This window comes from Rutidosis leptorrhynchoides, chromosome 3, assembly GCF_046630445.1.
Source record: "Rutidosis leptorrhynchoides isolate AG116_Rl617_1_P2 chromosome 3, CSIRO_AGI_Rlap_v1, whole genome shotgun sequence".
NCBI lineage: Eukaryota > Viridiplantae > Streptophyta > Magnoliopsida > Asterales > Asteraceae > Rutidosis > Rutidosis leptorrhynchoides.
The window spans coordinates 543,042,150-543,114,238 of record NC_092335.1 but is presented as its reverse complement, the minus strand read 5'-3'; the positions used below and the strand labels follow the sequence as shown (position 1 = coordinate 543,114,238).

The window sequence follows — 72,089 nt, the reverse complement described above, 5'->3', positions numbered from 1 at the left end:
TTAATATTCGGGAAGAGGGAACCCGGTATAGGGCTGAAAGGATTTGGGTACCAAAATTTGGAGATATGAGAGAAATGGTACTTAGAGAAGCTCATAAAACCAGATACTCAATACATCCTGGAACGAGAAAGATGTACAAGGATCTTAAGAAATATTTTTGGTGGCCAGGTATGAAAGCCGATGTTGCTAAATATTTAGGAGAATGTTTGACGTGTTCTAAGGTTAAAGCTGAGCATCAGAAACCATCAGGTCTACTTCAACAACTCGAAATCCCGGAATGGAAATGGGAAAACATTATCATGGATTTCATCACTAAATTGCCAAGGACTGCAAGTGGTTTTGATACTATTTAGGTAATAGTTGATCGTCTCACCAAATCAGCACACTTCCTGCCAATAAGAAAAGATGACAAGATGGAGAAGTTAGCACGACTGTATTTGAAGGAAGTCGTCTCCAGATATGGAATACCAATCTCTATTATCTCTGATAGGGATGGCAGATTTATTTCAAGATTATTCCAGACATTACAGCTAGCATTAGGAACTCGTCTAGACATGAGTACTGCCTATCATCCATAAACTGATGGGCAGAGTGAAAGGACGATACAAACGCTTGAAGACATGCTACGAGCATGTGTTATTGATTTCGGAAACAGTTGGGATCGACATCTACCATTAGCAGAATTTTCCTACAACAACAGCTACCATTCAAGCATTGAGATGGCGCCGTTTGAAGCACTTTATGGTAGAAAGTGCAGGTCTTCGATTTGTTGGAGTGAAGTGGGGGATAGACAGATTACGGGTCCAGAGATAATACAAGAAACTACCGAGAAGATCATCCAAATTCAACAACGGTTGAAAACCGCCCAAAGTAGACAAAAGAGCTACGCTGACATTAAAAGAAAAGATATAGAATTTGAAATTGGAGAGATGGTCATTCTTAAAGTTGCACCTTGGAAAGGCGTTGTTCGATTTGGTAAATGAGGGAAATTAAACCCAAGATATATTGGACCATTCAAGGTTATTGATCGCGTCGGACCAGTAGCTTACCGACTTGAATTACCACAACAACTCGCGGCTGTACATAACACTTTCCACGTCTCAAATTTGAAGAAATGTTTTTCTAAAGAAGATCTCACTATTCCGTTAGACAAAATCCAAATCAACGAAAAACTTCAATTCGTCGAAGAACCCGTCGAAATAATGGATCGTGAGGTTAAAAGACTTAAGCAAAACAAGATACCAATTGTTAAAGTTTGATGGAATGCTCATAGAGGGCCCGAGTTCACCTGGGAATGAGAAGATCAGATGAAGAAGATGTACCCGCACTTAATTCCAGAAGATATGTCAACACCTCCAACTTCTTAAAATTTCGGGACGAAATTTATTTAACGGGTAGGTACTGTAGTGACCCGAACTTTTCCATGTTTATATATATTAAATGAAATTGTTATTTACATGATTAAGTGTTTCCAACATGTTAAGCAATCAAACTTATTAAGACTTGATTAAGTGAAATAGATTTCATATAGACAATTGACCACCCAAGTTGACCAGTGATTCACGAACGTTAAAACTTGTAAATACTATATGATGTTATATATATATATATATGGATATATATAGTTAACATGGTATTATGATAAGTAAACATATCATTAAGTATATTAACAATGAACTACATATGTAAAAACAAGACTACTAACTTAAGGATTTCGAAACGAGGCATATATGTAACGATTATCGTTGTAATGACATTTAATTGTATATATATCATATTAAGATATATTAGTACATCATAATATCATGATAATGTAATAATTTAACATCTCATTTGATATAATAAACAATGGGTTAACAACACTTAACAGGATCGTTAACTTAAAGGCTTCGAAACAACATTTACATGTAACGACTAACGATGATTTAACGACTCAGTTAAAATGTATATACATGTAGTGTTTTAATATGTATTCATAAAATTTTGAAAGACTTCAATACACTTATCAAAATACTTCTACTTAACCAAAATTCTTACAATTACATCCTCGTTCAGTTTCATCAACAATTCTACTCGTATGCACCCGTATTAGTACTCGTACAATACACAACTTTTAGATGTATGTACTATTGGTATATACACTCCAATGATTAGCTCTTAGCAGCCCATGTGAGTCACCTAACACATGTGGGAACCATCATTTGGCAACTAGCATGAAATATCTCATAAGATTACAAAAATATTAGTAATCATTCATGATTTATTTACATGTAAACAAAATTACACATCCTTTATATCTAATCCATATACCAATGACCAAAAATACCTAAAAACACTTTAATTCTTCAATTTTCTTCATCTAATTGATCTCTCTAAAGTTCTATCTTCAAGTTCTAAGTGTTCTTCATAAATTCTAAAAGTTCTAGTTTCATAAAATCAAGAATACTTCCAAGTTTGCAAGCTTACTTCCAATCTTGTAAAGTGATCATCCAACCTCAAGAAATATTTCTTATTTATAGTAAGATATATTTCTAATACAAGGTAATACTCATATTCAAACTTTGATTTAATTTCTATAACTATAACAATCTTATTTCGAGTGGAAATCTTACTTGAACTTGTTTTCGTGTCATGATTCTGCTTCAAGAACTTTCAAGCCATCCAAGGATCCTTTGAAGCTAGATCTATTTTTCTCATTTCCAATAGGTTTATCCACAAAACCTGAGGTAGTAATGATGTTTATAACATCATTCGATTCATATATATAAAACTACCTTATTCGAAGGTTTAAACTTGAAATCACTAGAACATAATTTAGTTAATTCTAAACTTGTTCGTAAACAAAAGTTAATCCTTCTAACTTGACTTTTAAAATCAACTAAACACATGTTCTATATCTATATGATATTCTAACTTAATGATTTAAAACCGGAAAACACGAAAAACACCGTAAAATCGGATATACACTGTCGAAGTAACACCGCGGGCTGTTTTGGGTTTGATAATTAAAAACTATGATAAACTTTGATTTAAAAGTTGTTCTTCTGGGAAAATGATTTTTCTTATGAACATGAAACTATATCCAAAAATCATGGTTAAACTCAAAGTGGAAGTATGTTTTTCAAAATAGTCATCAAGACGTCGTTCTTTCGACTGAAATGACTACCTATTACAAAAATGACTTGTAACTTATATTTCTGAATATAAACCTATACTTTTTCTGTTTAGATTCATAAAATAGAATTCAATATGAAACCATAGCAATTTGATTCACTCAAAACGGATTTAAAACGAAGAAGTTATGGGTAAAACAAGATTGAATATTTTTTGATTGTTGTAGCTACAGGAAATAATGTAATAAATCTATATTAATCATATCCTAGCTAACTTATATTGTATTATATATGTATTCTAATATATTATGTAATCTTGGGATACCATAGACACGTATGCAAATGTTTTGACATATCATATCGACCCATCTATATATATTATTTGGAACAACCATAGATACTCTATATGCAGTAATGTTGGAGTTAGCTATACAGGGTTGGGGTTGATTCCAAAAATATATATACTTTGAGTTGTGATCTAGCCCGAGACGTATATACACTGGGTCGTGGATTGATTCAAGATAATATATATCAATTTATTTCTGTACATTTAACTATGGACAACTAGTTGTAGATTACTAACGAGGACATCTGACTTAATAAACTTAAAACATTAAAACGTATTAAAAATGTTGTAAATATATTTTAAACATACTTTGATATATATGTACATATTTGTTATAGGTTCGTGAATCGACCAGTGGCCAAATCTTACTTCCCGACGAAGTAAAAATCTGTAAAAGTGAGTTATAGTCCCACTTTTAAAATCTAATATTTTGGGATGATAATACATGCAATTTTATAAATGTTTTACGAAATAGACACAAGTAAATGAAACTACATTATATGGGTGAATGATCGAAGCCGAATATGCCCCTTTTTAGTTTGGTAGCCTAAGAATTTGGGAACAGACCCCCAAATTGACGCGAATCCTAAAGATAGATCTATCGGGCCCAACAAGCCCCATTCTGAAATTTGGAATGCTTTAGTACTTCGATTTTATCATGTCCGATGGGTGTCCCGGAATGATGGGGATATTCTATATGCATCTTGTTAATGTCAGCTACCAGGTGTTCACCATATGAATGATTTTTATCTCTATGTATGGGATGTATATTGAAATATGAAATCTTGTGGTCTATTACTATGATTTGATAATATATAGGTTAAACCTATAATTCACCAACATTTTTGTTGATGTTTTAAGCATGTTTCTTCTCAGGTGATTATTAAGAGCTTCCGCTATTGCATACTAAAATAAGGACAAGATTTGGAGTCCATGCTTGTATGATATTATGTAAAAACTGCATTCAAGAAACTTATTTTTGATGTAATATATTCTTATTGTAAACCATTATGTAATGGTCGTGTGTAAACGGTATATTTTAGATTATCATTATTTGATAATCTACGTAATGCTTTTTAAACCTTTATAGATAAAATAAAGGTTATGGTTGTTTTAAAAATGAATGCAGTCTTTGAAAAACGTCTCATATAGAGGTCAAAACCTCACGACGAAATCAATTAATATGGAACGTTTATAATCAATATGAATGGGACATTTCATACATGTTGGTTGCATGCATGTTAAAACAGGGGTACTTATTATCACGTTAAAGTTTAGTTACCAGGGTGCTCTGTTACGTAGAATCTTTTAATAAACGTTTCTAGATGAAACAACTGAAATCTTGTGATTCACCTTTATATACAGATTATGCGCAACAATAAAACTATGAACTCACCAACCTTTGTGTTGACACTTTAAAGCATGTTTATTCTCAGGTATCTAGAAGTCTTCCGCTGTTTGCTTATATGTGATACAAGCTATGTGCACGGAGTCATACATGCTTTATTTGAGAAAACGTTGCATTCACAAAATCATCACCATGTATCTTATTTCGACTGCATTATCAACGGATGTAGTATTGTAAACTATTAATTACAGAGATTGTCTATATGTGGAAATCATCAAACGTCAAAAACCTTGGAATTTAATATTCAATTATGGTGTGTCTTTTCAAAAGAATGCAATGTTTACAAAACGTATCATATAGAGGTCAAAACCTCACTATGAAATCAATGAATGATGTATTCGTCCAAGTGGTTTTGGATGGGATCATCACATATGGTGTCTCCTGAACTCCACCAAAGTAAATGTTGCACACTTCATGGTATCAAGAATGCAACATGCAGCTCAACATTCCCATATGTCGCTTCCGTATGGTCTCCATCTGACCAAACTATTCGCATATGTTGGAATGACATCTCGTTTCACCATTCCATTTAAGTCTCTTCATATCCAATATGCAAAGCTTCAACCAAGCAGATTCAAGAAGCTCCTCTTGAAAATCCACCCAACTTTTGTTCTCTTTCGACACAGGGATAAAACAGTGTAATTCATGGAAACATTCTAAAGCTTGGTCGAAGATTGTCACGACTTGAGGACAAGGACAAGGGTCACTCCTCTCATCATGATAATTGAATTTTTCTGACTGTTATGAATTATCTATGTTTAGTATGTGACTTGAATAACATGTGTGCTTGTTATGTTCTAATATATGTTTTCTAATGTGCACAATTTAAGGGGGAGCTTTGCTCTAAAGGCGAGCTTAGTTCTAGGAGAGCTAACCTTTTTGCTTCGACAAAAGGGGGAGAAAGATGGATACAAGTGATTGTTAACACTTGCGTATTTATAGCAAAATTTCCCTCATCACTTGTATGTTTGTCAACATCAAAAAGGGGGAGAATGTTGGTTGAATGTTGGTTAATGAACTAAACGACAAACTTAAGTATGATGATTAACTAAAGAATATGTTTTGATGATGACACATACATATGCATAAGTGATGACTGACATCTTAACATAAAACACACAAGGTCATTAATCCATACTTTATCTTGCAAACGACCAAGTCAAACATAGCTTAAAGAATGAAATTAAAAGATCAGCTAAATACACGGTCAAGGTACGGTCGACCGCACAGCCAGCCGCAGAACCCTAAACTAAATTGCAACGCAGTTTTATGAAAACAAGTTGCACGGTCGCCACCACGGTCAACCGCAGTGCGACCGCAGTTTTCTCTATTACAAATTTTGACCAAATAAAGTTTGACTAGTTCCCGACATCTATAATTCATGAAACTTTTCTCAACACGCTTAGAATAGATGCCTTCTCCATACTCAATTGAGTTTTGGTCAGAAAAACACTAATTGTGGTTAATTACACCTAATGACATCTTAATGATAAATTAATCAAGATTAGGCATAACACATAAGTGTTAATCAACAACTTGTGATCTTAATTCTTATCTAGACATCCTTAGTATAATCATCAAGTACCAACACACTTAAGCCAATGTCACTAGAACAATAATTACTATTAAAGATGACTTAGTGATTAATTAAGGGAAAACAAAGAACAATGCTTTCAAGTGTAACTAGTACAGACTTGTAATCCTAAAATACACTTAGATACATTTAGGATGGTCACCAGTCCCAACTAGAGATTGCTCTTCCCTTGTGCATGTGTTGGACATTAATGTGTGCTTACACATTAATCATGCAATATGTTATATTGCAAGTAAGCTTGCTAAAAGCTTAAATTACAAGTTGTGCAAATATCTATATGATTGATCTTATGGTAACTATCCCTTGCTATGTGTGAGTATTACTTGCTACTTGCTAATATGTTTAATACTTATAAATTTATCAACTTGATTAACATGCTTGCTATGTGCTTACTAGTTAGGATTCAAGTAACTAGTCTACTCCAATAAATTAAGTGTAAATTGGTTCACAATGAAATTATGATCAATTGTTTACTTGGTCTTATCTAAGTAACAAATTGTGATTGCTTGTTCAAGTATGACTTAACTTTGATCTCTCTATATACTTAATGATCATCTTAGAAATACATCATTCAATTAATCTACCTAAGCTTTAAACATGACTTGTGATTAATTGAAACTAGGAAGTTAATGACATATTAACTAGTCTTTAGAATTGAACCAAATGCATTAAAGTGGCTAACTAAGTCTTGACCAATATGAGATTTCCCAAAATATCAATTAAGACACTTCTCCAAGAATGTTGGGTTTACCACTAATGGAGTGTTATGTCACTTTCATGCAATAAGACCAAATCTCACACACTTAATGCATATAGTACTTGTATAGTATAATGACCCGTCCTAATCCATCTGGACGAATACATTACATTTGGTTACATCGCGAGGTACTTGACCTCTATATGATACATTTTACAAACATTGCATTCGTTTTTAAAAGACAAACTTTCATTACATCGAAAGTTGACGACATGCATACCATTTCATAATATATCCAACTATAATTGACTTAGTATTAATCTTGATGAACTCGATGACTCGAATGCAACGTCTTTTGAAATATGTCATGAGTGACTCCAAGTAATATCTCTAAAATGAGCAAATGCACAGCGGAAGATTTCTTTCATACCTGAGAATAAACATGCTTTAAAGTGTCAATCAAAAGGTTGGTAAGTTCATTAGTTTATCATAATCAATCATTTTCATCATTTTAATAGACCACAAGATTTTCATTTCCATTTCTCATAAATATACGTCCCATGCATAGAGACAAAAATATCATTCATATGGATTGAACACCTGGTAACCGACATTAACAAGATGCATATAAGAATATCTCCTATCATTCCGGGACATCCATCGGACATGATAAAATAACATCGAAGTACTAAAGCATCTGCTACAACGGATGGGGTTTGTTAGGCCCAATAGATCTATCTTTAGGATTCGCGTCAATTAGTAGATCGATTTACTAATTCTTAGGCTACCAAGCAAAAAGGGGCATATTCGGCTTCGATCATTCAACCATAGAATGTAGTTTCAATTACTTGTGTCTATTTGGTCAAACATTTATAAAAGCGCATGTATTCTCAGTCCTAAAAATATATATTGTAAAAAGCATTTAAAAGGGAAGTAATGAAAATCACAATCCAATATTTTGTAGTAAAAATATTCATACGACGATACTGAACAATGCAGGGTTGACCTTCGGTTCACGAACCTATATCATTTGTATATATATCAACACACGTAGTTGTAATTGAACAAATATATATATATATATATATATATATATATATATATATATATATATATATATATATATATATATATATATACATATATATATATATATATATATTAATAAATTAATAGGTTTCAATATATATATATATATATATATATATATATATATATATATATATTTTCATTTTATATACAAAAATATTAATATAGTTAGGTTATGTGTAGTAAATATATGTTTATATATATATATATATATATATATATATATATATATATATATATATATATATATATATATATATATATATATATATATATAATCTTTATTTTTATGCTTATAACTTTAATAACATCATTAAAACTTTTATTTTTATAATCGTAATTATTTTGATAATAATAATATAGATAATACTGATAACGATAATAATGATAGTTTTTGTAAAAATAATACTTTTAATACTAACGATAATTTTTAGTAGTTTTAAATAGAAATCTTAGTAATTATACAGTATTACTAATATTAATGTTTAACTGATAAGTCTTTTAATAATACTTTGTAATAATAATAATAATAATAATAATAATAATAATAATAATTATAATAATAATAATAATAATAATAATAATAATAATAATAATAATAATAATAATAATAATAATAATGATAATGATAATACTAATAATAATACCTATGTTAATGATAATAATAATACTAATAATCATAAAATGATACAAGTACTAAAATTAATGAAAATAATTTGTATTATTTTTGTAATAACAATATCATTCTTATTCATAGTAATAATAGTAATCCTTATATTAATATTATTAATAATTCTAAAATTTTAACAAAAATACTTTTATTGATTTTAATATAGATAACAATAATAATAATCTTAACGATATTAATGAATATATAGTAATAATAATAATAATATCAATATTATTTTATGATATTACTTAATAATAACTATAATAATAATAATAATAATAATAATAATAATAATAATAATAATAATAATAATAATAATAATAATAATAATAATAATAATAATCATACTATAAATTTTAACATAATACTAACAACAATTAATAATAACAATAATAATAATAATAATAATAATAATAATAATAATAATAATAATAATAATAATAATAATAATAATAATAATAATAATAATAATAATAATAATAATAATAATAATAATAATAATAATAGTAGTAGTAAATGACTACCTTCAAAAATGCCACAAAAAGAATGCCCCAGCCTAGTATCGAACCTGTGACCTCTCGTAAACCCAACACCACACTAGACCATCGATCTGTTTTGTTTTTCCTGAAATAGCTAGGATTTTAATTCTTATTAACTAGTTTTCTGTTTTTCCTCTCCTTCTTCCTAATTCTCTTTATCATGATCTCGTTTAACTTCATCATGATCATGATCTTCATCATTAATCTACCTATTCATCATCATTAGATTTACTGCTATTATCATCACCTTTATCTCCGGTTACACCATAATCGTATAGAAATATGATATCATCGTTGATTCATTCTTCTCGTATCATATTCATTTTAACAGTAATATAAACAACACGTACTGCAGCATCGACCGTAAACAATGAGTTCCTCCATTTTTGCAATCATCATCTTATTATCATCGTTCTCACTGGTTAACAAAGATAAAAACGTAGAACAACCATCGTACTCAATATCTACCTTCCAATGATCCACTTCTTAGCCCAACAATAAACTAAATTTTGGCCCAACACATACAAGCAAGTACGTGGCCCAAATAGAACAAAAGGATCCGGTTCTTGTGGATGCTTATTTTTAATGGAATGGCTTTTGCTTTAAAATATTATATGTATATATGTGGTGAACTGGATACACGAGCTATCTTGGATACCTTTCAATAATTCCAAGTAACTTTATTTTTTCTTAATCAATTACTCGCTTTATTACCACAACAAAAAGTTTGGTTCGTATACGAAGTGTAGTCTTGATATAGCAACAATAGTCGAACAAAACACCAACAGAAGGGATTGTTCATCACAACCTTCATCTTTCATACTCACGAAAACAAAAAAGAATTCAGTGGTTGTCGGTTGTTTATGTGTAGCAGCAGGTGCAGCAATGATGATGGTGGGTGAAAATGGTTGTTTCAAAGTGATTCGATGGGGTGATGGAAAAAAAATAAGAAGACGGTGAAAAAAATAATAATGGTATGGGTGGTGTTTCGGTTAATCGTAGAAACAGGAGAAAACAACATAGTAGCAGCTGTAGTCATTTATATCCAAGATTTAATGAAGACGGTTGAGTGGGTGCTCGAACAAAGATAAAAGAAGAGAAAAAAATAGTTGCAGCAGGTTTGGACGATGGTTCAATGATTGTAGTCGCTTGAAATAGCAATAGCAGGTTATAACAAATTAAAAGGGTGGCAATGGTGATGATTTTGGGTTTAAATTAGAAACAGAAACAAAATAGAAGTGGTAACAGCAGTAGTAGTAATCGAATATCATCACAACAAGTGGTTTTTGGTTTTAAGTCTTGGGTTACAACCGCAAAGGTAACAAAGGGTTGAATGAATTTCTTATCAACACAAGTTTAATCGATTCTATGTATATTTTAGAAGCACTCGACAGGAAATGCTATCCAGGAAGAAGAAAACAAAAGTTGAAAAAGGCAGATAGTGATCGAAAACAGATTTGTACCATATAAGATTTCAAATATCTAACAAATTTGTCGGAAGACAAAATATGTACAGTTTGATGTTGTACAAATCATGAGCAGCAACTAATTTAGATTGATTGTGATAGATAAGTGTTACGTGTTGTATCAATAGCATAAATATATCATAAATATATCTGTATATTTCTTTTTATACCCGTATTTATTTATTTTATTTGTTATATATTTATATCTGTAATTATAAAGTATATAATATAATCAATAATAAAAATAATTATATTATATTATATATATATATATATACAATAATAATAATTCTAATTAATAAAAATTTATATTAATAACACTTATTATTGATTATAGAAATAAAAATAGAAATACTAATAATAATAATAATAGAAATACTTATAATAAAAATAAATATAATAGCTATATAATGTTTATTAATAATAACAATAATGATAATTTCAATAATAATAATATTAATAATACAAATGTCAATATTAATATTAACATTAATAATAATAATGCAAGTAAAAATATTAATATTAATCTAACACTTATATTCAAACTTGTAATTAGATTTAATATATTACAATTTATTAATCATATCATATTTACTATAATATTTCATATTTATAAGTTACAATATATATAATATTACTTATGTTTAAAGTTCATATATATTTACATTTTTATTTGCACACAAATGTTCGTGAATCGTCGGAAATAGTCAAAGGTTAACTGAATCCATATATATACAGTTCAAAATTTTTGAGACTCAACTTTACAGACTTTGCTTATCGTGTCGAAATCATATAAAGATCAAGTTTAGATTTGATCAGAAATTTTCGGGTCGTCACATATAGGATGTTTGGTTTCTTTTGCAGGTGCTAGAAGGAGTAAAGGTGCCAAAATGTGGTGTTCAAATTTGAGTCAAACGGCTATACAACGGATACCAATTTTAGACTGGAGCACACACGGTTGAACCACTATCGACCGTGATGGCAACCGTGTGTCAACGGCCATATTTTGTGTAGTGACCCGAACTTTTCCATGTTTATATATATTAATTGAGATTGATATTTACATGATTAAATGTTTCCAACATGTTAAGCAATCAAACTTGTTAAGACTTGATTAATTGAAATATGTTTCATATAGACAATTGACCACCCAAGTTGACCGGTGATTCACGAACGTTAAAACTTGTAAAAACTATATGATGACATATATATGGATATATATATAGTTAACATGATATTATGATAAGTAAACATATCATTAAGTATATTAACAATGAACTACATATGTAAAAACAAGACTACTAACTTAATGATTTTTAAACGAGACATATATGTAACGATTATCGTTGTAAAGACATTTAATGTATATATATCATATTAAGAGATATTCATACATGATAATATCATGATAATATAATAATTTAAAATCTCATTTGATATTATAAACATTGGGTTAACAACATTTAACAAGATCGTTAACCTAAAGGTTTCAAAACAACACTTACATGTAACGACTAACGATGACTTAACGACTCAGTTAAAATGTATATACATGTAATGTTTTAATATGTATTTATACACTTTTGAAAGACTTAAATACACTTATCAAAATACTTCTACTTAACAAAAATGCTTACAATTACATCCTCGTTCAGTTTCATCAACAATTCTACTCGTATGCACCCGTATTCGTACTCGTACAATACACAGCTTTTAGATGTATGTACTATTGGTATATACACTCCAATGATCATCTCTTAGCAGCCCATGTGAGTCACCTAACACATGTGGGAACCATCATTTGGCAACTAGCATGAAATATCTCATAAAATTACAAAAATATGAGTAATCATTCATGACTTATTTACATGAAAACAAAATTACATATCCTTTATATCTAATCCATACACCAATGACCAAAAACACCTACAAACACTTTCATTCTTCAATTTTCTTCATCTAATTGATCTCTCTCAAGTTCTATCTTCAAGTTCTAAGTGTTCTTCATAAATTCTACAAGTTCTAGTTACATAAAATCAAGAATACTTTCAAGTTTGCTAGCTCACTTCCAATCTTGTAAGGTGATCATCCAACCTCAAGAAATCTTTGTTTCTTACAGTAGGTTATCATTCTAATACAAGGTAATAATCATATTCAAACTTTGGTTCAATTTCTATAACTATAACAATCTTATTTCAAGTGATGATCTTACTTAAACTTGTTTTCGTGTCATGATTCTGCTTCAAGAACTTCGAGCCATCCAAGGATTCGTTGAAGCTAGATCCATTTTTCTCTTTTCCAGTAGGTTTATCCAAGGAACTTAAGGTAGTAATGATGTTCATAACATCATTCAATTCATACATATAAAGCTATCTTATTCGAAGGTTTAAACTTGTAATCATTAGAACATAGTTTAGTTAATTCTAAACTTGTTCGCAAACAAAAGTTAATCCTTCTAACTTGAATTTTAAAATCAACTAAACACATGTTCTATATCTATATGATATGCTAACTTAATGATTTAAAACCTGGAAACACGAAAAACGTAGTAACACCGCGGGCTGTTTTGGGTTAGTTAATTAAAAACTATGATAAACTTTGATTTAAAAGTTGTTCTTCTGAGAAAATGATTTTTCTTATGAACATGAAACTATATCCAAAAATCATGGTTAAACTCAAAGTGTAAGTATGTTTTCTAAAATGGTCATCTAGACGTCGTTCTTTCGACTGAAATGACTACCTTTACAAAAACGACTTGTAACTTATATTTCCGACTATAAACCTATACTTTTTCTGTTTAGATTCATAAAATAGAGTTCAATATGAAACCATAGCAATTTGATTCACTCAAAACGGATTTAAAATGAAGAAGTTATGGGTAAAACAAGATTGGATAATTTTTCTCATTTTAGCTACGTGAAAATTGGTAACAAATCTATTCCAACCATAACTTAATCAACTTGTATTGTATATTATGTAATCTTGAGATACCATAGACACGTATACAATGTTTCGACCTATCATGTCGATACATCTATATATATTTCGGAACAACCATAGACACTCTATATGTGAATGTTGGAGTTAGCTATACAGGGTTGAGGTTGATTCCAAAATATATATAGTTTGAGTTGTGATCAATACTGAGATATGTATACACTGGGTCGTGGATTGATTCAAGATAATATATATCGATTTATTTCTGTACATCTAACTGTGGACAACTAGTTGTAGGTTACTAACGAGGACAGCTGACTTAATAAACTTAAAACATCAAAATGTATTAAAAGTGTTGTAAATATATTTTGAACATACTTTGATATATATGTACATATTTGTTATAGGTTCGTGAATCGACCAGTGGCCAAGTCTTACTTCCTGACGAAGTAAAAATCTGTGAAAGTGAGTTATAGTCCCACTTTTAAAATCTAATATTTTTGGGATGAGAATACATGCAGGTTTTATAAATGATTTACAAAATAGACACAAGTACGTGAAACTACATTCTATGGTTGAATTATTGAAATCGAATATGCCCCTTTTTATTAAGTCTGGTAATCTAAGAATTAGGGAACAGACACCCTAATTGACGCGAATCCTAAAGATAGATCTATTGGGCCTAACAAACCCTATCCAAAGTACCAGATGCTTTAGTACTTCGAAATTTATATCATATCCGAAGGGTGTCCCGGAATGATGGGGATATTCTTATATATGCATCTTGTTAATGTCGATTACCAGGTGTTCACCATATGAATAATTTTTATCTCTATGTATGGGATGTATATTGAAATATGAAATCTTGTGGTCTATTGTTATGATTTGATATATATAGGTTAAACCTATAACTCACCAACATTTTTGTTGACGTTTTAAGCATGTTTATTCTCAGGTGATTATTAAGAGCTTCCACTGTCTCATACTTAAATAAGGACGAGATTTGGAGTCCATGCTTGTATGATATTATGTAAAAACTGCATTCAAGAAACTTATTTTGTTGTAACATATTTGTATTGTAAACCATTATGTAATGGTCGTGTGTAAACAGGATATTTTAGATTATCATTATTTGATAATCTACGTAAAGCTTTTTAAACCTTTATTGATGAAATAAAGGTTATGGTTTGCTTTAAAATGAATGCAGTCTTTGAAAAATGTCTCATATAGAGGTCAAAACCTCGCAACGAAATCAATTAATATGGAACGTTTTTAATCAATAAGAACGGGACATTTCAGTTGGTATCCGAGCGTTGGTCTTAGAGAACCAAAATTTTGCATTAGTGTGTCTTATCGAGTTTGTTAGGATGCATTAGTGAGTCTGGACTTCTACCGTGTTTACTTGAAAAATGATTGCTTAACAAATTTTGTTGGAAACTATATATTTTTAACATGTGAATATTATGTGATATATTAATCTCTTAACGCGTTTGATATTATGTGATAGATGTCTACCTCTAGAACAAGTCCCATTAACTCACCTAATAATAATGAAGAGTCAAATGTAAATTGGAATGATTCATGGACTGATTCACAAGTTCCCGAAGAGGAACCGGAAGAAGAGTCGGAACCGGAAGAAGAATCGGAACCGGAAGAAGAATCGGAACCGGATGAAGAAATAGAACCGGTGGGGGAAATAATAAAACGGTTAAGTAAAAGAAAATCCTCAACCAACCGACCAAGGTTAATTATGGTCAATGGTGTTTCCGCCAAGGAAGCAAAATATTGGGAGGATTACCAATTCTCCGATGAATCGGATTCCGACGAGAATTCCGATGATGTTATAGAAATTACCCCAACTGAATTTAAAAAGGCAAAAGAAAATAATAAGGGAAAGGGCATAAAAATAGAGAAATCTAATTCCAACCCCGATAAACTTTATATGTATCGTCAACCCCCGAAGTCCTTAAGTTGTAACAATGACCCGGGAACCTCTAAACCACCAAGTTTTTCTAAACCAATGTGGAAAACGACGGCTCGTATTAGGGGAACATCATATATCCCTAGAAACTTGGCAAAATGAACCAAAACCGAAGAAGAAGAAACAAGCGAGTCGGAATAAGATAGTTGTATTCGTGTGGTGTAATATATGTAATATAGTGTGCTTATGTTTTATGATATATGTAAAAATTGCTTGTATTAATAAGTATTTTTTTTATGAATCTAACTCTTGTCTATTTTACAGTATAAAAACACAAAATGGATAGACAACCCAATATTTTAAGAGACCTACCCGGAGACATGATTGATGAAATCTTGTCTAGAGTCGGTCATAATTCTTCGGCACAACTATTTAAGGCGAGATCAGTTTGTAAGACATTCGAAGAACGTTCCAAGAATGCCTTGGTTTATAAAAGGCTTTCGTTCGAAAGATGGGGGATATCACATTGGGAAATCCATAAGTTACGATGTGTTTACTTTGACGCATATATTGCGGGGAACCCAAATGCTATTTTACGCAATGGGTTAAGAAATTATTTTGACTCAATATATCCGAATATTGGACTTCGTGATTTAGAAAAAGCGGCTAACATGCAACATAAAGAAGCATGTTATGCGTACGGATTAGTAATGTTCGCTTCTCACCAAAGTGAGAACAAGAACATCGGGCTACAACTATTAAACAAAACATTCCCACAAGTGACGGAGTTGGTATTAATTGAATATTATTATTATTAATATTATTATTATTATTATTATTATTATTATTTCCATTATTATTACTAAATTATTAATTGTACATTATTTACGAAACTATATTGATACAGATATAATTAGATAGAAACAGGGATGTGTTAGCTATCAATATCATCTAATTGTACGAATTTCCTTCAATCACTATCTGTATTTTTTTATCTATTTCTTTATCGGAATAAATCCTCCTGAGTGGATTTCACGTCCTTATTGTCTGATTTCTGTTACCAATCGACCTCAAGTAATCACTTCATGTTTCTACAGCAATTACCTATCACTTTATGTATAAACACACACTGCAAGTCGAATTAAAAAGAAGGAAAAATTTAAAATAACTAAATCGTCCTCTGTTCTTCTATCAACGATCCAAAACCTTTAATTCAAATCCAAATTAAAAATGTAATAATACCATCTTGCTAGGATCCTCTTACTACAACTATCTACAAAATCTCAGTTTCAAATTCATCCTAACGAGATTCAATTTTCGAGTCAAAGTTTTCAAGTCAAAAGTCAACGGTTTTGTTCATGGTAAAATTCGTGTTTGTTCTTATGTTTTATGATTAATTGATGGGTCTTAGAGTTTCTAGGAACTATTTTAAACTTAATTCATGTTATAATTTTTGCTTAAAACAACCTAGAATTCGAAGTGTAATTGTAGTGTTCTTCGTTTTTCTTTTTCTTTTAAAACAACAGATATTGCAAACAAAATTTTTTTAAATTATTCTGTCAAACAACGAATCATGTTAGATTGTTTCTGTATTTTTTTTTTCCTAAAGCTAAATAAATAATTTAACAATAAGTAATAATTGAGTTCTGGTCGACTTGGGTTAATTAAATGAAGAAGAAGGGAAACAGAAACTATTTAAATAAATTTAATTCAGGGATAATTACAGAAATAAAGGGACGGAGGAGTGGTAAATGGGATGTTCGGGTATTCGTGAGGTCTCGGGTTTGATCCCTATTGGTGGCAACTATTTTTTTGGGCCTTTTAAGGTAGTTTTTCAATAAACAAATTTTTTATTATTATCATTATTATTATTATCATTATTATTATTATTATTATTATTATTATTATTATTATTATTATTGTTATTGTTATTGTTAAGTATTATAATTATTACTACTACTAATATCATAATTATATATATAAACATTAGGGATAATATTATCATTATTATTAATAAGTATCGTTATTGTTATTATTATTAATATAGTATTAATATCATTATTAGGGTTATGATTATTATTATTATCATTAATATTTCTATCATTAAAAATTAATACGTGTATCATTTTATGAATGATAGCATTATTGTTAGTATTATTGCTAGTATTATAATTATTATTAGTAATACAATTATCATTATAAGTATCATGATCATTATTATTATTATTATCATTATAAGTTTGATTATTTATATTATAATGAGTGTTATTAATATGTAATCACTAAAATCATTATTATAAGTATCATTAACCGAAAAATTTATATTTTACAATTATTATTATAAATATCATTATTAATATCATTAATATAATTATTAACAAAAATACCTTATTTGGTAATATTAAGTATTATGATCATTTTTATCGTAGTATTACTAAAATTACTATTTTTAACAAACAAATAATATATACATATATAAAAATATATTTAATACATATATCATAACGAAAAATAATATTTTATATAACAAAATAAATATATGAAACATATATATTATTAATATAAAAAGTATATAACTAATAAATTTATATACATTGATCGATTACAACTATGTATATTAATAAATATGCAAATGATATAGGTTCGTGAATTCGATACCAACCCTGCATTGTTCAGTTGTGCAATGTCGTCATATGTATTTTTACTACAAAATACAGTATTGTGAGTTTCATTTGCTCCCTTTTTAAATGCTTTTGCAATGTATATTTTTGGGACTGAGAATACATGCGTTGCTTTTATAAATGTTTTACGAAATAGACACAAGTAATTGAAACTACATTCTATGGTTGGATTATCGAATCGAATATCACCCTTTTAGCTTGGTAGCCTAAGAATTAGGGAACAGACACCCTAATTGACGTGAATCCTAAAGGTAGATTTACGGGCCCTAACTCCCCCATACTGGAAAATGGTATGCTTTAGTACTTCGAGTTATATTATACAGATGGATTTCTGTTTTGGGGATATTCTATATGCATTATGTTAATGTCGGTTACCAGGTGTTCAATCCATATGAATGATTTTTAAACACTTGCGAGTGTATGATTATTGATTAAATAAAATATTGTGGTCTATTAAAATTATGAAAATGATTGATTATGATAAACTAATGAACTCACCAACCTTTTGGTTGACACTTGAAAGCATGTTTATTCTCATGTATTAAAGAAATCTTCCGCTGTGCATTTTCTCATTTTAAAGATATTACTTGGATTCATTCATGACATATTTCAAAAGACGTTGCATTCGAGTCGTCGATTTCATCAAGATTATTATTAAGTCAATTATAGTTGGATATATTATAAAATGGTATGCATGTCGTCAACTTTCGATGTAAGGAAAGTTTGTCTTTTCAAAACGAATGCAATGTTTGTAAAATGTAACATATAGAGGTCAAGTACCTCGCGATGTAACCAAATATAATGTATTCGTCCAGATGGATTAGGACGGGTCATGAAAGGGTCTCGGACTATTTTTCTGAGCTAATAAATCATATATAAGCATGTTAGAACAAGTTACATGTTAATCGGAGGTGCGTAGCATAGTTGGAATTAAATGAAAAAGTGCAAAGTTGATCAGCCCCTGAACAAGGAAAATGTCGCGCCGCGACATATGGTGGCCGCGCCGCGACAATGGGCGTGGTCTGGTGCCTGGTCTGTTTCAAATGTTCAAATCTCGAATCAAACTTCATTCAAACACATTTTATGAACCGAAAACACTTACAACACGTATCTTATATCGTTGGAAAGGTAATTTAATGTGGAATACAACTAAACACCTTTCATAATCCAAAAACATCATTTACAATAATCAAATCCAAGTTGAATGCTCGTTAAAAGTTCATCATTAGAGTTTCAAGTTCGTAAAACGCATTTCATGATTCGGGAACTTACTACACACATATAATATGCTGTTTCGGAGGTAATTGAACATACATTGCAACTAAACACTTAATAACAACATTAACAAGCATTCAATGCATCAAAAGTTCATTTTAAAATCTATCAAACCCTAACCAAGAATCACAAAATCAATAATCATGTTAGTGATGTTTTCCAAATCAACCTATACATCAAATTGAAGCTAATGATGCTAGTAACACATTTAATACATGAACTTTAACATTAAAACAATATTTAATCATCCAAAATTCAAAGATTAAGCACACCCATTTCAAGTGTTCATGCTAGTTACTCAAAACAACAAATCGAGCAAACTAAACACATATTCATGTTAGACTTGAGCCATAGACCCTAATTAACACAATTTCAAGTCAAAAACACTAAGAATATGAAATCTAGAGTTTTAGAAAAGTTACCCAAATGAGATGAAATTGGTATCAAATTGTAGAGGATGAAGAGAGGATCACGAATATGTAATTTGTTTTGTAGCAAGCTTCCTATATTCGAAATGGATGATGAATGAATGATTTGGGTGTTTGAGTTCAAAAATGGAAGTAGAGAAAGAGAGAAAGAGATGAGGAGGTGAAAATTGAATGAGTGGTGGAAAGAGTGGGTTGACTAGTTGACCTAGTCAACTAGTTTGCCCACTTGGCAACTTCGGTCCCTCAAGTTTCAAAGCGGGTGTGTGAATTAACCAAACGAATATTTTAAAAACGCTAGAGTAACCGGGAGATGTTATAACCAAATAACGGAAATATTTAGAACGTTAGTCAACGAAAGGTACGAATTTAGATAACGAAAGATATTATCTAGAAAAAAAAGACGGGCGTTAAAATAATTTAACGGAAAAATGCGAGATGTTACATTACCTACACCTTAAAAGAAATTTCGTCCCGAAATTTAGTTGGAAGTAGTAGTCGTTGTTTCTTCCTCGAGATCTTGCGTTGCCAATTCTACGAATAAGTGAAGGTACTTCCTTGGGCATTTCAACGAACTTTGACAGTCAGGATCTTACGTTGTTTCAGAGTTTGGTTACACGATTCATAGTTTCAACCGGTTCTCCTAGGAAGTGAAGTTTATCATCGATAGTAAGTTCATCGAAGAGGATAACAAGTTCTTGTTTCGCAAGACACGTCTTTAAGTTTGATACACAGAATGTAGGATGAACGGAATTGGTTTGAGTTGGGAATTCGAAACGGTAAGCAACGGGTCCAATACGTCCCAAGATTTCAAAAGGGTTAAAATATCGCGGATTTAGCTTCCTACGTTTCCCGAAACGGATTACACCTCCTCAAGGTGCGACTTTTAACGTTACGCGGTTTCCCACTTGGAATTCGAGAGGTTTACGTCTAACATTTGCATGGCTCTTTTGGCGACTACGGATCGTCTTGGGCCTCTCTTGGATTTGAACGATCTTAACAGTTATTTCATGAATGAGTTCGATTCCGGTGGTTTGATTGTTGCCTACGTTGGCCCAACAAATTGTAGAACGATAATTGCGGTCATATAAAGTTTCGAAAAGGTGCGGCGTTAATACACGAAAGAAAATTTTGTAGTAAGAGAATTTGACTAAAGGCAAGTACTTTTTATCAAGTAAATTTGAAGTCGATAACACGAACTCGTATTTTGGTTTCCAAGGTTTGAATCGTATGTTTGTTTGGTCCTTCGGGATGTGGTTGATGTGTTGTACTCATGTTTAAACGTGGTCCCAAGGCTTTTTGTAAGGCACTCCAAAAATGTAGAAGTGAAACGAGAATCTCGATCCGAGACGAGGTACATTTCTTTAAGATATATTTGAACAAGCTGGTTAGGACTTGAAAACGTTTGTTGGAACAAGTTTCTTATCGGTTTCTGAAAACGTTCGTTAGGACTATTCACCCCCGTGGTGAATACTAGTATAAGGTGAAGAGTCTCTCTCTCCATTAAGAATTTAGATAAAGGTTTTCCTTACACGGAAGTGCGAGTGTAATGAGAGAGAAATTTCCTCCTCGATGTGAGCATAACAAGTATATTGTAGTTCGTTGGTAAAACTGTGCTAAAACAAGATAGTATACACGTGTAACATACGTTTGAAGTTGCAAGAATTTGTCATTCATTCGGAAGCATAAATATGGTTCAAAAATAATCGAAGATGTGTCCCGGGTATGGTTGTTATCAGTATTCTCGGAGTTTTCGGATATTCAAACAAGAAAAATGAAGTCATGTACATGGCACATGGTGGTGATTAGGTTGATCGAGTCCAATCACCATCACGAGTCATTAGAACTTTGGTATGACTTACCGTAATATAACCACGTTGATCGAGTGTCGTTATATTACGCTAACTCATACCTCCATTCCCACATCACTCCATAGATTCAAGTTCGTATAATCATGAAGTTTTAAAATGAACAAAGTGTAACGACGTCTCTAACGTGACTCGTATTGAATCAAAAGAATTAGTGCAACTCCAAAGAAGCATTCCCCGAGGGAAGTGTATAAATGATTGTTCACGTCAATGTGGTTTAAGTCAAACAATAATGTATTCCGGTACGAGAAGTGTAACGAATCATGATAACGAATAGTACGCAACCGTAGTGATAAATAGTGATGACGATACTCACCTAGAGTAGTGATGGTAGTAACAAGAAGTGGTAGATAGTAAGGAACACCGGTGTGACACTAATAGTAAGTTGAAACGGTGGCGAATAACAATCTGGGAGACAGAGTTCCCGAACAAGTATGACTAATGAATTCATCGTCGTCCTTACGCGTATGAATCTTAAGTTTACGTGTGTTGCCCGAAAGTGGTAGATTACAGATTCGTATGATGAAAACTTGGTACCATTAAGAAGTTTACCTAAGAATGATTCAAGTATAATGCACAAGTAGTCAAGTAAGTGCTATCTATAGCAAATGCATGTCAGAATGCAAAGGCTACCTATCCGGTTGTAGTCTAGATACACTAATGCGTCCTAACGACTCTGTCAGACACACTAATGCACATCCTAGATCCCTACAACCAACGCTCTGATACCATCTATAACGACCCGACAAAATCGTCATTGAAGGCGCCGTTAACTTAGGTCCCGTTACGTGGTCATAGTCCCTAAATGAGACGCGTTTGACCAAAATTATGTCGCATTCATTTGAAACGTACAAGATTTACAAAGTTTAGTTTACCACACGATTCGACAACAAGTTTAAGTTTACAAAAGTTATAAAGTATAAATGAAATAACTTGCGACATAATTAGTTTAAAATCACGGTTGCTATAATTAGCGTAAGTATGTAAACATTTGTTTGAATCCAAAGGTGCTATCACTAGCGTATGCATGTATGCTTGACTCCAAGCAAGTAATCAAAGTGTATACATGTATGCTTGACCCCAAGCAAGTATGAGTATACGCGAAAGCATGTGTCAAATAGCCATTCATGAACCTGAGAAACATATAGAAAACTGTCAACGAAAAACGTTGGTGAAATCATAGGTGTATTTGTAAACGTATGTTTTTGAACCACAAGATTTTGTATTTCCATAACGTTGATTATCTGAATCGTTTGCATTCCAAAAGTATGATCGCGAGCACCCAATTATCAAGATTTAACTGTTTTGTACCATGTTACGTAGTGTTAGAACATACACTAAACCCGAAAATATATTTCATCCGCAAACGGTAGCGAACCGTCCGAATGAGGCTCGTCAAGCCCATGTGATCACATAATATAAGTTCTCGCTTACACCCTGCAAGTGTAACTAATGATAATTGAATTGAGGCTTTTTGTTCTAACTCGCTGTGGAATGTTTGTTTTCGTTCTTGTGTTCAAAGTATAAAGTATGTAGTATAAAACTGTATATGTTTCTCATCCCATGATTTAAAAGTATAAAAGTTGTTGAAAGATGGGACTATGATCTCACCTCGAGTGCACGAGTATAAATGTACTTCACAAAGTAAACGTGTGCATGAAAGTTGCTTAGCCTTGACCTAAACAAGTAAGTTGTATCAATTAACCGGTTACGACACAAGGTCGGGCGAAATGTGCTCAATTAGTCCTATGGCTCATTTCGACTTGATTAGTATAGCATGTGAATCACGTTGTCAAGTTTCATGCAAGAATCAAGTATAAAAGCACGTTAGAACGATTGCATAAGTATTTGGTTAAGTTTGTCTAAAAGTCAAACTTTGGTCAAAGTCAACGAAAAAGTCAACACGTTCGGGTCGGATCTCGGACTATTTTTCTGAGCTAATAAATCATATATAAGCATGTTAGAACAAGTTACATGTTAATCGGAGGTGCGTAGCATAGTTGGAATTAAACGAAAAAGTGCAAAGTTGATCAGCCCTTGAACAAGGCAAATGTCGCGTCGCGACATATGGTGGCCGCGCCGCGACAATGGGCGTGGTCTGGTGCCTGGTCTGTTTCAAATGTTCAAGTCTCGAATCAAACTTCATTCAAACACATTTTATGAACCGAAAATACTTACAACACGTATCTTATATCGTTGGAAAGGTAATTTAACGAGGAATACAACTAAACACCTTTCATAATCCAAAAACATCATTTACAATAATCAAATCCAAGTTGAATGCTCGTTAAAAGTTCATCATTAGAGTTTCAAGTTCGTAAAACGCATTTCATGATTCGGGAACTTACTACACACATATAATATGCCGTTTCGGAGGTAATTGAACATACATTGTAACTAAACACTTACTAACAACATTAACAAGCATTCAATGCATCAAAAGTTCATTTTAAAATCTATCAAACCCTAACCAAGAATCACAAAATCAATAATCATGTTAGTGATGTTTTCCAAATCAACCTACACATCAAATTGAAGCTAATGATGCTAGTAACACATTTAATACATGAACTTTAACATTAAAACAACATTTAATCATCCAAAATTCAAAGATTAAGCACACCCATTTCAAGTGTTCATGCTAGTTACTCAAAACAACAAATCGAGCAAACTAAACACATATTCATGTTAGACTTGAGCCATAGACCCTAATTGACACCATTTCAAGTAAAAAACACTAAGAATATGAAATCTAGAGTTTTAGAAAAGTTACCCAAACGAGATGAAATTGGTATCAAATTGTAGAGGATGAAGAGAGGATCACGAATATGTAATTTGTTTTGTAGTAAGCTTCCTATATTCGAAATGGATGATGAATGAATGATTTGGGTGTTTGAGTTCAAAAATGGAAGTAGAGAAAGAGAGAAAGAGATGAGGAGGTGAAAATGGAATGAGTGGTGGAAAGAGTGGGTTGACTAGTTGACCTAGTCAACTAGTTTGCCCACTTGGCAACTTCGGTCCCTCAAGTTTCAAAGCGGGTGCGTGAATTAACCAAACGAATATTTTAAAAACGCTAGAGTAACCGGGAGATGTTATAACCAAATAACGGAAATATTTAGAACGTTAGTCAACGAAAGGTACGAATTTAGATAACGAAAGATATTATCTAGAAAAAAAAGACGGGCGTTAAAATAATTTAACGGAAAAATGCGGGATGTTACAGAGTTGATCTTTCAAAGGGATAGAAAGATTAGGTTTATTGTCTACCAAAGAAGTTGAAGACTTGTAAATCGGATCTCCACCGGGTTTGGAGAAAAGTGCTTAGTGAAGCAACAAATCCCGATTAGTGTAATCGGGGAGTGGATTAAGGTGGATTAGTTAACATCCACCCGAACCACTATAAATCCTTGTGTCTATGTTCTTTACATTACTCCATTTATCATTTTGAACATATACACTACACACATCAAGTTTGAGTTGAATTGGTTGATCAAAGTTAATCAAATTTGGTGATCAATCGAAAAAGTGTTAAAAACGTATCAAGTAACTATTCACCCCCCCTCTAGTTACTTACACATCCTTCATCGTCGCCGGCCAAGCCTTCATTCGAGAAATACGCCGGAAGTTTTCTCTCTCTTGTGTTTTCTCTCTCACACTCTCTCACGAACATTTTTGTGCCTATAAAAATTTATAGATTATAATTATTTGATTTTATAAAAAATTAAAAATATTGAAGAAAGATGTCACTGTTAAAAGTGTTTAAACCTGGGTTTAGTCCTGGAAAGGAATTGCTGATGTGACGCTAATGTGGCAGCTAGTCATGAGAAGGAAGTATATCTTGGTTGGGAGTACTCTAAACATGCTCTGTTTTTTTGGGATCTAATGGGTAGACAGACAATAGACGTTGGTGTAGCAGAGGATAATGACGACTTTTAATGTCGTAATGTTGATTTTGCTGTTGTGTATGTTTCTTTTGGCTCATGATTTTGTTGTATGGATATGGTTAAAGCCTGTAAATCCATTACAATTGTCGTCCTATGTACGGTCAGGTAGTTCACAATATATTGGGTGAATGATGTTTTTTTAATTGAATTCATGTTTTTTTCTAAAAATTAAAGGAAAAAAAATCCTAAGCATTAGCTAGATACAGTACTATAGAAGATAGTATGAATATGAATATAGAAGATAGTATGAATATGAATATGAATATGAATATGAATATCAATATTGTAATTGTAATTAATATTAAAAGTTAAGAGAGAATCAACCGTAAATAATAGTTTCTAAACGACATGAGATTAAGCTTAGTATGACAAAAAATTCCGTGTTTTTTTAGTATATAGTAGACATAGACATAGACATAGAAATAGAAATAGAAGATTAAAGTATTAAACGATAGAAATATTTTACATCCCAAAAATAAAAATAAAAACAGAAGATTATTGGTAAATGTTATACTGAAAAGTTTTGCTGTAAAAATGTTGATTATGCGTTCTACTCATTCCCGTAATATACATATACACAAAAATGAATTTGAAAATCCAAATTGCCCCCAACCTTTTTCTTCTATGTTTACGTCCGAATCACTGGTGATGAATTGCTGCCGCCAAGTGTAAGCCAGCTAACAGACTCGATTAAATTGACATTTCTGCCTTACAGGTTAGGGTTTTTTCAACCTTTTAAATTCTGAGCGAGTTTTCTAGGTTTTCGATTTTGAGTTTTTGTTAAGGATTTCGATTGTAGCCTTGTAGTTGTAGGTAGTCTTACTGTTTTACTTTGTTGTAGATGGCAAAGAGCCTTAACTTTTATAACAACTATTTATGAAATTGAAGCTTGATTTCGATTATTATTATTAGTATTTATGTATGCTCATGATTTGGTAGGATTTACAGGAAACTTAAAACTGCCAGTAGATGTGGATTATCTGTTTGTGCTATTATATTGATAGATTTCAAGCTTGCATTTGATTGATCAATATAATTAATGGTTTTCGTCTTCTCTAGAATTTTGTGGATTTTAAGTACATGCCTCAGTTTATTCCAGATTTTATGTTCCATTTTTATAGGTTGTATGTCAGAATCTACTGTGTTTATTGTTTCCGAGTATCCGACATCGATGCAAAATGCAATGAATTAATTAAATCTATATTTGTTAACCAGCACGCTTGATGTCTCAGCTACTTTTATTGTTATTTATGCTTTTTATTTCACCCTAGTTTATTGATATTTGTCTTGATCTTAATATAATCAGGGTCACTAATATATGAAACCGTATGAAGTTTTTAAGCATGTTCTTATTGTTGTATGCGGTAATACCTGTATGAATCTACATGTGAAGTTTTTAAACATGTACTTGTTGATGTATTATCACATTTCAACTTTAAAGTTCAGAAAAAGAAAACATGATAGTTGATGATTATACTTGTAAACATTTCTTTCAATAGAAACGATGAAAGATACTAATATTCTGTTAGAAGAGACGATATGTAATATATGTATGATCACATGTTTGTATTTAGGTAAATTGGGGGAGGAAATGGACTCTACATGTGAACAAAAGAAAATGAAAGTTGAATATGATAGGCTAAGCAGCTTACCGGAAGGTCTCATTCACAAAATCCTCTCTTTTATTGGCACGAAACTTGTTGTCCAAACAAGTGCATTGTCATCTAGATGGAGATATACCTGGACTTCAGTGCCTTATCTTGATTTTTCAAGTGATGATTTTGCTAACTTGCCCATATTTTCCAAATTTGTTACCCATGTTCTGTCTGGCCGCAATAATGAGGTAGAAGTGTCTTGTCTCAAACTCAGGTTTCGTGGAAAGGTTAGCCAAGTTTTTGTAAAAAGACTTTTGAACTATGCAGTCTCTCACAATGTCCAGCAAATGATTGTTACATGCTTGCTTGATAAAGATATTGATTTTCCTCTTTCAGTATTTAGTTCCCCGTCTGTCAAAAACTTCACTTTGACAACAGAATGTTGTGGGATCCGGAAGAAATATTGTGATTATGTTCACATTAACCCGACATCAACTTGGGAACTCCCAGCTTTAACAACATTATATCTTAGTTATGTCACTTTGTGTGATGACTATACAGAGAAGTGCATTGGTGTTTTTTCCAAATGTGCAAACTTGAGGAATATGACATTAAGTCATTACAAAACAACAAGTCCGGATGGTTTTACCATCAGTCATCCTCAACTATCTAATCTCACACTTGAAAATGGATATCGGGGCGGGAAGGTTGTTAATGTGGTTGCACCTCATCTCGAGAGTTTCACTATAATAAATTACGCACTAGACTGCCAACATCTAGTTTCTGCACCCAATCTTACATCCTTGGTCTGTAAAGGTTATGGTCCTTTGCAGCTTAATACAGATGGTTTTCCTGTGTTGATGAAGGCGGATCTTTATATTTCCAGGGCTCAAAATGCAGAGGCGGCTACTAAAATCGTGTGTCTGCTTGAGCAGCTCCACACTGTCAAATCTCTTACACTTAGCTTGGAAATTATTGAGGTATACTTATGGTTCACCATGACCACCAATGACCTTTCAATCAAGCACCCCCTTATTATAATTCATTAAATTAATAATTAATAATTACATCGATCATATTTACTGTTGTAATCTATGTATGAATTTTTCTGCAGCTTCTTTCTTCATCCATTGAATTATTATCTCGACTACCTTCTCCTTTTTCCAACTTAAAGAGTCTAGCAATTTATCCGATAAATGTTTCTGAGCGGGCCCTTCCAAAGGAGAATGTAACTACGATGTCTATTGAAGTCAAAAGCTATTTGCTTGATAATTCTCCAAGTGCCACCTTCACAATGGTCTTACGTGAGGTATTTCCCAAAGCTTTTATTTGTGATAGATTTAGACTTTTGGTTTGATGCATTTATTTGGAGGAGCCTCTGTACTAAATTTCTGAAACTTGTTGATGATACATGAAGAGTGTTTTGATATATCCTGTAAACCCTATGATGGATGTCATGCAGGAAATTATAGCACCAAAGCGTATGAGCGAATTGCAAATGCTTCTTGAGAAAGAGAAAGCTAGTGTTGAGACCAACCGGGCTCATAAAAAGCGGAAGAAAATGCCGATGAGAAAGAGTTGGGAAAATCTAGGGGTGCAGTTTGAGCGAAAGAAATCAAAAGCGTGTCTCATTATTTCAAGGTTGAAGGGTATCAAAAGATTGCTGACAAGGCTGCCTGCATCTAAGAGAGCTACATTTCAACCATGTTATGCTAATTTATGTGCAGATAGTGATTTTGTCATGAGTAAAATAACGGAGTCTATAAAGAACAAATGCGATGAAAATCAAAACCGTTTAAGTGTCTCCTTTCGTGAACTTGATACAACATTGCAGCTTCCTCGTCAATAAATTGTAAGTCATTGTTATAATCTTGACTCGCTACTAAATTATGACTTTTCAATATGCTAACTGTTGTTATTGTCCCTTTGTTTTGATTCAGGTCTTATTTCCCTAAAGCATTAGTGAACAACCTTACTTGCGCAACTGAAAGGTAGTTTTCCCTTGGCACTTGTGGAATAATATGTTATATGTTTTATTAAATTCGTCATTATGCAGATTTGGGTTGTTAATTCGTACTCTCGTTTAAGTTGAGACAAACTCAGACGTTCTATCGCTAGCCGATTTGCGACGAATTGCTGGTTTATATGAAATTTTGGCACTTGCGGAATCATATGTTTTTCCAGCTGGTTTGTTCAAGAGTCTTTTGGGTTTTATTGCCCGAAGTCCCAACTCACTACTCACTAGTCAACAATTTTTTTAAAATGATGAAGTTAAAATTTTGGTTACTTATGTTAACCAAATCTTGAAAGTGATAAAGTAAGCAAATTTTGACAACTTCAACAATTTGTATTCATTTAATACAATTAAAGTTATCCAAAATGATCTAGTGATAAAGTGTTGTGTAGGTATGACTGTATGAGCACGTTCAAACTTTGATAGACAAGATATTGGGATGCATAAGGAAAAGTACAGTGAAAATATTAGGATGCAAAGGGAAAAGTAAAGAAATAATCACAAAAGTATGATCAACATTCATCAGATAGACTGAAGGGATCCTTTTTAATACAAATATCTTGATAAAAGATGTTAATTGAATACAAGAGCAACTTGATAACATGTAACATAATATTTCAATGTCAAAAACTTTTTAGTAAGTTATATCTTCGTACAAAACTTAAAGAGCCATTTTTCATTGGTTGTATGTTGATATACTTGAAAACATACTACTATATTATCTTAGATTTAGGGGTACTTGGTTGAGAGTATTGAGTGTAGAATGAATGTTTCTATCAACCATTAGTGAGTAATCGCTTATTTCCCATCAAATTGGGGTAATGTGTAACGTCCCCAAAAGTTAATACAGTGGATTAATCGAATATCTTTAACTTTTAATTAAAACCATGGTGAAAGATGTTAGTTAGTCACCTCTTTAAACTTATAAGGGACTCAAACGTTCATTCGCTAGCCGATTTGAGACGAATTGTTACATTACCAGTTGATACTAATCTTTATATATTTATCTCATCTCGTGAACCCACAAACTCACAAACCAGAAACTCACAAGTAACTCATGGATATTTGTTAGAAACTTAATGCGATTGAGACTTGGTTTATCACTTGGATTGGATATGGGTTAGGAGCTATAAAGTGTATACCCATTAAGTGATAAACTTTTCAAACCCAGAAACGGTTTCCAATTGAATTATCTTGATTTAGCCGGCTCAAGTATTTGTGCCGAGACCAAGTATTTTTGTGTTATGTCTTCTTAGTCAGCTCGAGTTTTCAAGCTGAGAGTGTTTCTTGAGTGGGTCTTCAATTTATGCTTAAGTTCTCAAGCTCAGCTTAAGTTTTACTCAACCCGAAAATGAGTAGTCGTCTTCATCCAGAAGCTTAGAACCATTACCCTCGCCACTAGCAGCAACTTTCTCCAATCCTTTGGCTAAACAAATTTCGTGTTTTTGAAAATTTGTCCACATTATAACACAAGTGGACTCGCAATCCTTGCCAATGGCAAACCTCTTTGGTCGAATGACCTTCACAGGGTTTAGAGGTTTCGGAAGTGGCTTCATGAGACCCAAATCAGAAACTTACCGTGTTAAGTTCAGGAGAAGCCACACACTTATCCGAGCCCACAACCTTTACAGACCCAGTAACAAGATCGAGAGTCGAACCTTCCACAACACTGTCACCCAGATCAGAATCAGTCAAAGCAGTCGACTTGGGGTCTTCCACGTGAACATTCGCTTGATCTTCTCGAATGCCCGAAATAGTACCAGAGTCCACACCACAGGCTGTTAACGCAGTTCCCATTGTATCACCTTACTCGTGATGATAATTAATAGCATTAATCAAACAATACATGAAAGATGTATTATCAGGGAATGCATGCACATTTTTAAGTTGTACCAAGACCTTACCCATTTTGACCTGATACCCAAACTGTCACACTTATATATTTCATATTCATTCATATTCATATATTAAATAAAAGGTAGATTTTATTGGTGTTATAGTTCATGTTCTAACTAATCTAACCGCTGTCATGTCCTAGTATGCAATCTGCAGTGAATTTTGCAAGTGGCTTGACTGTTTTGCCCTTCTTATAAACAAACAAATGGATTCTGAAAGTCAGACTTCTTAAGTTTCATATATTTTCACCAAAAAATCTCTAAAACCCCAACAGTTATCACAGCGACATAAAAGACTACTGATTTTACAACTAAGTTTGTAATTTTTTCTTGGGTTAAAGCCAAAAATAGGCTACAAACTTACACAAATGTACCGATGTCGCCCACAAACTCATTTCCGTCCTACTGTCGCCCACAAACTTTCAAAAAATGTGCTGATATCAACATTTTATATTTTTGACCTGTTGAATACTAAATTTGATCTGATAATTTTTTTTTTAAAGAAAAATAATAAAAAAAATAAGATCCAATCCACGAACGACACGTGTTGATTTGATATCATTTTTTACCAGTTTAGCCGGTAGCAAGTAAAGTTTTTGTTTACATTGGTACACTTTTTGAAAGTTTGTAGGCGACATTAGGACGAAAATGAGTTTATGGGCGACATCGGTACATTTGTGTAAGTTTGTAGCCTATTTTTGCTTTAACCCTTTTTTCTTCACCAACAATTAAGTAAGTATATTGAGAAAATCATAAATATGAAATATTGGTTGTACAAAATGGTCTAGTGTTTCTACTACATTACAAATTTAATGCGAGCTGACGTCAACAAGACTATAACCTACAGTCTTCTTTAACCTGACATCATTCACATATTCTCGTAACTGTACCGCCTCGCTCCAGCTTCCAACACCAACATACGTATTTGCTAAACAAACATAATACCCTGCATTTTTGGGTTCCAAACGAAACACCATATCTGCTACTTTCTTCCCCATCTCAACGTCCCCATAATAATTACACGAACTCAACATTGCCCCTAAAACACCATGATCTGGTTTCACTACCACCTTCTTTATAAACTCATACGCCTCGTTTAACCTCCCAGATCGACCCAACATATCCACCACACAAACATGATGCTCGGTTTCAGGCTCAACGCCATATTCATCAAACATACGACCGTACAATCTTAACCCTTCATTGACTAAACCCGAATGAGCACAAGCTGATAACAAGTTTATAAATGTGGTTTTTGTCGGGTCTTCACCAGAGTTTATCATTTCGTTGAATATGTCGATGGCTTTTTGACCTTTACTGTGAAACCCGTATGCAGAAATCATTGAATTCCAACTAGCAACATTCTTTTTAGGTGAAGAATTGAATAATTTGATAGACGTGTCTAATCTTCCACAGTTGCTGTACATGTCGATAAGTGCAGCAACTATGAAACTGTTTTTGTGAAAATTGGATCTTAAAATATGTCCATGAATCTGTTTTCCGCATCTAATCGTTCCAAGTTGAGTACATGTTGACAGAATCGTTGAATTTGTGATCTCATCGGGTTCGAAATCAAGATTTTGAAATAGTTGTAATGCGGTCTTTGGTTTCTTGTTTTGAGTAAGAGCAGAGATGATGCAATTCCATGAACACAGATTGCGGTTTAAACAATGGTCAAACACCAACATTGCAGAGTCAACGTCCCCAAATCTGCCATACATAGTAATTAACGCATTCTTTACACGAATATCTCCATCAACCAAAGTTTTATGAGCAAACCCATGCACTAATTTCCCATAAAACACCGATCCAAGGTTTCCACAAGACGCTATAACGTTTACAATTGTAACAGAATCATGTTTAGCGTGTGATTCTTGTCTCATCGAGTTAAAAGTTTCTTGAGCTTCTGTAAAATACCCGTTTTGTGTGCAGCCTGCAATCATTGCATTCCAACAAGCGGTGTCAGCAACTGCCGAAACACTGCGTAACAATGCAGACGAAGTTTTCAAGTCTCCACAATTGGTGTACATGCAAATTAACGAATTAACCGCAAGAATTTTGTTCGAGAATCCTATTTTCAGTTTCCAACTATGTACTGATTTCCCAAATTTGAGAAATTTAGGTGAATCGCACGAAGAAAGAACAGCTAGGACAGTTGATAAACTGCAAATCAAACTCTGATCCATTAGTTTCTTGAATAGTACTTGAGCACATTCAGATTTCCCATTTTGGGCGTATCCATAGATCATTGTATTCCAAGATACCAAGTCTTTATCTTGAGTAGACTCAAATAAAGTCTCAGCCTTTTCCATTCGGTCGCATTTCGAGTACATGTTCATAAGACTATTATTTGTTACTACGTCTAACCCATGTAATATTTTTATAACAAACCCATGAATAATTCTCCCTTCGGTTAAAAGCATCAAATCTGCACATAATGAGAGAAGAGGAAGTATTGTCACTGTATCGGGTTGAATTGATTCATCAAACTGCATTCGTTTTAAAAGACAAAATGCTTCATAAGTCATTTCATTTGAAGCTAACCCGTTAATCATTGTATTAAAAGAAACCAAATCTTTGGCATAAATTCCTTCAAAAACTGTTTCAGCCGCATCAATATCACCACACTTAGAGTACAGTGAAACAAGAGCGTTTAGTACAGAAACATGATGACTTTCATTGTATCCAAGTTTTATCCCTAATCCATGAACAACTTTCCCAATTATCAGATCATGCAAATAAGTCGACGCTGAAATAGCACACGATAAGCTCACATTGTCAACTTGTGTTCCACAAGAAACCAACTTTTTAAAATACAGTAAAGATTTATCAGGATGCTTGTTGCTTAGACAACCACTGACGATAGAGTTCCATGAAATCCTGTCCTTCACTTCTGTTTCAAGAAACATGTTTTCCGAGCAGCCAATATTACCACATTTGGCATACGCGTTGATAAGAGCATTACATAAATCACAGTCCGAAAGCAAACCATTCTTTACGCCTAAACTATGAACAGCCTGTAAAGATGCCAATCTGTTTGTAACGGTTAACATAGCTAAAATCACAATTACGAGAGTGACAGAATCAAACTTGATTCCTTCACATAACATTTGAACAAAGAAACTAATAGCATTGCGAAACCGACCGTGTTCAATTGTACCCGTCATCATTGCATTCCAAATAATCACATCTTTACTTGAAACCTCACCAAAAACTGCAACAGAAGAAGCATAATCTCCTGCTCGCACATAAGCCATAACGAGGGACGTTGAAGTAGGCAGGTGAGCAAGAACACCAGCCCTATATGCTAAAGCATGAACCTTTACAACATTCTTAACACTGGGTGTCAATTTACAATATTCAACAAGATCAAGAACATCATAAAATCCAACAGTTTTATAATGTTCTGTTCTCTGAGGCATTTCTTCGAACAGTTGGCGGGACTCATGACAATATCTGGGAAAAGTAGGAGAGTTGATGATCAGTAGGTGGCTACCCAGCAGCAAGTGATTGAATGAATAAAGAGTTTTTTTTAAAGTTTTTGTTTTAGCTACCAAACGAATCATGCGTTATTGTTTTAACTGTCACTCCATCGAAAAATCTCCGCGTAAATATCTCTTCCTTGAATCTCCGAGTCTTCCAAGGTGTTTAAGTCAATCAAGCTTCTTCTGTAGTTGACCTATGTTTATTGGTGGAAATGTTTGTTTTGCATTTGTGTCCGCCTTTGGATGTGTTTTGTTTCGAGACGTGTCTGGATTTATTTTTTTTATTTTTTTTTTTTTTTAGAAAGAAAGGAAAGGATATGGAGGGTAAAAGAAAGGAGTGAAAAGGAACGAGTTTAGGAGGATAGTAATGAGCATTTTATATTGATTACAATCCTCCCACTTTTAGGATGATTGAAGTGCAAAACAATACTCAAACATATATATTGGCCATTAAACATGATTCCTTACCCAAATATAGTAACAAAAATTGATTCCGGGTCATCAACCTTTCAAAGGTTGAAACAAACAATGAGGAATGGCAGAGGCGGATTTAGGGGGGATTTCGAAATTTTAGTGTAAAAATTTTGGATTTTTCGACTTTGCCCCCGGTGGATTTTTTTTCCCCCAAAACCTATATATTTTGCCCCAAAACCTTCAAATTTTGTCCAAAATTCTCCAAATTTTGCCCCAAAACCTTCAAATTTTACCCACAAATCTTCAAATTTTGCCTAAAAACTTCAATTTTTTGCCCCAAAACCTCCATATTTTACTCAAAAAAATTGCTATGGTTTTAAAAAAAAATTCTCCACCGGTGAAAAAAAAAATCATGGATCCGCCACTGAAGAATGGGGTTGTTCTTGATACTTGAAAGTGGTTTGAATTCAGAAAGGCATATAGATTGATATTGGAAAGTTATCAAAAGAGAAAACACAATACATTGTGGGTAGCTAAAATCCTCTTTTTCTCTGAACCTCGTTATTCGTGTCTAACGGCACCCAACCGGAAATTTCAAATTTCCTTCTTTCAATTCCGGCATAATCAACTTCCACCTCCGATTATGGCAAGATTCCAGGGCTTTCAACCATCTTTTCCAAATTCCATCCCTATAAACTCCAACTTCCGGCAACAGTGTTTCAAATCCTCTTTTCCTATGAAATCAACAATTTTCATCAGTGGATTGTCAAAATTCTCTCATTCTACTGCTTTCCAAAACGCCTTTAATCCTTTCGGTATTATACAGGGGATAGGGTGGAAACAGGGTCGTAATTTTGCATTTATTAAATTCAACTCAATTGATATGGCTTCCAAAGCTATCTTATGTATGAATGGTAATACTCTGAAAGGCAGAGCTATTTATGTGGGATTTGCAAAATCTGAAATGGTAGTGAAAGAATATCAAAAAGGGCATTCAGTCAAAAGTGACAGAGCCCATAAACCGGAGATAATTTTAACTGTCAATCACGAAGTGCAGAATCGGATGAAACTTTCAGCCTTAATCATTGATAAGGTACCGATCAAACCTATTAAACTGTTTGAATGGTTAAGAAGTAGGAATATTTCTATTGTCTCTGTTTCCACTTGGGGTGTTTTTGGATTTATAGTTGAGTGTAGAGATGCAGAAAGCTTCCACCGAATGATCATGGGCCCAACTTTAAACAAGCTCGAATTCTTGAAAGTCCAGCCCATGGATCAACGATACTTAAAGTTTTCTAGGTTTACTCGTTTGGAATTAAAAGGATGCCCTTTCGATTGTTCATCCATAGATTCTGTGAATTTGGTGGTCGGAACGTTCGGTAACGTTATTTGGGTCGATCCAAGCTCCACAAGTTTAAAACATGCTGAATCTTTATTCGTATTGGCAGGGGTTGAGGACCCAGCTCCTATTCACCAGTATTTGACTGTTCATCTTTCAAACTCAAAGTCGAAACCATACAAAATATGGGTCCAAGAATTTGATGAAAAGGTTGCAATCGAAGCTATAGATGACGAACGTATAGAAGAATATAATTCACTTCTTCAACCCAGTAGATGTCCGATCACTGATTTACCGGAAAATTTCCCAATCGATTATTAGGTTCATGTTTTTAACAGTCCAGCTCCGGTAGTGAGCCCTTCCCCTCCTGTTGGTACTCCATTGGTTGTTTCAATTGCTGACGTGGACCAAGAAGAGGGCTAAAAATCCGTTGGTAAATATTATACTGACAATCTTGGTGGTAGTGATGCTGGGAATTTGGAGACAATACATACTCCTCTATCTTTCCAAAAGGACAAAGGAGCAAAACGTGATTTACACCTTTCACTAGTTAAGGTTCAAAATGCAATGTCTCAACAAAAACTCAAAAGTAGAGGCAAAAGTATTACCACAAGGTCTTTTCCTAATCTTGATAACTTTGGTCCTGTTTCGGATGTTAACCAAATGTTTGACTCTCCATCTCAAAAAGTGAGTTTTGAATTTAGTGAAAAAGAATTCCCTTCACTTTCTCCTAAACACCCCAATCCCAACCAATCCATAAAGGCTTCATCCTCAAAGTCTCCAATCATCTACACTTCAAAAACTATTAGTGCCTTTGCAAATAAAACCAAAAGTCAATGTGATGATAATGGTTGCCGAACCTACTGTGAAGTTATATGAAAGAGAGGCAGCAAAGGTAAGTTGGATCATGTTAATGGCAGTCTTTTCAATTCACTGTCAAAAAAAGGGAATACTTTTTTTTTTTTTTTTTTGGGTAAAGGGATTCACCCGGTAAAATATTATTTATAAAAAATAATAAAAACATACAATTAAGAACAGCAACCGCAAGCGTGTCTAGCGGCCTCACAAACTACCAAAACAAACCAAGCTAGAACCTACACAACAAAAGGACTAGCAAAACCAATAACACATACGACACACTTAGACCATGATCAATAATTCCACCTACAACCACCCCGATTTCATGCCAAACGGGGCTGTTGTCTTGGTATCCTTTTTTCCTGCCATAAATCTTGCCGTTTCATCTTCATCAGATTCTACATCGCTCGGTTCATCAATAAAAATTCCAAACGAATTATTAACCTTTATACCTTTCTCCTTTGTGCTCGTTCCTACATCATCATGATTAGTCACCTTACTCACACTAGGTGCCTTAGGAGCCTTCTTAATAGGACGATATACTACCTTTTGTCTGTTTTTCCCCAGTGCAAAACCATCCTTCTGATTCAGACCATTCACTTTCGCATTATTCTTGTTCACAATAGTAAAACCATCATCATCTACCTTTTTCTTCTCCTCTATGATTGGAACTCTATGGGGGCATTGTAAGTCACAATGTCCGAACACCTTACACTCCGAGCATCTTGGAGGTTTCCATTCATATTCTACCCGAACCGTATCTAACACTTTCTTCTCATTAACCAAATTCGGAGTAGCAACACGAAGAGATTCTTTTAAATCTTTTTCAGCAGAAACCTCTATCATGGCACGCGCATAGTCTGGACGACCCCAAGATTCCAAACACATCATGCTTGTGAGAGAATCCAACATCATCGGACGACCCACTTTCGATGCTATAGCACTCAACCCAACTTCGTTAAATCCCGCAAAAGGAATATGGTGCAACTTAACCCATATTGGCACTTTCGTTACATTCTCTTTAGTAAGAGAAATATTCGGAGACCATTTATTCAAAATAATCGGGATGGTTCTAATCATCCAAGGTCCATTCTCCAAGACTTCTCTCATCCCTTTTTCTGAGTTGAACTTGAAAAAGAAAAACCCCTTTAGCGTTCATCATCACTTTTTCAATACCGAACTTTTTCCACACATTCATCACATAGCTATTAACCACCGGAAAAGCAATCCGCTTACCAAGAAAATACCCATATAAAGTATTACTATATCGGCTTGACGCTTCTTGAACAGACTCTATCGGGATTTCCACGTCAATACCATCGTCCAGAATCTCATTCGATTCATACAAGTAAAACTTTACCTTACGCTTTTCCGATTGCCCACCGATCGCCTTCAGATAGTTTTTAGAGTTTATCTCACCTGTATCATGGATCTCGTTATTCTGTGAACCAAGCTTCTTCCCATCCTCTTCATCCGACGAACTGGTTGTAGCATGAACACTACACTTATCATCTTGATCCATTAGTTTCCCATGCTCGTTCGATGTATTCAGCACATCATCTTCGATATGCGCATGAGTCTTAACCAGATCCTCATCATCTTTACCTGTATTAACAGGTTTATATATAGATTCCACACTAGTCGAATCAGATTTCTCATCAACACCAATCACTCGACTCCGCAACACCTTCGTTTGAGATGGTTGGGGATTCTTCTTATGAGTTCCTCCCGACGATTTACCCATCGTCAAACACCGATCAAAATAGAACAAGAATGAACCAGAAAATAAAATTAATCGTTAAAGAAACTTCAAGCTTTACCTTTTCAGTTTAAGATGAATACAGTTTGGTTCGAGAAGATTCTGAACCTGGTAATCAGTTATGAAGATCGACGAAAGTTCGTTTGATGTTTAGGATCAGAGATCTAGTGTTAATTTTGTTTCACAGATCTTAGAAAATGCAGTAGAAGGTGGCGGCTGTAAGTAAATTAGGTTTGGTGATACTCCCAAACCTAATTGCATGTCCGTTTCGCGTATAGTTAGTCGGCTGTAAGTAAAAAAGGGAATACTTCAACTGTTCAAGAAGAACCTATTATTGCATTGGAAGGTTCTCCTATTTTTGACACTATCAGTGAGATTAAGAATGATGTCATTGAAGAATCGATTTCAGTGGCTCAATCTGAAATCAAAGAACAAGTAGTTGTGGGGTAAAAAAAAATTACCTATAAGGAAGAAATGAGAAACTTTGGTTTATTGATGGAAAAAATGGCGACGGAAGAGTTGCCTAGCAAAGTATCTTTCATTATTTTATTTTGTCTTTGATTACAAAATCGAGTATAATTATTAGGAAGTAGTTCCATTAAAAAAAAAAAGTTCTCTCAACTTAGGGTCTTGTGTGAAACAACCCGTCCTAATCCATCTGGACGAAGTCATCAACATTTGATCCCAGAGCGATGATCGACTCCAAGTAATGTCCTTAAAATGAGCAAATGTACAGCGGAAGATTTCTTTCATACCTGAGAATAAACATGCTTTCAAGTGTCAACCAAAAGGTTGGTGAGTTCATAGGTTTAATTTAAAACAATAAAATTTATCATTTTGATAGACCACAAAATTTAAATCCTGCATGGTACAAATGGGCCCGAATCCTATACCCACCTGTAATGTACATGCTATATCTTTTAAATACAATACATCTTTCTCGTGTACGAAACCATTTTCATAAATCATAGTAATCGTACACATATCTTGTGCACAAAAATAACATACACATAACCTGTGTAAAAAATCATTCTCTCGTTATATAATATTCACATCAACTGGTGGCAATTATCATGTCCACATAATTCAATGGTGGCAATTATCATGTCCACATAATTCAATGGTGGCAATTATCATGTCCACATAATTCAATAATACTCCGCAGAACTTCTGTCTGCATAATAATTCATTCGAGGAATGTTTTGCTTGTGTCTATCTCGTCAAACATTTATAAAAGTATTTCATGTATTCGCAGTTCAAAATATATTTTAAAAGCATTTAATAAAGCAGTTATAAAAATAGCGCATATATTCTCAGTCCCGAAAATGTAAAGAGTAAAAGGGAGCAAATGAACTCACACATATAAATATTGTAAAACAGTTAATAAAGCATTTGCATGTATTCTCAGCCCAAAAATGAAATGAGTAAAAAGGGATTAAATGAACTCACCATACGATATTTTATAGTAAAAATATGCATACGATGATAATGAACAATGTAAGGTTGGCCTCGGATTCACGAACCTATATCAATTATATATATTAACACATTGTAATCGAACAAATTTATATACTATTATTATTAATGATATATTCGTTATTTTAATGAATTATATGTTTCATTAATTAATTAACTATATTTATTTTATACATACTTAATATAAAATATCAATGTAGTTAGGTTATATGTATTAACTATATTTTTATAAAAAATATTATTTCTTTGTTAAAATAATAATTATAGTAATACTACAATAATGATAACACTAATAATATTAAAAATGATAAAAATAATAAATTTAGTAATAATGTCATTAAAAATGATAATTTTTCTAATAATACTAATACTAATGTTTATAATAATCATACTTAATTCATAATTATTTTCACATTTATAATTATAACAATTATAATTTCATTCCTTGTTATTATTAATTAAGCTCCTGATCGAGATCATAATCTTAACCGTATTATCTTTATAAACTTCTTTACGTTCATAAGCATACCTATATACTTATTATTTTCATTCTTTAACTAAAATCATATTTATTAATCTTATAGTGTATACAAGTATACTTAAATGAAAAGCACCATAGGTTTATATTATTTTATTATCATCCTTATGATTTTCATAACAATAATAATATTAATAATAATAAAAATAATGATAAGAATAATAATAATAACAATAATAATAACAATAATAATAATAATAACTACCTTTCAAGAAAAAGTTCCAAAAATAAATGCCTATGCCCAGGCTCGAACCCAAGACCTCTCGCTCATCCAACACACACCTTAACCATCCTTCTGTTTTCATTTTTCTGATTTAAGTTACATACCAAAAGTATTTAACCTCTCGGCCCCAATTAACTAGTTCAATATGCAAGTCATGGCCCAACCGAAAATGCAAGTCACGGCCCAATAGCTTAACAGGTTTATCACTAACCTATTTCGGCCCAATAGTATAACAATCACAGCCCAACAATTTAATCAAATCCACGGCTCAAATAGATATAGTAAACCGGTCCAGTTTGTTTCATTTATTGGCAAAACTTTCGATGTAGGATACCTCAGTGGAAACTCCACGTTACTGTTTAGGTTTAAAAAAAATTAAAATAATAAAAAGCTTCTCCTTTCTTGTGTGGCTACCCAACATCCACAATTTCTCTTTGGATACTTCTTGTTGCTCGACAAAATCAAATGGGTGGGCCGTAGTTGATCAAAGCACGATGTTTTAATATATCACATCTTAAATTTTCGTATCATCATTCAACATCTATAAAACATGGGTTTCTTTTTATTACATAAAATGAAGACTTGCATTTTGTGGTTTTATGATGGGTTGGTTTGAAGGATACAGTGAAAAAAATGAAAGATAAGGAATAGCAAAATTTTGCAGGTAGTATTCGGGAAAAGGGTGGCGAGGAAGAACAAGGCATAAGCAATAGTCCTTTTAATTTTTATGTTTCGACTGAAGACAACAACAACAGTATTTTACGATGAGTGTTTGTTGGTGTATGGTGGTTCCAAATAAGTGGCGGTGATGGTGATTCAAATGGTGACGGGTTGGGATCGAAGGTGGCGATAACCGATTTGAATGATAGAGATAGTAACCACAAATTATCATGCACAAGTGTTTAGTGGATACCTCATCTTGGCCTAGTGGGGTTTACGATGGTTCATGTAAGTGTTCAAACACAACAGTAGCAAGTAGTAGTGAAGAAGGTGATTGCAGGCTTGTATTCAATGGTGGTGTAAAAGATGGTGATGATCACGTTCTCGGTTGCAGCAGCACGTGATAAAGAAAAAAAAAATATAAGTTTGAAGTGGTGAGGGTTTCAACGAAAATAATGATGATTGTTGGTATAGGGTCGGTGAAGATGATTAGGAGGTGACGGAGGTCATGGTTGATCAAGAAAACCGAAGGTGTGGTTGTTTTTAAATGGTGTTCTTGCTTTGATTAATAAACGGAAATAGAAAGCTAATGGGTTTCTATCTTTTTCTTTTGAATTGTACTAGTAGAGAGTTACGTAGATGGCCAGTGACGTTGCTACAACCAAATTGATTCAATCAACAATTGTTTTGTAGTTCAATTTGCTCGACACCAAAATATTCTGTCAGACTAATAATATAAATAAATTCTAATCGATTCCACTGATTTTTGTTTGTTATTGATCATAGGGAATCGATTTGTACTGGGATTTGATATTGGAATCCAATTAAATAAAGTAAGAAAGGAACATGTAACAGATTTTGTATATATCTGCTTTTGATTTCGAATATTTGTACAGAATTGGGGACAAGAATAAAAAGGAGGATTGTGATGTGTAACCATCTGTACGAAATCTCCTTTCTGTTTGATAACTTATATTAAATTTTCTATAAATAATTAAGTATTATATAGATTTTTGCTTCTAATAATATTAATAATAATTATATACTAATAAATAATAATAATACTGATAATAATAATTATTAATAATAATACAGATTATTAATAGCAGAAATATCTTTAATAGTAATAATAAAAAAATAATAATTAATAATACTAGTAGTAGCATTAAAAATAATAATGATAATAATTAAAATGTTAATAATAGTAACAATATTGATAATAATATTATTAGTACAATAATGTTGTTAATAACAATTAATAATAGTAATATAATAATTTACATATAACAAATAAATTCTTTAATAATACTAATAATCCTAATATTAATAATAATTAATGTACTAATACTATAACAATTATAATTTAAACTTGTAATTACAATTAACATGTAAATATTACTATTTATTAATTATGTATTATTATATGATATCATGTATTGAATATTTATTTTAAATATTGACAACAATTATATATATTCTTTTTAATAGTGACTTATTTATTCTATTTGTTATTTTATATATTTAATTCCAATTGATTATTGTGTATTTGATTACTCTAATATTAGATATACTCTTTATATTTATATTTACCTTTATATTTATTTTTATATTTATATTTATATTTATATATTTATATTTACACAATTGTTCGTGAATCGTCGGGAATGATCGAAGGTCAATTGAATATATGAAACAGTTCAAACATTTTGAGATTTAAATTAATAGACTCTGCATATCGTGTCGGAAACATATAAAGATAAAAGTGTAAATTTGGTCGGAAATTCCCGGGTCATCACAGTACCTACCCGTTAAAGAAATTTCGTCCCGAAATTTGAGTGAGGTCGTCATGGCTAACAATAAATATGTTTTCCTGATAAATATGAGCTGATCAAAAGAGTTTTATCATCATTGAGTAATATGGATAAAACAATTCAATTATTCGAAGAGTACGAATGAAACTATCACAAAAGATTGAGATAGAGATTTAACTTTTGACGTAGTCACGGTGAAAATTAGAAAATACGGTGCGTCTTAGCTTTTGACGTTGTCTTAGTTGAATTTCGGAATTCAAGGGATTTATAGAAAATCTTAGAAATCTAAAAGATTTGATTTCTTCGGCGAATAAGGAAATTAAGATTTCTATAATTAAATGCGATGATCTGCCTCGATTCCTCTGTCTGATATTTTCACTATAAATTTTTACCTGTTCCGTTCTATTAATTTTCACCACTTCAATACTCAATTCCCAAATTCAAAAGATCGTGAAAATGCTTAATCTAGTTCTGATCCTTGTCCTTATCCTGATTATCGCAACAATCATTCTCCTTTTCCAACTTCTACCGGAGGAATCCGTTTATTTCTACTATGCTTTAGGGATTATTGTATTTATAATCCTCCCGTGTCTTTATATTGCTATACACACTGATATCCACGGTTTGTAATTCCGGTGTTGTTGTTGGGCTTTATATTTTCTCTTATATTTTGGAGCTCTTTTCCTTTTTATTATCCTCCCGACCTCTAGTAAAGCGAGTAACGGTCCAGAATTCGTAAGTATGGAATTTCGAATAAACATCGTGTTCTAAATAAGAACTTATGTATTAGCACGATTTGATTTATCAAGTTACCAGAATCACTGAGAATAGAACTATCAAGAATATACTTTCTTGATATGTTCAGAAGTTAAGCATAATGCAAGAGTTATGTAACATGGCACGTGATGACATTAGGATCTGTGAATCATCACGTCCCATTAGAAACTCAGCATGACTTACTGTAATATAATCACGTTGATCAAGTGTCATTGTATTATACTAACCCATGCATCAGTTCCCAACATTACTTCAATAACATTCATATTTTTAGCTTGAAAGTTTACAGAATATAGAAACTAACAGTTTCTATATGATGTAATACTGATAGCACGAAGAGATTAATGATTTCAGATAAGAATAGTTATAAAAATATCTCCATAAATATGGAGGATATTTATAACGAAATATACGATAATATCTCGGAATATTTAAGATCAGCGGATGATAGAAACTATTATCTGCAAGGGTTTAGAGTAAGGAGCAAGATATTCACTAAAGACTTTAGCAGACATTGAATCATTTGGATTCTTTGAAGTCAAACTTATTCTTTGTGATTTGTCCACGGCTTTCTTCATAGTTTCACATAATCTGCTTTTCGGTACAAAATTTTCTATTGAATGTTTCCAATATAATGATACACAGGAAACACGAAGAGGTATATAATTTTGGACGAGAATATTTATGAAAATATCCTCAGAAATATCGAAGATATTGATGATGATATTTTGAAATTTCTAAGTTCGATGGTTGATGGAGAAAGATTTTCCGCAAGATTTTAACATGACTTCGGAGCAAGATATTCTCTAAAGATTTCAACGGATCCAGAATTATCTGGATTCTTTGAATATAGGGTATGGTCCTTGTATTTGTCCTTGGTCTCCTTCATGGTTAACTTTATCCGTTTTCCAGTTCCAACGTTTCTGAGCTTTTCCAACATATTATTCTTTATCATCAAGCTTCCGACGACTAAGGTCGTTTACGGTTGCCTACAGTTTCTGCTGCTTCATTCAGCTTTTTCAACATTCAGAGTATCGATTTGTAAACTGGGTGCCTTTTTACAATTTCAGAATTGAAGATCGTAATTCTAGGAGATAATTGTTATATGGATACATGTAACTGTTGATGTGGATATGATGTAAGTTTTCAAAGTACTGATTGCTGATTCCCGGTAATTGGTATGGCAGTTCTCGTTACAAGATGCGGATGAGTATATGATAGGGTTTCAATGAATAAATATCGTGATTTGTCAGAGAGATTTAAGCCAAGAAGTAACGAGGTTGCTGGTATGTCTGCTGGTAATATGGTAGAATATAAAAGAATTCTCCGGTATCAAAAGGGTAATCGTATATATCAGGATTATAGTAAGGCTACTTCGAATGAAAAGTCGAAGTTGACTTGCTGAAGCTGTGACAAAATTGGCTACCTTGAAAAGGGATCGCAAAGTTATTTTTGCTAATAAATGCCAAAGGATCTGACGCGGCTACGTGTTAAACTTTTACTCAGTTGCCGAGAGTTTCTCAGGTGCATAACTATATGCATAAATCTTTCCTTCCGTAGATGAAGTGTGCTTGGTTCATCCTCTCGATTGAGGTGTTTTCAAGAATTATGAAAGATTTGAACGCGGATTGTAATCGTGAAGATACAAATTAGGTTTAAGATGAAAATCAAGTGGCAAACTTGAAGAATTGTTTAGTTTCATATGTTATAATTAATATTTTAATTCATTTTAATTGTCTACTATTGGTAGTCCTCAGTTGATTAGTCCACAGTTAGCTAGGAACAGTTAGCTAGGGTTTTGTTAGCGTGAATTCTTAACAAAATTTCTCATAGTTAATTTGTTTGTTTCTAACAAATTTTATTCCGTCAAATGTTTTCTTCATTATGCCACTTGTCAAATCTTGACTTGGATTCTGATCGGTCAAAATCCGAATATGAAATTGAGCTTGGATGAAAATAGTTGTTCTTTGATGAACGGATACGTATATGTGTGGATGTAAGTAGGATAGAAAATGATTGTTGAATCAGATTTGAAGAATGTACAATGTAACTCATTAATATGAAATCTGAAATATTCCTAGGGTATTACCTACCCGTTAAAATATTTTCATCATTAACAGTTTGTACGAAAGAATTTTTAATCACAATCCCTATGAAAATATATATACATATATATTTTCTTCAGATGTAATCATGGATTAAATGAGTTAATATAATATTAATCTCATTTGATTTACCGTTAGAATAAGAATATATAATCTCTAAAACATTAGAGATTACATAATCGCCATGTCGAGCGAAGATAAAATAGATAGAACGATACGTAGTACGATGATTATATTCAAGGTACAGAATGAGATATGGAGGCATGGATTGTTGATGGTACTGGTATTGATGTTGATGGTACTGTTGGTGCCGTTGATGTTGCTGAAGCTGGTACGTTTTGCACCATATTTTTCAAGGCTACAACTCGGGCGCGAAACTCATTGACTTATTACTCCGGGATGATTGTATGTAAGAACGGGCGAATGAATAAGGTTTAGAATCTGAGTTATGATATAATCGTGGCGAGATATTTGGGAAATGAGGGTGCATTGATGTTACGAACAGGTTCGCCGATAAGTGCTTCAGGTTCTTCGCCAAAAGGTGAATTCGGTTAGTGGATGGGATCGCCTTCTGTGCGTCTCCGTTGATTAAGTTGACTATGAATCCATCAGATGAATTGGGGATGGCTGATTGTTTGATTCATTCTGGTGACACCGCTTTCGGAGCTTAGGTGAATATCCATGTCGGAATAGCTGTCGGAATAACTATCGGAATAGCTATCGAAATCTGAGGGACTCGAACTGGTTAAGGGATTCATCTCGTACAATCAGATGAAGGATTGTCGATAAGAAATAGATTATAGGATGTAGATTAGTACCCTGCAATACATAATTTACATATGCATATATAATACTAAAATCCCATAAGTTACGGAGGAATCTACGTAAGCTGTCAGGCAAAGGTAACAATAACAGATACGCTAAGATATGAATTTATCTATACACTGTCTATACAATAGAGGCAGTAAGACGTGTCTAGACTAAGAATGATAAGCAAGTGGTTCTCTAAGAATGATAAGCAGGTAATTTTCTAAGGATGATAAGCAGATGATTTCTGATAAAAACGATAAGCAAAACTTTTGACATGTAGACACGGTCGTAGTCCAGACTCACTAATGCATCCTAACATTTATCAGTTAGACTCACTAATGCAAGACCTGGTTCGCTAAGACCACCGCTCTGATACCAACTGAAACAACCCGTCCTAATCCATCTGGACGAAGTCATCAACATTTGATCCCAGAGCGATGATCGACTCCAAGTAATGTCCTTAAAATGAGCAAATGTACAGCGGAAGATTTCTTTCATACCTGAGAATAAACATGCTTTCAAGTGTCAACCAAAAGGTTGGTGAGTTCATAGGTTTAATTTAAAACAATAAAATTTATCATTTTGATAGACCACAAAATTTAAATCCTGCATGGTACAAATGGGCCCGAATCCTATACCCACCTGTAATGTACATGCTATATCTTTTAAATACAATACATCTTTCTCGTGTACGAAACCATTTTCATAAATCATAGTAATCGTACACATATCTTGTGCACAAAAATAACATACACATAACCTGTGTAAAAAATCATTCTCTCGTTATATAATATTCACATCAACTGGTGGCAATTATCATGTCCACATAATTCAATGGTGGCAATTATCATGTCCACATAATTCAATGGTGGCAATTATCATGTCCACATAATTCAATAATACTCCGCAGAACTTCTGTCTGCATAATAATTCATTCGAGGAATGTTTTGCTTGTGTCTATCTCGTCAAACATTTATAAAAGTATTTCATGTATTCGCAGTTCAAAATATATTTTAAAAGCATTTAATAAAGCAGTTATAAAAATAGCGCATATATTCTCAGTCCCGAAAATGTAAAGAGTAAAAGGGAGCAAATGAACTCACACATATAAATATTGTAAAACAGTTAATAAAGCATTTGCATGTATTCTCAGCCCAAAAATGAAATGAGTAAAAAGGGATTAAATGAACTCACCATACGATATTTTATAGTAAAAATATGCATACGATGATAATGAACAATGTAAGGTTGGCCTCGGATTCACGAACCTATATCAATTATATATATTAACACATTGTAATCGAACAAATTTATATACTATTATTATTAATGATATATTCGTTATTTTAATGAATTATATGTTTCATTAATTAATTAACTATATTTATTTTATACATACTTAATATAAAATATCAATGTAGTTAGGTTATATGTATTAACTATATTTTTATAAAAAATATTATTTCTTTGTTAAAATAATAATTATAGTAATACTACAATAATGATAACACTAATAATATTAAAAATGATAAAAATAATAAATTTAGTAATAATGTCATTAAAAATGATAATTTTTCTAATAATACTAATACTAATGTTTATAATAATCATACTTAATTCATAATTATTTTCACATTTATAATTATAACAATTATAATTTCATTCCTTGTTATTATTAATTAAGCTCCTGATCGAGATCATAATCTTAACCGTATTATCTTTATAAACTTCTTTACGTTCATAAGCATACCTATATACTTATTATTTTCATTCTTTAACTAAAATCATATTTATTAATCTTATAGTGTATACAAGTATACTTAAATGAAAAGCACCATAGGTTTATATTATTTTATTATCATCCTTATGATTTTCATAACAATAATAATATTAATAATAATAAAAATAATGATAAGAATAATAATAATAACAATAATAATAACAATAATAATAATAATAACTACCTTTCAAGAAAAAGTTCCAAAAATAAATGCCTATGCCCAGGCTCGAACCCAAGACCTCTCGCTCATCCAACACACACCTTAACCATCCTTCTGTTTTCATTTTTCTGATTTAAGTTACATACCAAAAGTATTTAACCTCTCGGCCCCAATTAACTAGTTCAATATGCAAGTCATGGCCCAACCGAAAATGCAAGTCACGGCCCAATAGCTTAACAGGTTTATCACTAACCTATTTCGGCCCAATAGTATAACAATCACAGCCCAACAATTTAATCAAATCCACGGCTCAAATAGATATAGTAAACCGGTCCAGTTTGTTTCATTTATTGGCAAAACTTTCGATGTAGGATACCTCAGTGGAAACTCCACGTTACTGTTTAGGTTTAAAAAAAATTAAAATAATAAAAAGCTTCTCCTTTCTTGTGTGGCTACCCAACATCCACAATTTCTCTTTGGATACTTCTTGTTGCTCGACAAAATCAAATGGGTGGGCCGTAGTTGATCAAAGCACGATGTTTTAATATATCACATCTTAAATTTTCGTATCATCATTCAACATCTATAAAACATGGGTTTCTTTTTATTACATAAAATGAAGACTTGCATTTTGTGGTTTTATGATGGGTTGGTTTGAAGGATACAGTGAAAAAAATGAAAGATAAGGAATAGCAAAATTTTGCAGGTAGTATTCGGGAAAAGGGTGGCGAGGAAGAACAAGGCATAAGCAATAGTCCTTTTAATTTTTATGTTTCGACTGAAGACAACAACAACAGTATTTTACGATGAGTGTTTGTTGGTGTATGGTGGTTCCAAATAAGTGGCGGTGATGGTGATTCAAATGGTGACGGGTTGGGATCGAAGGTGGCGATAACCGATTTGAATGATAGAGATAGTAACCACAAATTATCATGCACAAGTGTTTAGTGGATACCTCATCTTGGCCTAGTGGGGTTTACGATGGTTCATGTAAGTGTTCAAACACAACAGTAGCAAGTAGTAGTGAAGAAGGTGATTGCAGGCTTGTATTCAATGGTGGTGTAAAAGATGGTGATGATCACGTTCTCGGTTGCAGCAGCACGTGATAAAGAAAAAAAAAATATAAGTTTGAAGTGGTGAGGGTTTCAACGAAAATAATGATGATTGTTGGTATAGGGTCGGTGAAGATGATTAGGAGGTGACGGAGGTCATGGTTGATCAAGAAAACCGAAGGTGTGGTTGTTTTTAAATGGTGTTCTTGCTTTGATTAATAAACGGAAATAGAAAGCTAATGGGTTTCTATCTTTTTCTTTTGAATTGTACTAGTAGAGAGTTACGTAGATGGCCAGTGACGTTGCTACAACCAAATTGATTCAATCAACAATTGTTTTGTAGTTCAATTTGCTCGACACCAAAATATTCTGTCAGACTAATAATATAAATAAATTCTAATCGATTCCACTGATTTTTGTTTGTTATTGATCATAGGGAATCGATTTGTACTGGGATTTGATATTGGAATCCAATTAAATAAAGTAAGAAAGGAACATGTAACAGATTTTGTATATATCTGCTTTTGATTTCGAATATTTGTACAGAATTGGGGACAAGAATAAAAAGGAGGATTGTGATGTGTAACCATCTGTACGAAATCTCCTTTCTGTTTGATAACTTATATTAAATTTTCTATAAATAATTAAGTATTATATAGATTTTTGCTTCTAATAATATTAATAATAATTATATACTAATAAATAATAATAATACTGATAATAATAATTATTAATAATAATACAGATTATTAATAGCAGAAATATCTTTAATAGTAATAATAAAAAAATAATAATTAATAATACTAGTAGTAGCATTAAAAATAATAATGATAATAATTAAAATGTTAATAATAGTAACAATATTGATAATAATATTATTAGTACAATAATGTTGTTAATAACAATTAATAATAGTAATATAATAATTTACATATAACAAATAAATTCTTTAATAATACTAATAATCCTAATATTAATAATAATTAATGTACTAATACTATAACAATTATAATTTAAACTTGTAATTACAATTAACATGTAAATATTACTATTTATTAATTATGTATTATTATATGATATCATGTATTGAATATTTATTTTAAATATTGACAACAATTATATATATTCTTTTTAATAGTGACTTATTTATTCTATTTGTTATTTTATATATTTAATTTCAATTGATTATTGTGTATTTGATTACTCTAATATTAGATATACTCTTTATATTTATATTTACCTTTATATTTATTTTTATATTTATATTTATATATTTATATTTACACAATTGTTCGTGAATCGTCGGGAATGATCGAAGGTCAATTGAATATATGAAACAGTTCAAACATTTTGAGATTTAAATTAATAGACTCTGCATATCGTGTCGGAAACATATAAAGATAAAAGTGTAAATTTGATCGGAAATTCCCGGGTCATCACATTGTGCCCAACGGCAACTTGACCTGAATTTTCAAAAATCCTCTTCCCTCCTACTATTTTCCGATCAACCACCCTGAACCACCATCATTTCAAAATCATTTCAAAACCAACCACTGCCAGAATTTTAAACCTTCCTACCCTAACTCAATTCCCATCAACTTCAATTACCCTCAACCCTCATTATTAGCCCTATATACTAAAATGTGTGGCCAAATGCGTCGTTTCAGTTACATTCAATTGTCGCTTTGAGTTTGCGTTCACACTACAACCGATCCCTCAACTTCGGCTTACTTTACACAACAACCCCTCGAGTTTACACTTTTTCGGGGGGTGGAAAGCATAATTATATAATTTTATTAAAATAAAGGATACTAACTCCACCCGAAATTTTAACGGGTCCTATCTTCTAGCTCGGTGCGAGTTAAATTCTTCCGAGTCCACCGTTTAACTCGAAAAAATCTGATGAACACGACCCGACTAACTATACGCGAAACGGACATCGTTAAAAAAACACTAAATAACGGGCCCTATACTCTCGCTCGGTGCGAGTTAAATTTTTCTGAGACCACCGTTCAACTCGAAATAATTTTACGAACACAACGAGACTAACTATACGCGAACGGACATCGTTAAAAAAAACACTAAATATTCCAGGCTGTATTTCATACATATACATACATGTCCAACAAACAACCCAACTTACTAGATATATTAGGTTCCTAATAACGTATATCTAAATTTGACCGCGCGTTGAATACAACCGCAGCAACGTGCGGTCAAATTTTTTTCTAGTTATTTTAATTAAAAAACTTAACCAAACTCCACTCAAATTTTCAATGGGACGTATCTTCCCGCTCGTCACACGTTAAATTTTTTCGAACACACCGTTCAACTCGAAAAAATCTTACGAACACAACGGGACTAACTATACGCGAAACGGACACTTCTAAAAAAACGCTAAATACCTCGGACTATCTTTAATACATATACATACACCTATAATAAACAACCCAAACTACCTACATCATATCGATGGTTTTGTTTCCCCTTTTTTTACGCAATCTTCCTGACGTTAAAAACACATAGGCCATTAGGTATACTAGGTACTAACAAAGTGCGTCCAAAAACACACGTAGCAAAACGTTTTTACTTCTGTAAATACATAACGCTACTTTAGCTATGAATATGCAACCCAAAAGACCTCGCGGCATCGCGCGGGCCATTTTTACTAGTTTAACACTAAAAATTCCTTCTCAAACAATAAGCACCGCTCCCGGAATTTCTTCGCAACCAATATTAACCCTTCTCAGTCGTTGTTCATGAAAAAATCAACCATCTTCATCGGCGGTTTATCTCATCTCTCAAACCCGACCACCATCAGAAACACTTTAAAGTCATTCGGGTTCATTCAGGGCATCGCATGGAAACAAGATAGTGTTAGAATGTTATAATTCACCCATGATTCTTACTGATCAAAGAGGCCAAATATATAGTATATGATCTGATCTCATATCCCTTGATTTTAGGGATCCTACATTTAATATGAGATATGGATAGATATGCCTACATTTAATGCTAGATATTACATAAGATATTGTCTACGTCTAATATCCGTTAACAGATAGATCCTTTGCCTTCGTCAAATTCAACAATGATGTATCGGCTTCTAAAGCTATTTCAGCCTTGAATGGCACACTGATGCATAACAGAACAATGTATGTGGGCTTTGCAAAAACTGAGATGGTGTTAAACAATTTCACAAAAGAATGTTTACCCAAATCAACCGGAAATCCCAAACCCGAGATCATCTTAACTGTTAATAAGGAGGTTCAAGATAAGATGAAGCGTTCAGCACTTATTATCGATAAAGTCCCGATCAAGGCGGTCAAGTTGTTCAAGTGGTTGAGAAGTCGTAACATTTCAATTGTTTCGATAGCGACTTGGGGTGTCTTTGGTTACATTGTTGAATGCAAAGATGTCGAAAGTTTTCGACGGATGATTATGGGTCCAACGATGCACAAGCTAGAATTCTTAAAAGTCCAATCGATGGATCAACGCTTTCTTAAGTCCACTAGGTTCACTCGATTAGAAATAAAAGGTTGCCCGTTTGAGTGTTCATCAATTGATACTTTGAACTTGGTGGCCGGTACCTTCGGTGAGGTAATTTATGTGGACCCGAAAACCTCCCAAATAAAAAATGCAGAATCACTATTTGTGGTGACAGAAGTTTTGGATCCTGCACCCATCAGTCAATACGTCTGGGTGAAAGTCTCAAAAACGCAGTGGTGCAAGCTATTGGTCCAAGAATTCAATGAACATGTATCGATCGAGGACATATCAAACGAATCCATTGACGAATATAATGCCCTCTTACAAATCAGTAGATGCCCCGAGCAATGATTTGTCGAAATAAATCAATCAGAGAACCTGGAAACAGGTAATTTGAACCCATCACCGGTTAATGTTTCTTCACTGATTTATTGTTCCCCGATGACAGAAGGTAAAGCAACAAGGGTTCAAGATGCTGAAGGGTTAGCTGTTGAATTTGAAAAACCTGAAGTTTCACTTCATGTTGCAGATGGTTTTTTTGAGCCTATTAACCTTGATTCATGTAATAAAGTTAAAGAAAAGGAAAAGGTGCAAAAAGGTGATCTACACCTTTCATTGGAAAAGGTTCAAAAAGAAGTGTCAATCCACAAACTCAAAACGAAGGCTAAAGGTATTACTATAAGACCACACACAACGCAGCGTCAAACCGGATCCGTCAAACCAGCTGGAACTCGTTGACGCCCTCTGACGCCATTAACGCAGCGTCAGAGGTGACGATTTCGCGGCGTTAGTCGAAAACCTGACGGAGAAGGAAACGAGCGTGAGGGAGTTGTGGTGCCTTTTGATTGGTTGGAGATTTATTGTTATTCTTCCATTTAACTTGATTTAACTTTGATTTTTTTTTTTTTTTTTTTTTTCTCTCCAGAAAAGTAGAACAATGGTGGCTGGTTGCTATGGATCTAAATGAAGAAGAAGAAGAATATAAAGATAGATAGGGTTATACGGAGTACTAGTTTCTTTTATTTAAAGAAGGCCCAAACTCTTTTTTTGGGCTAAACATATTTTTATTATTTTGGGCTGAAACCCAATTAGTGTTAGTATTATTTATTATTTATTAATTTAAATTTAATTATAGTTTTTATTTATTTTATGTAATGATTAATTTTTATGTAATGGTTAATTTTTATATGTTTTTTAATTATATTTATATGTAATATAATTTGTATGCATAATAAAATAAAAAATAAAAAGAAAAAATAAAACTGGTGGGACCTATTTGACACTGGAGGGGCGGCAGGGTTATTTTGGTGTCAGAGGTGTAACACTGACACGTCAGAGGCAGATTGCACTTTTTGGCCAAAAAGTGGACAATCTGACTGTGACATCACAGGCAGGGTTAAAAATGGTCTAACTCCTTTCCCAAACCTTGAAAAAATGGGTCCACATTCGGTTAACAGTACTACACAGGAGACTGAATCTCCTTCACAAAATACATCTTTGGATTTAAATGAAAACGAATTTCCAATCCTATCTCCAAAACAATTCAGAAAACACAACAAATTGCTTCCTGTTTCATCTACAAAATCCCAAAAAACAACATGTCAAAAACCAATTAATCCCATAAATGATCATAGCAAGAGTCATTGCGTCGATTATGAGTGTCGTACCTATTGCGATGCAATTCCTAAAAGAGGGGGTAAATCTAATGTTTTAGAAGTATTAGAATGTAAATATGGTCCGGCCCAATTGTGTAGTGGGCTCGGTCCGTTAGGGTTTAAGTAGGAGATTAAGGTGTAACATGTATCCTGTAACTCTATAAATATTGATCAATGTAATATATAATACCCACGGGGTTCTATTCTAAAAAAAAAAAAAAAAAAACATTCTAACGTTTCTAGAATTGCCACCAATATTTGGCCAACCTCTTTCTATTTTATTTCCCTCTTCACTAAAAACATTCCAGCGTTTCTTGTTTCATACAATGCTATACCAAAAAAAAAAAAAAAAAAAAAAAAAGAAAAAAAAAGAAAAAGAAAGTCGCCAACTCGGTCAAGAAGTTAAGACTACAAGTTTATCATGAAGACTTTGGTTGTAATTTGTTTTACCATGTCATTATACATATATTTAGGTATAGTATTTACAGTTTGAGCATTTGTATTTTACTCTCGCTCCAACTGCGGGGGAGTATTAGAATGTAAATATGGTCCGGCCTAATTGTGTAGTGAGCTCGGTCCGTTAGGGTTTAAATAGGAGATTAGGGTGTAACATGTATTCTGTAACTCTATAAATATTGATCAATGTAATACATAATACCCACGGGGTTCTATTCTTATAACATCCAAAACCCCAAATCCCCTGTTACCGAGGACCCAATTAAAAATCTCCAAACAGAACCTGATGGTACAACAGCCGTTTCCCCCATGTTTGATACAGAAAGTGAAATTAAGAATGATGTGGTAAGTGATACAAATATAAACAATATATTGGAACCAAGTGAGTGTATTGTATCCGAGAAAAAAAAATTGTATCCGAGAAAAAGAATTTTTCTTTTAAAGAAAAGCTCCAAAATTTCAACACTATAATGGAAAAAATAGCAAAGGAAGAGTTGCCGTGTAAAAAACCGAAAGCATGAGGTTAGACTCATGGAATACCCGCGGCCTAGGGTGTATTGACAAAGGTCGTATGGCGGGTTCAATGGTCAATAAATTTCAAGTTTAATTCCTAGAGATTCAAGAAACAATGGTAAAAAAAAAGTTTCACAACCAATCCTAAATTCCATTTGGAAACAACACATGTTTCATCAGGTTCATTCAAATGGTCGTTCGGGTGGTCTTCTTTCAATTTGACGGGAAGATTGTTTCACCTTAGTGAAAGTTTTGAGTAACAAGTATTGGATTGCAACCTTGTTGAGGTGCTCTTCTAATAAAAAAAAATTATACTTATTGTCAATGTTTACGCTCCTCAAAGTGATTTGAAAAGTTATTTGTGTGGAAACAATTGTCAACAATTGCAAATCAACGGTCGGGCCCGTATGTATTTTAGGCGATTTTAAATTGGTTTGTAACGTGGAAGAAAGATTTAGAGAAGTTATAGACCCGATAAGCATCTCAAATTTTAACGGTTTCATCCTTTCGGCTAACATAATTGATCAACCTATTTGTAATAGTGAATTTACTTGGGAATGTCCCGATGGCAAGATGTCTCGTATTGATAGGGTTTTGGTGAATGAGTTATGCTTGTTCCTATTGTAATTGAAAAAAACAACGCTTATTCAGTGCTTAATCTTGTTCAGAGCTGCTCGGCTTCAATAAGCCATGGATTTGTAGGATATAGTGTTCAATATCAGTAACAAATGTTCTCATGTCAAACAATCATCAAGTGGGTTTACAAGCAGCACAACATACGGTGGGGTTATTGTGACCATGTATTTATGAGGGCTTCCATCTTGAAGTGATGCTCTCCCTTTCAACAATTCTTTTGGGAATTTCATCCTTGAAGCTTGTTCCACTTTTACTTGCAATGTCTGTTTGTTATTTTGCCAATTATGTACTCATTTGTAACTTCCAATTGTTTGTTTTCAGGGCTTCAAGTAGCCGCTCTTTCTTGTATGATTAAGGGGATTCATCGCTTTGATGATTTCCCCTTTGTTTTAATATTATGTCCTCGTTTTTCGCCGAAAAAAAAAAGAGTTGCCTAGCAAAACCTCGAAAGCATGAGGCTAGCCTCATCGATCATCCTTGGCCTCAGAATCTTAGATAAAGGTCGTATGACGGGTTCAATGGTCAATCACTTTCTATTTCATATCTTTGGCTATTCAAGATATTTAAGGTAGAATAGGGTCACTTTCAATATAGTATTCTATTTGGAAACATTTTCTCTTCCAAGATGTTCAGGTATGTTCATCGGGACGTTCCGGGAGTCTTCTTTCATTTGGAGCACATGGTCGTTCATTTGAGTTTTTTCATTTTGGAGCAGATGTCTTCAAGTTGACAAGGCCTATCATGTTAGCATTTTATTCATGGAATGTGTTTTTCCTCAAGAAATCCATGGAGGATTATTTGTGATCAAGTTCAAAATTAAAGTCTCGGTGTCCTTTTAAGGAAGATTTAGCTCAAGATCAGATGGTGTCCTACTTTAGACTTTCATGCGTGATTTTTCAAGTTGTTGTTTTGTGATCAATTTTGTAGTGCATTTCTTTGGTTCAATTGTTTTCGTACGCATTCCACGCGCTCTTGTTAGTGTTAGGAAGTATTGTTTTCAATGGGCGGTTAAGTGGTTGCTTAATTGCTTGTACTCATTTTGAGCTTTTAACCAATTTGGTGAAAGGCTTCTTAATTTATATATTTCCTTGTTTTTGCCCAAAAAAAAAAAAATAAAAAAAAAAAAAATAATATATATATATATATATATATATAATGGTCATTAAATACATTGTAATATTATTACTCCATTACTTTTGAATTCTGCTACAGCATGTACTATACGTACTCCAAATTATAAATTTTGTAGATGATACTACAAATTATAAGTTTTGTAGATGAGGATCGTCGCATATACAGTAATACTTATCCAGGCAATTCATGGACTATATTAGTCTCCTTATATAATTTTATATATTATATTATATTATTTGCATATATGGATAATGAGAGGTGCTTCTCACACATCACTTTTTGATACATTTATACTTTTGTCTCATAAAATTACAATTATATATGCTCCTAAGAAGTTGAACTTAGATTATTAAATTAAGTATAATTAAGGGTAAAATAGGTAATTAAGTGTACATTAAACAAAAAATGATGTGTGAGGATCACCTCTTATAGATAATTTAATAATAGTAATAATAATAATATAATAATACTAATAATAAAAAAATCATAATTTATTGTTGCGATTTATACTGTATAGATAGTATAGTAATAGTAATAATAAATAGGCATCATTAAAAAAAAGTTAATTTATAATATAATTGAGTTCAAATATTGTAAGTTATAATCATTTCGTTTCTTTTACTCCCCTTCCAACTCGTGAATACATTTATCTTTTTTCATATTACATTTTTTTCCATCTTTATTCTTTCTTCCCCTTTCCATCACATTCCTTTCCACTTAAAAAAAAAATCGAGAACACAGAGGGAGGAAGGTTGAGAAGTAGAGAATTGTGGATTTGGATTGCGAATTGTAGAGGATGTGTATTCCGTTGTCAAACGTCAAAAACTTTGTGTATGAGAAACTGTTTTAGTTATTATGTGAAATATTTAGAGAGGCCAGGTTCTATTGATCATGTCCCCATCCCAACAGAATGATTTGAAATTCGAGTTATTTCACGGAATAACACTCGTATATATTGAGCTCGTCCTTCCTTCTCAATGCCCGGACATCCATCCAATGCATTCTTTATTGTGTTGTGATTGGGTGTGAATTGTTTGTGAAATAAATGGATAGAACTTTTTCTTTTGATAAAATGGTGAATATTATTAAAACAAGTAAGCGTCACAAGACAACGCTAACTCATACTGAGCTTATTCGGGAACATAAAAACGCCAAACAAATCGAACAACGTCAAAGACACAAACACCTAGCTAAAACACAGTACAAGAAACAAACACCAATATACATCACCAAACAAGAGAGAAACTAAACAAACGGAAAGTACATACCCATTCAACCGATTTTTGATGATCGCGTTTGATTCCTAGGATTCGGTCGAGACGTCTTACCAATCAATTATCAACGTGGACCAGGGCGAGTTTACCTAAAAGCCCGTGGGGTCACCGGACACCACTAGGTTGAAATTTTGTCTAGTAAAATTTGCTCTTTAAATTGTACAGGACACCATTAAATTTAACTGCAGGACCCCATATATTTTTCAAATTTATAGTTTTTCTTTTGAATTGTATAGGACACCACAAAATATAACTACTCGTGAGGCGACTCGTTCTAATCCATAAGGACGAATACAATAACATATGATTACATTGCGAGGTATTTGACCTCTAAATGATACATTTTACAAACATTGCATTCGTTTTTAAAAGACAAACTTTCATTTCATCGATAGTTAACAGGCATGCATACCATTTCATATTATATCAAACTATCAATGACTTAATAATAATCTTGTTGAACTCAACAACTCGAATGCAACGTCTTTTGAAATATGTCATGAATGACTCCAAGCAATATCCTTAAAATGAGCTAATGCACGGCGGAAGATTTCTTTAATACCTGAGAATAAACATGCTTTAAAGTGTCAACCAAAAGGTTGGTGAGTTCATTATTTTATCATAAACAATGATTTTCATCATTTTAATAGACCACAAGATTTCCAGATATTTAAATGTACACGTAACCCGAGTACAAAATAACACGCGTAACCCGCTAATTAAAAATCATTCATATGGTGAACGCTTGATAACCGAACTAACAGGATGCATATAGAATATCCCCATCATTCCGGGACTCTCATCGGACATGATAATCGAAGTACTAAAGCATTTGTAACCCGAATGGGACGTGTCGAGGTCCATAGATCTATCTTTAGGATTCGCGTCAATTGGTGGCAATTATCATAAACACCAATTCTTAGGCTACCAAGCTAAAAAGGGGCATATTCGATTTCGATAATCCAACCATAGAATGTAGTTTCAAGTACTTGTGTCTATTTCGTAAAACAGTTATAAAGGCAGCGTATGTATTCTCAGTCCCAAAAATATAATAAAAAGGAGTAATGAAACTCACAATACTATATTTCGTAGTAGAAATACATATGATGGCATTGAACAAGTGCAAGGTTGGCCTCAGATTCACGAACCTATATCATTTGTGTATATATATTAATACACATAATCGTAATCGAATAAGTTTATATATATAACTTATTAATGATGTTATTTTTATATTAATAATATATATATATATATTTCATATATTCCTTTTATATAATAAAAATATTTGTTATGTTATATGTGTTAAATATATATATATATTTATGTATTTCATTCGTTTATCCAAACAGTAGTTCTAATTATACTAAAATATTAGTAATGATAAAAATGATGATAATAACATTATTAATATACTTAGGTTAATAATAATAGTTATACTATTTTTAAAATGATAATAATACTAATTTTTATGAAAGTACTAATAAATTGTATCATTTTTATAATAATATTAATAATACTAATCATATTCATAATATTGATAATAATATTAAAATGGTAAGATTAATAATATTAGTATTTACTTTTAGTAATACTAATGATAATATTAATACTAATATAATAATACTAGTAATGATAATGATAATAATAATAATAGTCATATTTGTAATTTTTAATTGTTAGTAATAATAAATGTTAACTTTTATTATTTTTATCATAATACTAATAATAATCCTAATAATAATCCTAATAATAATAATAATAATAATACATATATTAGTAATAATAATAGTATTAATAATTATAATACTTGTAATAATAATACTAATTAATAATGATAATCATAATAATAACTCTAAGTTTCATTACACATAATAATAATACTAACAAATAATGATAATACTAACAAATATTAATTATAATACCAATAACAACAATAATAAAAATAACATCAACAATAATAATAATAATAGTAATAATAATAATTTTTAAAAATTAAAAACTACCCCACAAGTTCTTCTAAAAAGAAAACGCCCCAAACCGGGCTCGAACCCGTGACCACTCGCTAACTCGCTAACACTCTAAACCATTGCTCTATGACTGTCTTTATGATATAAACCCAATCGAATTGATTATAACCCGTTTGTTATTCTGTTTCCTTTTCATCTCCTTAAAAACTTCAATCGATCAATAACCTTTCTATCTTCAATTGAATTGTTGGATTTATAATATGTACTTGAAACAGACTCGACCCTTAAAAGTGTTTGAATTAAATTAGCAAACGAAAAATAAAAATAAACAAATTTTAAAACTACTGCTGCAGTCGCGAGCATAAACAAAAACTCAAACTTCAAATTTAAATTTAAGAACGTTTCAGTCTTCGATTCCTACATGAAATAGACTCTAACTCACTCATAGAATATTTATGGATAATCAATTGATCCTAACACATAAAAACGAATTCGAATTTAACCAAGAACAATATGTTTGACTTTTTGAAATTTAACTTTGACTCGAAAATTTGGGTTCGTTATGAAAAATTGATATTCGAAACTTTGCAGATAATTTGAAATAAAGATTCCAAACATAACTGCATTTAAGGATTTTTAAATACACTAAGAATTCATGTTTTGGCTAAAAAGTTTCAAGAACAGAGAAGGACGAGCTTTTTTATAAAATTTCGGTTTAATTCTTCCTATAATGCAGTTAATAATATTTGTAATTGACAAGGAAAATGAGGAATTGAATGAGTTTGTCAATACACAGGGTAATCGTTTGTTTTATAGCTTAAAGGTTGTCGACATGATTTTGATCAATCAGATACGAGAAGAAAAAAATAAGAAAAAAAATTATAAAGCAGATTGAGACTCACAACAGAATTTGGATGCGTTCGAAATTTGATATGGACTGGGAACAGATTGGAGACAAGTTACAAAAATTGAAACAGCAAGATAGTGATGTAAAACAGATTGCCTTAATCTGATTATATATTCTATATTTAATTCATTAATATTAATAATTAATAATAATACATTAATAAAAAAAATACTAATAATAATAATAGAATTAATAATAAAAATAATATTAATAAAACTAATAATAAGAATAATGATGAAAGTAAATAAGATAATGATAATAATAATAAAATGATGATTTTTAGTAATAATAATGTGACAACCCGAAAATTTCCGACCAAATTTAAACTTAATCTTTTTATGATTTTGACACGATAAGCAAAGTTTGTAATGTTGAGTCTCGAAAATTTTGGAACTATGTTCATACATTCAATTACCCTTTTGACTATGCTCGACGATTCATGAACGAATATATAAATGGATATGAATATATATATATATGTATATATATATATTATAACTTGAAAACGTTAACAAAGTATTAAATGTATAATATTTTACATTAAACGTATTTGTCTCAATATATGCTTAATATATTCATCTACGGAATTAGAAGATAATACCAACGATTGGATTAGTAGATATTTCAACAATTATAAAACTCGTAAGTATGGTGATAAGTCTTTGTTGAGAGGTTCACCTTGATTTAAGAAATCTTTCCTTTTTAACTGTATTTGATATATAAATAACTTGCAACATGTATAGAAAAAGTATTTATATATATATTGTATATATATATATTATGGTTCGAAATTATTTTTAAACAATAGTAACACCCATTTATTGTTCCGTTTGATAAATAAATATTATATACAAATTTATATTTTTCTAAACGAAAATATATATTTTACAATGTGATAATGCAAAGAATTGAATTAGATATAAAATGTTTCGATATTATTAAATATATTTTAATAAACAACGAGGAGTTAATTTATAGAAGCAAATGACCAAATTACTCAAATGTATAAGTTATACTATGAGTAATATAGTTTATTGATAATTTAAGATTATATTTTGATAAAGGTACATTACACGAAACGTAAAGTACCAGTTTTCTAATCGTACGAAAATGCATTCGAGAAACCGGAACTGAGACATTAGTCGAGCGTAAACGTACGAGTCATCAGACCAAAAATTAAAAGTCAATTATGCACGTGAATATAATATAATATATAATTAATTAATATAAATTATATATATTATATATATATATTATAAAAATATGTCGACAAACAAAACAACAAAAATTGTGAGCTGGATTTTGGGGTCATGCGATCGCATGAGAAATAGGCATAAAACCCATGCGATCGCATGGCAGTCAGGATTCAGAAACATGCTATAAAAGGCATGTTTCTGCTCGAATTTTTACATGGTGTGATATCTCTCTGCTTTATACAAATATATATATATATATATATATATATATATATATATATATATATATATATATATATATATATATATATATATATATATAAATTATTATTATTATTATCATTAATATTAATATTATTATTAATCTTATTAATATTAATATTATTAATTAGTATTATACATAAAATACTACGACGAGGTTATGAGCGTGTCACTTTCAAAATGGGTTTTCGAGCGGGATAGAGCTAAGGAAAATATGGGTTATAGCTATGGAGGTTATGGGTAATGTCGATGGGTAATATTCGCAAGTCAAACCTGTGACAACCCGGAAATTTCCAACCAAATTTAAACTTTAATCTTTATATGTTTCCGACACGATAAGCAATATTTGTTAAGTTAAATTGAAAGAATTTTAAACTATGTTCATACATTCATTCAACCTCGACCAAGTTCCAACGATTCACGAACCATTAAACAAATATGATTATATATGTATATGTGTATATATATTATAACTTGAAACGTAAACAAAATATTAGATTAAATACTTTATATGATTGTATCTATTTCAAAATGTTTATCAATGGAATTAGAAGATAAGATCAAATGATTGAATTATCAGATATATTGAATTATGATTACAAGTCTCTGTTGAAAGGCCCACGTTGATTTGAGAAATCTTTCCATTTTAACAATATTCGGAAAATGGTAAAGTGATTTATAAATAAGAACAAATTATCAATCATTGAGAACTAGACAAAGGATAGTGGAAGATTGAATCTCATAAAGACTCGATTGATCTATTTAGTTTCAAATGTACAAAAACGTTTTCAGTTTAAAAAGAACTTTATTATTAAAACGTATATAACTTTTATAAATATCTAGAACCACTTTTGACAACTCATTACTTAACTAGTATGATAAAGATAACGATATTTATATTTTATTTTATTAAATATATATAACGATTTAAATTAATATTATATATATTTATACGCGTATTATACGTACATAGTTTTATACTTTTACTATACTTAAACTTTACCTTTACTTTATTTTTACTTTACTTTAACTTTAATAATTCACTTTAATAATTCATACTTTAATAATTCACTTTAATAATTTATACTTTAATAATTCACTTTAATAATTCATACTTTAATAATTCACTTTAATAATTCATACTTTAATAATTCACTTTAATAATTCAAAAATCTATTATAAATAGAATTCAATAGGTTTTATTATTTCATAGAAACTTGAAAATATTTTTCTCTAAACTCTCTCAATCGATTTACATATATATATTTACTCCGTATTATTTCAAGATATTATTAGTATACATAAAATATTACGACGGAGTACTGTCCGAGTGATTTCGAAATTGTTTTTCGAGTAGGATATGATTAAGGAAATTATGGGTTATAGCTATGGAGGTGATTGAGTATGGTTCATGGGTATGCTCGTGAGGTCAATATAGTGTTTATCATTTCCGTTGCGTCTACGTACCTTTCCTGCAATATTAAATCTCAATATTGATACGTGAGTACTCATAATTTAACTTTTACATACTAATAGTGTATCCCTGACTACTGCTCGAGTATTTAGGATTATTCATGCTTGTACTTTTGATATTGCCCTTAGACAAGTTAGGTTGAATATTGAATTAGTTACACTTGCGGTTGAGATAAGGTATAAGATATGCATGTCCTTGGAAAGCTAGCGAAAAATTAAGAACTTTTTCTTTAGATATCGAATGGTTTCGATGAACGGATTAGAAGTTATAATTAATTGAATTTTCGATATTTTTATTAAAAATGATTATTATTATCGTCGTTTTTATCGTCGTTCTAGTTTTATCTTATTATTATCATTATTATTATCTTTATCAATAAAAGGGATTTATCATAAAAAATTGTTATTTTTTTATTATTATTACTATCATTATTATCGTTAAAGTTATAATTAGTATTATTATTATTATCCAATTATTATTATTATTATTATTATTATTATTATTATTATTATTATTATTATTATTATTAGTATTAGTATTATTATTATTATCATTATTAATATATATATCATTATTTAAAAATGGTTATTGTTATTATTATTATTACTGTATTATCATTAAGATAATTATTAGTATTATCGTTAATAATGTTATAGTAACTATCATTATTAATATTAGTGTAATTAAAACAAATATTTGTAACACCTAATTATTTTGATTACTATTATTATCATTATTATGAACACGATATAAAAGACTATTAAAAGCTATTAAACGAAACGATTAGGAAATAATGAGTAAGAGTATCATGATGAAATTAAAATATTATAAGATATTGATTTAGATAAAATTATCGTTCTTATTATTTTTATCATTACTATTATTATTAAAAGTATCGTTAGTATTAAAACTATCATTTTAATAAAAATTATCATTTTAATAGAAGTGTCATTGTTACTATAAAATATCATTATTATTATTATTTTAAATAGAATTATTATTTTAAAGATAATATTAAAAATTATCGTAAATATTAAAGTTATCATAATTAGAATTATCGTTTTATCATAATGTCATCTTAGTAATTATAAATATTGATATTTTTATAATAATAATTATTATTACAAAATAATACAACTTTTACTTACTATCATTATAGATATTATTTTATCAAATAAATATGTGATACAAACATATTTTACTACGTGTAATAACTTACTTTAATAATACCTATCATATTATCTTTATGATATTAAATGAACCCTATAAATTTTATTACTTAATATATATAAAAGTATATTTTATTACATAAATTTAATATAGAATTTTATCTATTAATAAATAAATTATATTATTACTCTAATAAATCTTTTAAAAATATTTAAAAATATAAAACGACGATATTTAAACTATATATTAATCATGTATAGATTTTTGGAAATTATTTTGAGTCAAATTTACTTTTGTTGACTTTTGCATATTAGTCTCGAGCATTAGGATTGTGGTACACTATGACTTGACCTAATTTGTTAGACAAATATTGACCAACACATAATTATATATAATTAATTTAGGTTCGTGAATCCGAGGCCAACCTTGCACTTGTTCAATGACGTTATATGTATTTTTACTACGAAATACAGTATGGTGAGTTTCATTTGCCTTTTTACCCTTTATATTTTTGGGCTGAGAATACATGCGCAATTTTTATAAATGTTTTACGAAATAGACACAAGTAATCGAAACTACATTATATGGTTGAATTATCGAAATCGAATATGCCCTTTTTTATTAAGTCTGGTAATCTAAGAATTAGGGAACAGACACCCTAATTGACGCGAATCCTAAAGATAGATCTATTGGGCCTAACAAACCCCATCCAAAGTACCGGATGCTTTAGTACTTCGAAATTTATATCATGTCCGAAGGAGGATCCCGAAATGATAGGGGATATTCTTATATGTATCTAGTTAATGTCGGTTACCAGGTGCTCACCATATGAATGATTATTTTTGTCTCTATGCATGGGACGTATATTTATGAGAACTGGAAATGAAATTCTTGTGGTCTATTAAAATGATGGAAATAAATGATTATGATAAACTAATGAACTCACCAACCTTTTGGTTGACACTTTAAAGCATGTTTATTCTCAGGTGTTAAAGAAATCTTCCGCTGTGCATTTGCTCATTTTAAAGATATTACTTGGAGTCTTTCATAGCATATTTCGAAGAACGTTGCATTCGAGTCATTGAGTTCGTCAAAGATTATTATTAAATCAATTTATAGTTGGATAGTGGATATTATAAAATGGTATGCATGCCTATCAATTTTCAATGTAAAGAAAGTTTGTCTTTTAAAAACGAATGCAATGTTTGTAAAATGTATCATATAGAGGTCAAATACCTCGCAATGTAATCAACTATTGTGAATCGTTTATAATGTATATGAACGGGTCCTTTCAGTTGGTATCAGAGCGGTGGTCTTAGCGAACCATGTCTGCATTAGTGTGTCTAACTGATAAGTCGTTAGGATGCATTAGTGAGTCTGGACTTCGACCGTGTCTGCATGTCAAAAGTTTTGCTTATCATTTTTAGTCGGAAATCATCTGCTTATCATTCTTAGGAAATTACCTGCTTATCATTACTAGTCTAGACACGTCTTGCTACATTAATTGCATGAGTAGTGTATAGACAAAATTCATATCTTAGCGTATCTGTTAAATCATATCTTATCGTATCTGTTACTTTAAACTTTACCTGACATATCCCGCAAATTCCTCCGTAATCTACGAAATCTTTTGTTCTATATCTATGGATATTCTATGTAATTAGAATACCATCCGATAACCGAAAATCATTTCATATCGAAAAATCCTTATTCAATCGTACGAAATGGAATTCATCATTAATTCAAGTTCCTCGGATTCCGAAATGGAATCCCACTCCAGCTCTGAAAGCAGTGTGACCGGAATGGATCAACCAATAAGCCATCATCTATTCTGGATGAATTGGGGATGGGTTTGTAGCCTCCTCAATTATTGGAGACAAGAAGAAGGTGATCCCTTCCATCCACCCCATTGCCCTCTTAACGAAGAACCTGAAGCACTTACCGGCGAACCAATCCGAAACACCATTTTCTCTCTCATTTCCAGAGTATCTCATCACGATTATATACTACATCAAATTCTAGATTATATTTATCCGCTCGTCCGAACCGACAATCACCCCGGTATAATAGAAGAAGTCAACGAGCTTCGCGCTCAGGTAGTGGCTTTGGAGAATATGGTGCAAAGATTACAAACACCAGCTGCAGCACCAGCAGCATAACCAGTACCACCATCATCAATGCCAACAGTACCATTACCACCTCCAACCACAACCGCGTCGTAAACCTCAACTTCATAATCTGTCCCACGAGCATCAACGTCATACGCACCATAGATACCAAGGAGTACCAACAACAATAACTGATGAAGTATTAATTCATAACTTCATTGAAGAAACATTCCGCGGCGATTATGTAATCTCTAAAGTCTTAGAGATTATCTAATCTAGCCCTAACCATAAATCAGTTAAACGAACCAAAATGATAGAAGGAAGAGTAGAAACCCTGACAAAAATGGTGTGTGATTAACAAGCTAAACTTGCTTTACCAACAGCATCAACAGTACCGTCAGCGTTACCAGCATCGTCAGTACAGTCAACATCCGAATCAACAACACCGATAACATCACAAACTCCGTCAGTTCAAGAATCACTGTGGACATCATTACGAATCAATAACGTGTATATTGTATCAACGAGTTATGAAGAATTAACTCATTCCCTCTGAAGAAATTATATGTATATTATATATATATATATATATATATATATATATATATATATATATATATATATATATATATTGAAATAAATCTTTCCGTGCTAAGCTATTGTGTGTGAATCTTAACTACTCAGTTAATTCATATTACAAATATGCAATAATGTACGTCCTTTGGCCGAAACTTAACCAGTGTTAACTACAATCTCTGTCGCAATTCAACAAATTTCAATTCATAATAAATCAAGTATATATTTGATTTTACACTTTCATCATCGATGTACCCGAAACTTTTCAGATAACATCATTCGTACTTTGCGAAATTCACAAGAATTCCATGAACTGAACATCATACATCAACAAATAACGAAGTATTGATTCATAATTTCAATGTCATTAAAGAAATACTGCGTAAAAGTTATGTACTTTTTAAAGCCATTAGGGATTATTCAATTCTAGTTTCAACCGTAAATCAAATGAGTTTAATTTAAATTAACTCATTAAATCTATGTTACATCTGAAGAAAATATACATATATATATTTTCATAAAGACTGTAATAAAATTCTTTTGTACAAAATATTAATTGTGAAATTTTTTTTAACGGGTAGGTAATACCCGAGAGATATATAAATTCACAATTAATATGTTACATTCTTCGAATCTGATTCAGCAAATCATCCATTATACTCCCTACTTTCACAACAATATACATTCTTTTATAGAAATCAAAACAACCATACTCATTCAAAATTTAATTACATATTCTGATTTTGAAATCTCAAAATTCAACTTGAGATATGACCAAAATCATCACTCTTAGATCCTTACATCTTTCACAAGCTATATTTTGACTTCAAAACTGTGTTAGAACATCAAATGTATGTTAACGATTACAATCTGTGTTCAAACCCTTCGAAAATTTCTGAAGACACTTCGAATGTTGAGCAATCGAGATGATGATCCAACCACATGTTACCCACAGTTATGTACCCGAAAAACTCTTGAAACCAAAGTAAAAGTTTAAACAATGTATCAGCGTCAGATTCTTTGGCATTTATTAGCAAAAATAACTTTGCGACTCCTATTCAAAGTAGCCAGTTTTGTCACAGCTCCAGCAAGTCAACTTCGACTTTTCAGTCAGACTAACCTTATTATAACCTTGAGATATACACCATCGTTACCAGGGAACCTTTTACATTCCACCACATTATTAGCAGATGTACCAACAACTTCATTACCCTTTGACTTTAGCCTCTCCAAAAAGTCATTATAATTATTCATTGAAACCCCATCATTTACTCATTCGCATCTTGTAATGAGAATTGCCATACGAATCATTGGGAATTAGCAATCAGTATTTTGAAATCTCGCAGGATGTCTACGCCAACAGTTATATGTGTATATATAACGTCTATCTTCTGGACTTAATTTGAATGTGAAGTTTCTGAAAAACACTCCGAACTACGAATTGGTTCTCCCAAAAAAAAAAAAAAAAAAATGCTGATGAAGCAGCAAAAACTATAAACGACTTTAAACGGTAAAAGCTGGATTATAATGATGAAGTGTGCTGGCAAAGCGCAGAAAAAGAGAAGTTTTGGAACTGGAAAACGGATTGAGCAAAGTAGGAAGGAGGCCGAGGACAAATTACAAAGACTGAACATGACTTCAAAGGATCCAAATAATTCAGTACCTGCTGAAGTCATTAACGAATACCTTGCTCCTGACTCTAAACCCCTGCGGACAATATTCTTCATCATCCTCTGATATTAGAAATTCTAAAATATCATCATATCTTTCATTATAAATATCCTCCATATTTCTGAAGATATTTTCTTAATTTTTCTTATTTGAAATCATTTACCTCTTCGCGCTATCTGTATTACATCATAAAAGAAACTATTTTAGTTTCTAAATTCTGAAACATTCAAGTTTAAAATAGGAATATTTTGAAGTAATGTTGGGAACTGAAGCATGAATTAGTATAATATAATGACACTTGATCAATGTGATTATATTACAGTAAGTCATGCTGAGTTTCTAAATGGAACGTGATGATTCACAGATCATAACATCATCATGTGCCATGTTATACGACTCTTGTATTCTATTTAACCTCTAAAATATCAAGAAAATATTTCTTGATGATTCGGCATTTTCCAAGGTATTCTAGTAATTTGACAAATCAAGATCGTGCCATCACAATTTCCTTCCTAGAACATTAACAATGTTCATTCCGAAATTCATATCTGTGAATTCTGGACCATTACAAGCGATGCTTAATCACAAGAAGAAGAAACGAAAGGACAAAACTCCGAAATAGAAATTGGGGTATAAATTGCAGCAAATAAAAGAGAGCATTAACTGTGAATGATAATGATTATAGAAGACAGAAGCAGAGACTTTGAAATATAAGGGAACATATAAATCCCAACGACAAACCAGAAATTATAAACCATATATATCGATGCATATAGCAATATAAAGACACGGGAGAACTAGAAACACTATAAACCCAAGAGTATAGTAGAAGTAAATAGATTCTTCCGACGGTAGATGAAAAAGAAGAATGACCG

The 72,089-nt window shown here is 31.9% G+C and overlaps 2 protein-coding genes across 6 annotated transcripts; one reads left to right on the top strand and one right to left on the bottom strand.

The window, feature by feature from the left end:
* Positions 1–26,585: 26,585 nt before the first annotated feature.
* On the top strand, positions 26,586–30,166 carry LOC139898477 (F-box protein At1g60400-like). 5 transcript variants are annotated; one of them, XM_071881214.1, is made up of 6 exons: positions 26,586–26,688; positions 27,548–28,548; positions 28,683–28,877; positions 29,031–29,420; positions 29,509–29,559; positions 29,625–29,942. In XM_071881214.1, the coding sequence occupies exons 2-4, from the start codon at positions 27,565–27,567 to the stop codon at positions 29,415–29,417; spliced, it is 1,566 nt and encodes a 521-aa protein (XP_071737315.1). In that variant the 5' UTR covers positions 26,586–26,688; positions 27,548–27,564; the 3' UTR covers positions 29,418–29,420; positions 29,509–29,559; positions 29,625–29,942. The 5 variants fall into 5 exon arrangements, with proteins under 5 accessions (XP_071737315.1, XP_071737314.1, XP_071737313.1 ...); XM_071881213.1 differs by lacking the exon at positions 26,586–26,688 and adding an exon at positions 29,975–30,166 and having other exon boundaries at positions 27,495–28,548; positions 29,625–29,885; XM_071881212.1 differs by lacking the exon at positions 26,586–26,688 and adding an exon at positions 29,965–30,166 and having other exon boundaries at positions 27,495–28,548; positions 29,625–29,885.
* A 2,048-nt stretch (positions 30,167–32,214) lies between these two features.
* LOC139898476 (pentatricopeptide repeat-containing protein At4g19220, mitochondrial) lies at positions 32,215–35,110 on the bottom strand. The gene has a single exon (XM_071881210.1). The coding sequence runs from the start codon at positions 35,041–35,043 to the stop codon at positions 32,287–32,289; it is 2,757 nt and encodes a 918-aa protein (XP_071737311.1). The 5' UTR covers positions 35,044–35,110; the 3' UTR covers positions 32,215–32,286.
* Between the last annotated feature and the right edge of the window lie 36,979 nt (positions 35,111–72,089).

Coding starts and splice junctions, on each gene's coding strand:
- LOC139898476 (XM_071881210.1), bottom strand. CDS start 35,043: ATGATTCGTTTGGTAGCTAAAACAAAAACTTTAAAAAAAACTCTTTAT.
- LOC139898477 (XM_071881213.1), top strand. CDS start 27,526: ATGATCACATGTTTGTATTTAGGTAAATTGGGGGAGGAAATGGACTCT. Junction 28,549..28,682: donor TTAGCTTGGAAATTATTGAG/GTATACTTATGG, acceptor ATTTTTCTGCAG/CTTCTTTCTTCATCCATTGA. Junction 28,878..29,030: donor TCACAATGGTCTTACGTGAG/GTATTTCCCAAA, acceptor GATGTCATGCAG/GAAATTATAGCACCAAAGCG.